This window comes from Cynocephalus volans, chromosome 4, assembly GCF_027409185.1.
Source record: "Cynocephalus volans isolate mCynVol1 chromosome 4, mCynVol1.pri, whole genome shotgun sequence".
In the NCBI taxonomy this organism is placed as follows: domain Eukaryota; kingdom Metazoa; phylum Chordata; class Mammalia; order Dermoptera; family Cynocephalidae; genus Cynocephalus; species Cynocephalus volans.
The window spans coordinates 148,364,087-148,434,297 of record NC_084463.1 but is presented as its reverse complement, the minus strand read 5'-3'; the positions used below and the strand labels follow the sequence as shown (position 1 = coordinate 148,434,297).

General features: G+C 35.5%; 2 protein-coding genes and 1 pseudogene across 2 annotated transcripts; 1 reads left to right on the top strand and 2 right to left on the bottom strand.

Moving 5' to 3' along the window:
* Positions 1–841: 841 nt before the first annotated feature.
* Positions 842–1,837, bottom strand: LOC134376494 (olfactory receptor 5T1-like). Its single transcript, XM_063095022.1, has one exon. The coding sequence runs from the start codon at positions 1,832–1,834 to the stop codon at positions 842–844; it is 993 nt and encodes a 330-aa protein (XP_062951092.1). The 5' UTR covers positions 1,835–1,837.
* Positions 1,838–9,768: 7,931 nt separating this feature from the next.
* Positions 9,769–10,791, bottom strand: LOC134376493 (olfactory receptor 5T1-like; annotated as a pseudogene).
* Positions 10,792–35,328: 24,537 nt separating this feature from the next.
* LOC134376492 (olfactory receptor 5T2-like) lies at positions 35,329–36,327 on the top strand. Its single transcript, XM_063095020.1, has one exon. The coding sequence runs from the start codon at positions 35,377–35,379 to the stop codon at positions 36,325–36,327; it is 951 nt and encodes a 316-aa protein (XP_062951090.1). The 5' UTR covers positions 35,329–35,376.
* Positions 36,328–70,211: the final 33,884 nt, after the last annotated feature.

The window sequence follows — 70,211 nt, the reverse complement described above, 5'->3', positions numbered from 1 at the left end:
TGATTACATATCTTGGCTCTTATAATCAAAGCTGCATTAAACATGTGAGTGCAGTTATCCCTATGACATGAGGATTTCCATTCCTTTGGGTATATAACCACTATTGGGATTGCTGGATCACATTGTAGAGATCTGTAGTTGTTTGAGAAACCTCCATACTGACTTCCATAATGACTGTACTAATTTAGTTGTATTTTATTTTAAAACCCATACTTTTATTTGTTTTCCAGGCCCTGAAGTACACTCTCAGCAAATATTACCACCTAGAATCAATATATTTTTGGTTGGTTCAGAATAGATGTAATTAATTTATGTAACTGAGTAGTGGCTAAGACTTCAATAATGGAATAAAACTGTATGATGTTTAGCCAAATATAGCAAAAACACATCCAGAAGCTTGGATGGTTTTCTCTGTGTGAGGGCAAATGGAGGGAAAAGACCTCCTATTTGGGAATTTTTTTGCAGGGATTCCAGAATGAGGAAGTAACTTCATGATGAGTGATGAAGTCATAGTATAAACAAAGTGAGGGTATGTCAATCAATATGAGACTGAAGATGTAACCTTCAGTTATAGTAAGTGAAAATCAAATTATACAATGACTAACAACAGCAATCTACTTACATCCAAGAATATTTAATACGTATCCTTTTGAACAGAGTAATTGACATATAGGTGTCAATCTATCTCAGTTTTAAAGATACTACACTAAAGGGCTGAATAATGATTTCGTTGGAAATATTCTAAAATATGCAAGCACTATCAGCTATAACCAAGACATTATCATCACTGGTTTCTGATCAAAGAAATATAAACTGATATCTAACATTTTTTCATGTTTACTCAGTGATGAAAATTCACTTTATTAATAGGCCAATTTCTATCAAACCATCTTTTCATTGCCTCTTTTACATCTTTGTTCCTCAAACTGTAAATGAGAGGATTCAGCATGGGAACCACAATGGTGTAAAATACTGACACTATCATGTCATGCTCCAAAGTGTAGTTGGAACTTGGTCTCACATACATGAAGAGGATAGTCCCATGATAAATTGACACTCCAGTTAGGTGAGAGCCACATGTAGAGAAGATTTTTTGCTTCCCTTCAGCCGAGTGCATCTTTAGGATGGCCACCAGAATGAAAGCATAGGAGATCAGAACAATAAGTATAGTGACTATCTCAATAGAGCCAGCAAAGGAGAAGAGTAGAAGCTGGTTTGTGTGGGTGTCAGAACAAGAAATATCAAGGAGAGGAGGGATATCACAAAAGAAATGTCTAATTTCATTGGATCCACAGAAGGACAGGCTGAACGTGGCCACTGTGTGTGTAGTAGCAGTTAAAGTGCCACCAACATACGAAGCAATAATGAGTGGCATGTAGACTCTGGGAGACATGCTTACTGAATACAGAAGGGGGTTGTAGATGGCTACATAGCGATCATAAGCCATTGCAGCCAAGAGAATGCATTCTGTGGTTCCAAAAGTAACAAAGAGAAACATCTGTGCTGCACATCCAGATATTGAAATGGACTTATTCTCTGTCAGGAAATTGACCAACATTTTGGGGATGACAACTGTAGAACAGCAGGCATCCAAGACTGACAGAACACTCAGAAAATAGTACATGGGGTTGTGGAGCCTGGAATTGCCAATGACCAGTACAACCAGTCCTAAATTTCCTACAAGAGTAAAAAGATAAATGGCAAGAAACAGTAAAAATAGGATGACCGGCTGCTTAAATTGATCTGTGAACCCCATCAGTATAAACATGGTGACTTTGGTTACGTTCTTCAACTTCATACTGTACATATTCTCTTCTGATGACAATCCTTCCATTTCAGTTTCATGGATAGTTTATAAAAGCAATATGCTTTGAAAATAGAGGCCATACAAAAATATTCTCCTGTTTGTTTCTTCGAAGTGCAGCATCATTTCCTGGGTAGTAATGGGATAGACAGTGATGAAGATGTTGGACACAAGTGGATAAATTTTGCTGTATAAGTAAAAGGAACAAATGATTTCATTCACTTTTGGCTAAATTTGTCATGTTTAAACAGTATTCTGCTAACATGGTTTATGTTCCCATTCATCTTTGGTTACATTTTCTACCACTTGTTCTCACGTTACATTATCTAAAATTCACAATGATAAATAAATATAGAAAGTTTTGTATAGGGTTAAGACCACCCAATGGATGCCTGAAACTGTGGATAATACTGAACCCTATCTTATCTGTGGGTGTTCATGTTTTCCAGAAACAAACTTAACATCTTTTGCATCTTAACTAAATACTTATCATCCTATGTGGCTGTACCTTTTGGAGTTGGAGGTGCAACAGCAAATCTAGCATGGATTTCTTTTTCCTTTTTCACAATTTCATGAATAGAAGATTCCTTCATATAATAAGCCTTAGCAATCTCAACATAACTTTTCTTCTCTCCTTATTAAGTCAACAACTTTCATCTTTTCACTTCAAGGAAGCACTATAGAACTTCTCTGATTCACCAGAATTGCCAGCCTAACTGCTCTTCCACTTTGTGTCTATTATTAAGTAAAATAATGGTTATATGAATACAAGTTGACTGTGATACCTCGACAGTCAATCTGAAAACCTAGGAGGCTACTAAGTGACTAAGGGCGGGTAGCATACACTGCGTGGATAGCCTGGACAAAAGATGATTCAAGTCGCAGACATGAAGGCATGGGAAGGCACAAAATTTCATCACACTACTTGAGTGATATACAATTTGAAGCTTATGAGTTGTTTATGTGAGGAATTTTCTATTTGATATTTAGGACCACAGTTGGCAACCTGTAACTGAAACTGCAGATAGAGAAGACATGAATAAGGGAACCACTGTATAGAAGCTATTGGTAAAGGAGTAAAATCAATATGTTTGCCACAAAGTAGTTTTATTTCTGGGCTTTTCCCCTTGATATCCTCACGATGTTTCTCAGTTAATGGAATATGAATAAGAAAAGTACATGAGCAAAAAAGTAAAAATGTTAAAGTTATTTAACTTTTGCTTGGTTTTTGAAACAATTAAATACTGGATCCCCTATTGTTTGGGGCAGGTTTCACCATAGTGAACTTTGTTTTTCCTTCAGCATATCATAAACCAATCATGTTTTAAATTAATGGAAACTCTGATGTACATAGGTCTAGGGTAAATTCAGTGACTTACAAATGATTAATAGATTAATATTCATCATATGAAACTTGCTACTGTTTAGTCATATTGAGTCACCCATCTACCATGAAGAAAATAAATATTTACTATAGAGAGTCAAGGACAAACAAGAATTAGACAGATGGGGGAAAAGCAGAATTAAAAGAAAAAATATACAAACAAATTTTGAAGAATGTACTGACTGCTAGTCTATGAAAGGAATTCATTACAGAATACATTTTGAGTGATATACACAGGACAAGTTTCAGATACATTACAATTATAACCTTTACTTTCCTGATGTGTCTGAGACAAGACAATTGTGAAATTAAAAAAGAATTATATTTGGAATCCAAAACCCTATATTGAAGATTTAGAATCTAGTGACAGAGTGATCCTCCCACATCGGAAAATTCTATCAGATTAAGAACAGACAGAAATCAGTAGTGTGTCTACTAAAATTTCTCTTCTGCCCAGGCCATTGGAGAATTTTAAAACAGTCAGAAATAGTGAAGAAAAATGATCTAAATATTTTTGAGGCTCTGAAAATATTTCAAAACATCTCCAGTGTATCATTTTTAAATGCAGACAAAGTAGAAGAAAATTAATGTGTCTTGAACACTAATTACGCATTTGGTCTTGTCATTGGTGCTTCTCTAAATTTTTGTCTTATTTTAATCTTTAAACTACTCTCAAAGAAATATGTTATTGTTTCCAATTTACTGTTAAGAAAAAGTAATCTACTATAACCGGTAATAAATTTTATCTGGCATTTAAAAAAAAAAAAGAAGATAACTAAAACTTGCTGAAAAGTAAATACATACCTTGTTTTACTATATGAAGTTTTAATCAGGTGTGAAGGATGCATACATAAGAAATGTGACTTCCAAATTTTTTATGCAAGTATAAAACTTGAGATTTATAAAATAAATATTTTAATATAATTATTCAAGGATTAATGGACCCTTAACCCCTAACCCAGAAGTGTTATTTTTTCTTTTATATTGTACTCCTAATTGTTATAGACACTAAATATATATTAAAATAATGTTGTATTGAGATTAAACAAAGGGAAATTGATATTCTGCAATATATGAAATTTAAAAGTGAATCGGTCACTGTATTCTGCCTATGGACATGTCAATAAAATACTGTCATGCATTGCTTAACGATGGTGATATGTTCTGAGAAATGCATTGTTAGATGATTTCATCATTGTAAGAACATTATAGATTATACTTACACAAACCTAGATGGTATAACCTACTACACACCTAGGCTATATGTCACAGCCATTATAACCTTTTGTGACTACTGTTGCTGACCAGAATGTCATTATGTGGCCCATGACTGTAATAAATAGCATGTTAAATGAAATCACCTGATACTCTTGTCAATATAATTTTCTGGTAAAACCTGATATCGCTGATCTTCCCTGTCAGACAAGAAGGTAGTTTATTAATGAAGCTATGTTTTATTCCAAATCATGTTTCATTAGAGCATATATTTACTTCACTGTAGAAACTGGAGGCATGAAAGAGAAATAGTATGAGATTTAGGTACTTCACTCAAGCTGCTCTTCAAACAGGAATTTTATTAACTAATATTAAAGATATTAGAAATGTTTATGCATATCTCTAGCTGATTTATTTTTAAGAGATATTGGCTAGAAAGGCAAATGAATGGATCATTTCTTTTATAGCAACGTGATCAATCTAGGAAATTAAAATAAATTCAGTTTCTCAAGACATGTTAAAAAATCATAATGTATCAGTCATCCATGAGAACAGTATTAGAAACAATAAGGTAGAGAACAAAAGTATGATAGCAGCTACCACATATTTTTTAGTTACAAATTTTGTGTTAATTATTATTTGTAATCTACAAAGCAACTTGCAAACTAAATAAGTCAACATCTTTATCTAGATTAAAACAAACTAAGGCCCAGCTAGACCTAAAATGTGATTGAGGTCACAAACTTGCTTAATAGTAGAGTCAGGATTTGTGCCCAGGTTTCTCTAAGCTCACCCTTTACATTATTTCCACATGACCATATTGCAGACTCATTGGGACATGCCATAACATTTAAATAACATAACATTCCTAGAAACAATATAACATCCTTGCATACTTCAATTCTTTTTATAAATAAATTATGTATAAACAGACAATGAAATTTTAAAGAAATTGAAGTTGTTGCTAAATCAATTAGCTGAATAGAAAAATAAAATTTAAATTATTTGTTACTTTACATCAGCCAACTAAAAAAGATCCAAAAGTTAAATAGATCTGATGGTTTGTTGAAATTTAATTTTCTCTCCAATTATTTTCCAAATTGTAAATATAGCCCTTTAGTCTACTCCCCATCTTCTCTCTATTAGTCTTCCATTTTTTTAAAAAAAATTACAATTTTACAGCTTTATTGGTCAAAATATCTACTTTTTTCCTTCTCATTTACCCTTCTACATATCCTGAAAGGCATGTGATTTACTTTGTAATATAATTTTAACTAAAATGTGCTCTTTCAGATTTATATAAGATATATACTTTAATTTGAAATTTAAGTTTATAACTTCTAAAATATTTTATAAGTGATAAAAAGCCTTTCCTCTTACCTAGGAAAACAGACCACTCACTTTGCTAAGGAATATTATGAATATTATGCATTTGGATTCTTACACCAGTTTCTCACATGCTTTTTAAAGTCCACAGGGATGTCCTGAGAAGAAAAACACTAGTTCCTCTGGGACAGAAAAGTATCAAGGTGATTTTTTTAAGAGTAAACAAGTTAATGGTATCTGAAACTGTATAATGAAAATGATTACACAAACGAACTCTGACTTTTGGTTAAAAAAGAAAAAGAAAGAAAAAATACCTTGCAGTAGAAAAGAAATCTAATGATGGAAAATATACTTCCAGCTCTGATGCTAAATAGTTATGTGCCACTCCAATGAAAACTCAACCTCTAAAACCTAGTTTCGTTTTCCTAGGAATATAACCTGTGAATTCTCTGGAAATTTTTATTGCTCATAATAAAATAAATTAGAAGCATAATTTATGATTAAATTTACAAACTTTAGTAAAGTTTACTTATTTAACTTTAAAGTGCTACAATTTTAAGCAGCATGAGGAATCGATTTAATAGAGGAGAGAAGATATGAGTATATGAATTGGAAATAGTGACAGGAGAGATGGGTCGGTATACAGATAAGAGTAATATTCTGTGCAAAAGAACAGTAGAATACTAGATCTCTGGCAGAGATGAAGATCAAACTTTTTGGGCTGGATAAGGTATTGTCTTAAGGAATCCATATACTAATGTATAAGCTAGTGTCTGGCTATGTACATAAGAAACTCTTGGAAAAATTGTGGACAATATACATGATTGTCTATTCTTCACACCCAGAGATTGAGTTAGTACATAGAAAATGTTGGTTATAAAATTTGACTATAAGAAAAAAGGAAAGCTGATATTGGCAGACAGCCCAATTGTGACTCATCCATTTATTAATTAATTGAAATCCTAAATTCATGTACATAATTCAACGCAATTCCAATTTGAATTAAATACATATATTATTTTCAAAAATTGAAAAGTTGCTTCTACAATTTATATGAAAAAGCAAAGAAACTAAGCAAGTCTAACCAATGTTGAAAAAAAGAATAAATGTGGAATACTCAAAGAATGTAATTTCAATACTTACAGTAAAGCTAAAATAATCAAAAGTATTGATAAAAAAGAAAGACACATCAATCAATGTAACAGATAAAATATTTAAAAATAGATTCACACATATATGGTTAGTTTATTTTTGTTAAAGATATCATGTAAAATGCATGGAGGAAGGATAGTCTTTTCAAAAAAGGGTGAAAATTTAAACAGTCTGTGCCAAAAAGAGATACATTGACTCATTCATTATGCCATACATAAAATGAGTCTCGAAATGAATCTTAGATATTAATATAAAACCAACTGCTATAACATTTCTATATAAAATATAGAAAAGACATCTGAGTGATCATGTGTTAGTTGCACATTTTTATTTAAAACAAAATGCATGAACCATAAGAGAAAAATATTATTTTATGCTTCATCACAATTATAATCTGCTTTGTGAAAGACAACTGTTGAGGAAATGCACAGACAATTCATAGACTTGTAGATAACATTTCTTAAACAGATATTCAATGAGGATCATGTATCCAGAATATATAAGAAATTCTCCAAACTTGATATTTTGAAAAAATATATATAAATGAAAAACTATAAAAAAAAAGGGCATAAAGTTAACAGACACGTCACCACAGAAGATACACATGCTGTAACTAAGTTCATGAAAATATGTTAAATATCATTTGCAAGTAGGGAAAGAAATGCAATTTTAAATTACATGTAATTCCATACACTTGTTAAAATAAGCAAAATTTTAAAGTATAATAACTGGAAATACAGAGTACTTTCAAGCATGCAGAGCATCTAAAACTGTCATCCAAGGCTGGTAAGAATTCAAAAGATGCAGACATTTTGAAAAGCAATCTGACAATTCACTATGAAGTGAAACATACACGTACCATATGACTCAGAGATCTCTGTTATTTAGTCAAGAGTTCACAGTGCTGGACTTAAAGGATCCATTCTTTTGTATCCCATTGCATCCTAATTCCCAGTACCCTTTTATCTTCAAATGGACAAGCCCTGAGACCCAGGAAACTAAACTTTTGTGGACAGTGCTGCCAAAGGGATTCAGGGATAACCCACATTTGTTCAGGAATGCATCAGCTAAGGAACTTACAATTAGAAAAAGGAACACTCTTACAATATGTGATTAACAGGTCAAAATATGTAGTCCCACCAGGAAGGACTCTGATAAAAACAAAATAAAAGTCCTAGACATTTTGAGCAATTGTGATTGTCAAGTCATTCCACAAAAAGCACAGATCTCTATCCAGAAGCTTAAGTATCTTGGGTATTTGTTAATACACATGCCCCAGATGTTAATCTCAGAGAGGAAAGAGGCCACCCTGGTTTTGCAGCTTCCTTTTACTAAGAGGCAACTTAGGGCCTTCTTGGTAGTCATGGGTATTTACAGGATCTGGATTCTGAGATGTGGTCTAATGGCAAAGCCACTATATGAAGCCCTTAAAGGTCCAGAACCTAAAGTCCTGTATTGGAAGGGAGAGCATCAGATTGCCTTCCAAACCCTGAAGGAAAAATTGAGTTCAGCCGCAGCTGGGGGGCTCCCAAATTTTTAAAAGCCCTTTACCCTATATGCGGCAAAGAAGCAAGAAGTCACCCTGGGCGTCCTCATGGTAAAACTAAGAAACATTTCTAGACCAGTGGCTTGTTTTTCTAAGCAATTGGACATAGTGGCATCCAGGTGGCCTTTTTAAGAGCAGTAGCAGCCACCACCATCCCAGTAGAAGAGGTGACCAAACTACATTTGGGACAGCCATAGATGTGTTAACAACCCACTGGGTAACAGGAGTCTTAGAAACCAAAGGTTATCAGTGGCAAATGGGTTGCAGGTTTCTAAAATATCAGGCTTTTCTTTTGGAAACTTCAGAATTGACTAAAAGTTTGCCAGAATTTAAACCCACCCATGTTAATGCTAGAAGTAGACCTTGAAGGCTATCTTATCCATCTGTGCACAGAAACTATAGAGCAAACTTACTCTAGCAGGCCTGATTTTAAAAAAGAACCGTTGCTGAATCTAGAAACTGAGTGGGAAACTGATGGAAGCAGCTTCATGGAGAATGGGAACTGAAAGCGGACTTAAATCTTTGTGGAGTAAGGACATTATTCCTTAATCAGGAGGGCTGCTTTCCCAAACTGTAACAATTCTAGTTTCTCTAGTTGGGTATCACAAATACTCAAAGAATTCAATTCAAGTTTTATCTAAACAGCCACTGCTCCATCAGGATATGTCTTCTTGTGTGCAGACTCCTCAAATTGGCCACTAAGAAATTGGCCCCGAAATTTTGTATACCCGAAAGGAAAGTTTTCCTTCTCCTTCAAAGCAGGGCTTATTCATGCACAGATAGTGCGATATTTGCAGGACAGTGCACATTAGGAAACTTGTCTCCCAATGATATACATGTTTATAATGGGACACACAGGAAAAAATGAGATATTGGCCTAATGTTAGCAGGTACTGCAGCAGCTATTGGATTAGCTGTTCCTTGGGAAGGATTCTCATATCATGAATTCACCTTAGGGAATTTGAGTAACACTGTACCTGAGTTAACACAAACAGGAGATGCTATGCAAAAACTTCAAGCATCTGTTAACTACCTAGCTGGCATTGATCTAGACAGTTGTCTGGCCCTAGACAAACTTCTATCTAAGCAGTGGGGAGTCTGTACCATCACTAATAAAACATGCTGTACCTACCTTATTGTCATTGGGCAAGTAAATAGGACATGCAAAAGATATACACCCAAGCCACATGGTTGCATACATTTGCACAGAGCAATATCGCCAATAACATATGGCAGTCAAGAACTTGGTAAAGGATAGGGTCACATCTGGCACTTGGCCTCCCCAGACCCTCTACTCTGATAATATCTTCATCTTTACTCAATGTTGAAAACACACTTTCTTTAAAACCGACTTCTCCCAAACCATCTTTTCATTGCCTCTTTTACATCTTTGTTTCTCAAACTGTAGATGATGGGATTCAGCATTGGAATCACAATGGTGTAAAAAATCGAAACTCTCATGTCATGCCTCAAAGCATAGCTGGAACTTGGTCTCACATACATGAAGAGGATTGTCCCATGATAAATTGACACTCCAGTTAGGTGAGCGCCACATGTAGAGAAGATTTTTTGCCTCCCATCAGCAGAGTGCATCTTCAGAATGGCCACCAGAATGAAACCATAGGAGACCAGGACAATCAGGATAGTGACTATCTCAATGGAGCCAACTAAGTAAAAGAGTAGAAGCTGATTTGTGTGCGTGGAAGAGCAAGAAATATCAAGGAGAGGAGGGATATCACAAAAGAAATGTCTCACTTCATTGGATCCACAGAAGGACAGGCTGAATGTGGCCACTGTGTGTATAGTGGCATTTAAAATGCCACCAACATAGCAAGCAATGATGAGTGGCACGTAGACACTGGGTGACATGCTCACTGAATACCGAAGTGGGTTGTAGATGGCCACATAGCGATCATAAGCCATTGCAGCCAAGAGAAAGCATTCTGTGGTTCCTAAAGCAACAAAGAGAAACATCTGTGTTGCACATTGAAGAAATGAAATGGATTTATTCTCTGCCATGAAATTGATTAACATCTTTGGGGTGACAACAGTAGAATGACAAGCATCCAAGACTGACAAAACACTCAGAAAATAGTACATGGGTTTGTGGAGCCTGGAATCACCAATGACCAATACAATGAGTCCTAAATTTCCTATTAGAGTGAAAAGATAGATTGCAAGGAATAGTAAAAAGAGGAAGACTTGCAACTTAAAATCATCTGTGAATCCCATCAATATAAACAAGGTGACTTCAGTTACATTCTTCAACTGAATACTGTGTACATTCAAGTCGGGTGACAACCCATCCATTTAAATTTTTATTTGTATGTTATAAAGGCAATATCCTGTGAAAATAAAGGCCATACAACTACATTCTCATATTTATTTCATAGAAGGGCAAAATTATTTCCTTGGTAGTAATAGGATAGGCAGTGATGAAGAAGCTGGGCAAATTGGACACATATTGCTGTGGAAGTAAAAAGAACAAAAGATTTCATTCATTTTTGGTTAAATTTGTCATGTTATAACAATATTCTGCCAGTTTAAATGGTTGGTGTTCCAATTCATTTTCTGTTACATTTTCTACCATGTGCTCATATTACATCATCTAAAAATTCACAAAGATTAAGGAATACAGATACTTAAATCCAGAAATGTTATAGTGGAAAGTAGACATCAGAGTAGCAGTCCTAGATTTGTTGTATTATACATGAAATGACTTTCTTTAATGTTCACAGTTGTTGAAATAAGAACAACCACAATTACATCAATAGATTGGGTTGAATATAAATGAGAACAAACTTGGTCAAAACTATTTACTTTTAAAATGCTTTCAGATGACTACAAAATCTAATAAATTGGACTTACATTTTAAGTTTTCGAATGGGGTTTTAAGATCCTCACTGGATGCCTGACCTACAGATAGTACTGAACCCTGCACTGTCTACAGATGTTCATAGCTTTTTACCAGCAAACTGAATTTCCCTTTCCCTCTTAAGTAAGCACTTATCATGTACTGTGGTCACACCTTTTACAGTTTGAGGTGCAACAGCAAAACTAGCATGGATTTCTTTTTTCTTCACAATTTCATGGACAGAAGATTCCTTCTTACAGTTGATTTTAGCAAACTCAGCATATGATCTATTTTCCTCTCCTTATTACATCAAGAATTTTCACCTTTTCACTTAAAGGAAGCATTTTAGGGCTTCTCTGACATATCAGAATTGCCAGCATCACTACTATTGCACTTTGAGGAAATTATTGATTAAAATAAGGGTTTCTTCAACACAAGCATTCTGATACTGTGACAGTCTATCAGAAAACCTAGAAGGCTATTAGGTGACTAAGGGTGGGCAGTGTATACTACATGGATAAACTGGACAAAAAGATGATTCAAGTCCCAGCAAAATGGATTTGTGGAGGCATGTTTTTTCACCATACTACTTGAACAGCATGCAATTAAAAATTTATGAATCGTTTATGTCTGGAATTTTCCATTTGATACTGTTGGACAGTCATTGACCACATGCAAGTGAAAGTGGGAAAAGTGAATCCAAGAATAAGGGGGTGGGAGAGTACCCTACAGAAGATATTGCTAATAGAATAAAATCATATTTGCCACAAAGTAGCATTTTATTTCTGGTCATCTCCCCCCACCCCCAATACACTTATATCCCCATAATGTTTCTCAATTAGTGGAATATGAATAAGAAAATTGCATGGGCAAAAAAGGAAAAAAATAAATAAATTTAAAGACACTGAAATCCATAGTTATTGAAACATAATTAAATGTTGGATCAGGTATAGTTTGGAACTGGGGGAGATTTCATCATAACAGACTTTATTTTTTCTTCATCACTTTATTGACCAGTAGTGTTTAAAATGAGTGAAAACTCTGATGTACATAGGTCCACCGTGAATTCAGTGACTGACAGATGATTTATATTCATGTGAAACATTCTACAGTTCAGTCATATTTAGATACCCGTATACCAAAAAGAGAATAAACAAATAAGATCAAAACTGCTGTTAAAGTAAGAAGAAAGCCAAGTATCAATATTAACTCAGAAATACCCTCAAAAGATTCATTTGACAGATTTTTCTAATATATAAATAGCTAAACAACAACAACAACAAAATGCTCAGTTGATTATTAGAATATTTTTAAGTAAAAATATAGTCAAGTTAAATTAGGATTTATTTTTCAACACAACCTACACATCACTCATGAGAACACACACATGCAAAAATATCTAATAATAATGTGTAATTTGTATTGAATTGTTACTGATAAAATAAATTATAAAGAATACATTTCTATTTTTAAAAAATTCCTATTCTTTCTTTCTCCCCCAACCTTCTTTTCCTTTCTCTCTTGCTTTCTCTTTCTCTCTCTCTCTCTCTCTTTCACTGTCTCTCTCTCTCTCTCTCTTCCATAAATCAGTAGAATAAACACAATAAAATTTACTATAAAGGGTCAGGGACAAACAGGAATTAGAAAAATAGGGGGAAAGCACTGTTAAAAGATAAAATATGCAAACAAATTTTTAAGAATATTTGAAAAGGTAGTGTACAAAAGGAATCCATTACAGAATACATTTTCACTGGATACACAGGGCAAATTTCAGATACTTTACTTTCTTTATTGTATCTGAGCCAAAGCAAATGCAGAAGAAAAAAAGAATTATATTTGGAATCTAAAACCCTGTATCAAAGATTTAGTACCTATTGACAGAGTGAGCTTAGAAAAGTTATCCATCCTTCCAAACCAGAGAATAACTAAAATTGGCCAAAATATTCATACATAGCTTGTTCTACCACATGAAGTTTTAATTATGTGTGAAGGATGCATATATAAGAACTGTGATTTCTGAATTTTTTATGCAAGTAAATAAATTGGGATTTATAGAATCAAAATTTTATGAGACTGACGCGCTGCCTACTGCGCTAAGGAGGCAACTGTCTAGAATCAAAATTTTAATATAAGCATTGAAAAATTAACAGAACCTAAACAGGAAGTAAGGTATTTCTTCTTTTATGTTGTTCATATGTTTGTTATAGACACTAAATATATGCTAAAACCATGTGTTACTGAGATTAAACCAAGAGACTTTCAATATTCTTTCAAATAAGAAATTTAAAAATGAATCTCTGTTGCTGTACTGTGCCTGTGGACATGGCAGTAAAATGCTGTCATGCATTGGTTAACAGTAGGGATATGCTCTAAGAAATGCATTGCTGGATGATTTTGTCATTGTGAGAACATTATAGAGTGTACTTAAACAAACCTACATGGTATAGCCTACTACTCATCTAGGCTATTTGGCACAGACATTATAATCTTTTGCGACCACTGTTGCTGACTGAGATGTCATCATGAACCCCATGATTGTAATAGCATGTTAACTGAAATACCCCTGATACTCTTGTCAATAAAATTTTCTGGTAACACTTCATATTTCTGATCTTGGTCTGTCAGTAGTTTATTAATGAAAGTATATTTTATTCCAAATCATTTTTCATTAGAGCACTTATCTATTTCACTGCGAAAACTGGAGGCATGATAGAGCAAGAGAGTGAGGTTTAGGTACTTCTCCAAGGTTGCTCTTCAAAGACGTATTTTTGTTAACGAATATTTAAGGAAATTAGAAATGTTTCTGCATATCTCTAGCTGATTTCTTTTTAAGAGATATAGGTTAGAAAGGCAAATGAGTAGATCATTTCTTTTAAAACAACATGATCAATCTGGAAAATTAAAATAAATTCAGTGTTTCAAGTCTTATGATCAAAAAGCATAAAGTATCATCATCCATGAGAACAGTATTACAAACACTTAAGTTGGAGAGAAAAGTATGATAGCAGCTACCACATATTATTTTGTTAGAAATTGTGTGTTTATTATCATTTAAGCAACCTGAAAACTAAATAATTCAACATCCTTAAATAGATTTAATAAACTGAGGTGCAGCTAGACGTAGAATTTGATTGAGGTCACACAGTTACTTACTAGTAGATCCGGATTTGTGCTTATTGGCTTCTCTAAGCTCACCCTCTGCACTATTTCCAAATGACCATGTTACAGATTCACGTGACATGCCATAAAATGGAAATGTTATGCCATAAAATTAATATAACATCCTTGTATAATATAATTATTTTAATAAACTGTTTAAGCAGATAATAATTTTTTTAAAGTTGCTTTTAAGTAAATTAGCTAACTAGCAAAGTAAATTTCAAATTGTTCATTGTTTTCCATAAGAAAAAAAAAATGATCCCAAAGTGAAATAGTGAAATATCCAAAGTTTGGTTGAAAGTCAATTTTCTCTACAACTAATAATTTTCTTAAGTTTAAAATATAGCCACCCTTCAGCCTACTCCCCATCTACTGACTGTTATCTTTCATCAAAATAAATAAATAAATAAATAGATAGATAGATAGATAGATAGATAGATAGATAGATAGATAAATAATAAATAAATAAATCATGTTATTTATTTTGCAGTTCTATTGATCAAAATATGTAAAAAAATCTTCCTCATTTGCCCTGCTATGTTCCCTGAAAGACAAGTGATTTAATTTGTAATTCAATTTTGAGTTAAGTAAAATTTGCTTAAAATTAGTTTCTAAAATATTTTGAGTCATAAAAAGCCTTTCCTCTTACCTATGGCAACAATCTGCCCAATCAGTTAAGGAATGCTATGAATAGCATGCAATTGGATTCTTATACCAACTTCTCAAGCTGTATTTAAAGTCCGCAGGGATGATCTGAGAAGAAATAATTAATTCTCCAGGGACAAAAAAAAAAGTATTAAGATGATTTTTAAAATAGTAAACACGTGAATAGGATAGCAACTATATGGTAAAAATAATACATGAATGAAATTTTGCCTTTTCTTTTGAAAAAACAAAAAACAAAACACTATCCTGCAATAGAAAAGAAATCTAATGAGAGAGCAAACTGTAGCTTTGATGCTAAAAAGTTATGTGCCATTGGGATGAAAACTGAAATTCTTTGATATCCAGTTTTATTTTCCTAGGAATACAACCTGTGAATTCTCTGGAAATCTTACAAACGTGATCATAATGAAGTACTTTAGAAGCATAATCTATGATGATATTTACGATCTTTAATTGTTTACTTTTTTAACTGTAAAATGCTACACTTTTAAGTGATATGATTAAAAAAATTAAGCTCATGGAGAGTTTAACAGAGGAGATAAGATATAAATATGTGAACAGGAAGTATTGAAAGGAGATATGGAGCAGTATACAGATAACGGTAATAATCTATGTAATAAACAGAACATTGGAATACCAGAGCTCTGGCAGAGGCAAAGATCAAATTTCTGAGTTGTATGGGATCTTATCTCGTCTTAAGAATCCCATATAGTAGGCTATAGATTATCACCTGGCTATGTACAAAAGAAACTTTTGAGAAAATTGTAGAAAATAGATGGACATTTAGCTTTATGCCCAGAGTTTGTAAGTTTGATTATAAAGAATGTAAACAACAGCTACAACAACAACAACAACAAATTGGATAAAAGATGATACTGGCAGGCAGCCCAATTTGAGCAATCAATCTATTAGTTAAATGCAATCCTATATTCACCTGTAGATTCAATGCTTCCCCTTTCAAAATTAAAATATTTTCTAAGGAAATTGACAAATCACTTGTAAAATTTATATGAAAAGCAAAGAAACTAAAAAAGTTAATCAGCTTTGAAAACGAACAATAAATTTGGAATATTCACGTTATTTACATTACCTGATTTTAGGATTTACCATAGAGTTAAAAAATCAAGAGAGTAGGGCATTGATAAAAGATAGACACCTCGATCAAAGGAGGGGAATAGAGTTCAGAAATTGGTTCACCCATAAGGGGTCAATTGATTTTTGACATAACAGAGTTAAGTATTGTTGTCTGCATCTTTAAAAGTGGGAGGCTGAAAAGAATTCTCAGTGTTATTTTATTTATTTATTTTATTTTATTTTATTTATTTTTGTTTTCTATATCTATGTTGTTTTTTTAAATTTTTTTATTTATTTATTTTTTATCTTGTTTATCGTTTTTTTTTTTTTTAAATTTTATTATGTCGATATACATTGTAGCTGATTATTGCTCCCCATCACCAAAACCTCCCTCCCTTCTCCCTCCCCCCTCCCCCCCAACAATGTCCTTTCTGTTTGCTTGTTGTATCTACTTCAAATAATTGTGGTTGTTATATCTTCTTCCCCCCCCCCCCGGTTTGTGTGTGTGTGTGTGTGTATGTGTGTGTGTGAATTTATATATTAATTTTTAGCTCCCTCCAATAAGTGAGAACATGTGGTATTTCTCTTTCTGTGCCTGACTTGTTTCACTGAATATAATTCTCTCAAGGTCCATCCATGTTGTTGCAAATGGCAGTATTTCATTCGTTTTTATAGCTGAGTAGTATTCCATTGTGTAGATGTACCACATTTTCCGTATCCACTCATCTGATGATGGGCATTTGGGCTGGTTCCAACTCTTGGCTATTGTAAAGAGTGCTGCGATGAACATTGGGGAACAGGTATACCTTCGACTTGATGATTTCCATTCCTCTGGGTATATTCCCAACAGTGGGATGGCTGGGTCGTATGGTAGATCTATTTGCAATTGTTTAAGGAACCTCCATACCATTTTCCATAGAGGCTGCACCATTTTGCAGTCCCACCAACAAGGTATGAGAGTTCCTTTTTCTCCGCAGCCTCGCCAGCATTTATCGTTCATAGTCTTTTGGATTTTAGCCATCCTAACTGGGGTTAGATGGTATCTCAATGTGGTTTTGATTTGCATTTCCCGGATGCTGAGTGATGTTGAGCATTTTTTCATATGTCTGTTGGCCATTTGGATATCTTCCTTAGAGAAATGCCTACTTAGCTCTTTTGCCCATTTTTTAATTGGGTTGCTTGTTTTCTTCTTGTAAAGTTGTTTGAGTTCCTTATATATTCTGGATATTAATCCTTTGTCAGATGTATATTTTGCAAATATTTTCTCCCACTCTGTTGGTTGTCTTTTAACTCTTTTAATTGTTTCTTTTGCTGTGCAGAAGCTTTTTAGTTTGATATAATCCCATTTGTTTATTTTTCCTTTGGTTGCCCGTGCTTTTGGGGTCGTATTCATGAAGTCTGTGCCCAGTCCTATTTCCTGAAGTGTTTCCCCTATGTTTTCTTTAAGAAGTTTTATTGTCTCAGGGTGTATATTTAAATCCTTAATCCATTTTGAGTTCTTTTTAGTATACGGTGAGAGGTATGGATCTAGTTTCATTCTCCTGCATATCGATATCCAGTTATCCCAGCACCACTTGCTGAAGAGGCAGTCCCTTCCCCAGTGAATAGGCTTGGTGCCTTTGTCAAAGATCAGATGGCAGTAAGTGTGTGGGTTGATTTCTGGATTCTCTATTCTATTCCATTGGTCAGTGTGTCTGTTTTTATGCCAGTACCATACTGTTTTGGTTATTATAGCTTTGTAGTATAGCTTAAAGTCAGGTAGTGTTATGCCTCCAGCTTTATTTTTTTTGCTCAGCATTGCTTTGGCTATTCGTGGTCTTTTATTGTTCCATATAAATGTCTGAATAGTTTTTTCCATTTCTGAGAAAAATGTCTTTGGAATTTTGATGGGGATTGCATTGAATTTGTGTATCACTTTGGGTAGTATGGACATTTTCACTATGTTGATTCTTCCAATCCAAGAGCATGGAATATCTTTCCATCTTCTTGTATCCTCTCTAATTTCTCTCAGCAGTGGTTTGTAGTTCTCATTATAGAGATTTTTCACCTCCTTGGTTAAATCTATTCCTAAGTATTTTATTTTTTTGGTGGCTATTGTAAATGGGCAGGCTTTCTTGATTTCTCCTTCTGCATGTTCACTATGGGAGAAAAGAAATGCTACTGATTTTTGTGTGTTGATTTTGTATCCTGCTACTGTGCTGAAATCATTTATCAATTCCAAGAGTTTTTTTGTATAGGTTTTAGGCTGTTCGATATATAGGATCATGTCATCTGCAAACAGGGACAGTTTGACTTCATCTTTTCCAATCTGGATGCCCTTTATTTCCTTCTCTTCTCTGATTGCTCTGGCTAGTACTTCCAACACTATGTTGAATAGGAGTGGTGAGAGTGGGCATCCTTGTCTAGTTCCTGTTCTTAAAGGAAAAGCTTTCAGCTTTTCCCCATTCAGGATGATATTGGCAGTGGGTTTGGCATATATGGCTTTAATTATGTTGAGATACTTTCCCTCTATACCTAACTTATAGAGGGTCTTTGTCATGAATGAGTGCTGAACTTTATCAAATGCTTTTTCAGCATCTATAGAGATGATCATATGGTCCTTGTGTTTGAGTTTATTAATATGGTGTATCACATTTATTGATTTGCGTATGTTGAACCAACCTTGCATCCCTGGGATGAATCCCACTTGATCGTGATGAATAATTTTTCGTATGTGTTGCTGTATTCTGTTTGCTAGTATTTTAGTGAGGATTTGAACACAATAACAATAAAGGAGATTGAAGCTGTTATCAGAAGGCTCCCAACAAAGAAAAGCCCAGGACCAGATGGATTCACAGCAGAATTTTACCAAACATTCAAACAGGAATTGACACCGATTTTTTACAAACTATTCCAAAAGATTGAAACGGACGCAAATCTCCCAAACTCATTCTATGAAGCATACATCATCCTGATACCAAAACCAGGTAAAGATATAACCAAAAAAGAAAACTACAGGCCAATATCCTTGATGAATATAGATGCAAAAATCCTCAGTGTTATTTTAAACCAATTAGATATTGGTTCTGGTGTCCCCTCATCATACAGCCTCTCTGAAACTAGTTTAAACCCACAACATCTTATTTTATCCCTTTTAGGGCTCTGGTTCTCTTCATGGTGTTTATAGTCCCTGCATTTTGTTTTCTGTTTCTCCTCAGCATAGTTTGCCTTCAAAATTAATTTTAAGTATATGAATCCATAAATGGAAATTATTTACCACTCCAAACTCAAAAATTCTTGTGTACAAATGAAAAATTTTTCACTAGATCTGTTTATTCCAATGAGCTGCTTTTCAGGAGCATCTGGAGCATTGAAGCAAAGTAAAAACTCTGTTGAGTCTTCTTTGGCTACCATGCAAATGTCTCTATTTAGATTACAGGCCTATGCAAGAGAGCTACATCCTGAAGTGTGCAATGCAGTACTGATAAGTGTAAGCACAAGGTTGTACCCTAGATGTCTAAAACTCATTTGTCTTGTATAATTGCAATTTTATTCCTATTGAACATTGACTTCTGTTTTCTGCTCCCAACAACCCCGGGAAAACACACTTCTATTTTCTTTTTAAGAATTTGATTATTTTAGATAACTCATATGAATGGACTCATACAGTTTTTGTCCTACTGTGACTGGCTAATTCCACATAGTACAGTGACCTCCAGGTTCTACCATGTCGTCACATGTAGCAGGGTATTGTCCTTTTTTAAAGGCTGAATAAAATGCCATTGTATGGATATACCACACTTGCTTTTGCCGTTCATACATCAATAGACATCTACAACCTTTTCACATCTTGTCTATTTTTAATAGTGCTTCAATGCACACGGTAGTGCTAATATCTCCTCAAGATGTTTATTTCAATTGTTTTGGATAAATATCCAAACATGGGATTGCTGGATTGGATGGTAGTTCTATCTTTCATTATTTAAGAAGCTTCAATACTGTTTACCATGTTGACTTCACTGTTTTGTATTTCTGCCAGCAGTGTACAAGGTTTCCAGTTTCTCCACATCCTTGAGAACTATTATTTTTATTTTGTTTTAATAATGGCCATTCTAGCAAGTACAAAATACTATCTTACTGTGATTTGTCTTTGCATTTATTAAAATCTCCATACTATCCAAAGTGATCTGACTCAATGTGAACCCTCCAAAATTTCAGTGGGTTTTTGTACAGAAATACAAAATCAATCCTAAAACTCATATACAACCACAACAGACCTCAAATAGCCAAGGCAATCTTGAGAAAAAAGAACAAAGCTGGGGACATCACACTACCTTACTTCAAAATATAGTACAAAACTATAGTAACCAATAAAGCAAGGTACTGAAATAAACACATTGCCCAAAGGAACAGAATAGAGAACCCAGAAATAAATCCACATATTTACAGCCAAATTATTTCTGACAGACACCAAAAACTTAACTTGGAGAAAGAACAGCCTATTCAAAAATCAGTGCTGGGAAAATTGAATATTTATATGTGAAAATGGAAATAGACCTTCTCTCTCACCATATACAAAAACAAACTCAAAATGGATTAAAGACTTAAATGTCAGACCTAAAACTATAAAACTACTAGAGAAAAATATAGGGGGAATGCTTCAAGACATTAGTCTGAGCAAAGTTTTTTAAACAAGAAGAATTCAAAATAGCAGGCAACAAAAGCAGAAATAGACAAATGGGACTACATCAAATTAAAAAGCTTCTGCAGAGCAAAGAAAATAATCAACCTTGTGAAGAGGCAACCTGCAGAATTCAGCAAAATATTTTCAAACTTTTTATCTGATAAGCAATTAATATCTAGAATATAAAAACTAAAAGAATTTAACAGCAATAACCAAAAAAAAAAAAATTAAAAAAATGACAAATCACATAAATGAAAGAAGACATACAAATGGCCAACAGGTACATGAAAAAATGTTCAACATCACTAATCATAAGGAAGATACAAATTGAAACCACAGTGAGATATCATCTCACTCCAGTTAGTATGGCCATTATCAGAAAATAAATAAATAACATATGCTGGTAAAGATGCAGAGAGAGGGAATTCTTAACACTGTTGGTAAAAATGTAAATTAATACTACTGTTATGAAAAAAAGTATGGAGTTACCTCCAAAAACTGAAAAATAGAACTACCATATGATCCAGCAATCCAACAAGTGGTTATTTATCCAAAGGAAAGGAAATTGGTACATGGGAGAGGTAAGTTTATTGCACTACTATTTACAATAGCCAAGATATGGAATCAACCTAAGTGTCTATAACAGATAAATGGATGAAGAAAATGTGGTATAGATACACAGTGGAATACCAATCAACCATAAAAAAGAATGAAATCCTGTCATTTACAGCAACATGAATGAGCCTGTAATTCATTATGTTAAGCGAAGTAAGTCAGGCACGGAAAAAAAATACTGCACAGTCTCACTCATATGTGGAAGCTAATAAATTTGAACTAATAGAATTACAGAGTAGAATTGCAGTTACTAGAGCCTGGGAAAAGCGGGGGGAAGGAGAGGAATAGAGAGAGGTTTCTTAATGGTTACAAACTTATAGCTGGATAGAAGGATAAGTTCTAGTGTTCTCTAGTAGTGTTATGTGTTTATAAATAACAATAAAATAATATATTTTCAAATATCTAGAAGACAGAAGTTTAGATATTCTCCACACAAAGACATAATAAATGTTTGTGATGACGGATATACTAATTATCCTGATTTGAACACTGCACATTTTATACATGCATCAACATATTACTCTGTACCCCATAAACATGTACAATAAAAATAATGATAACAAAGAAAGAAAGAAACATAAATAAGAAAATACAGGTATAGGAAAATAAAAGAAATATATATATATATATATGTGTATGTATCTATGTATGTATATTACAAAGCTACCATAATTCAACAATATGGTAGTGAAATAAAGACAGACATATAGACTGATGAAACTGAAGAGAGAGCCCTGAAACCACCCCTCAAATATATGTCCAACTCATCAACAACAAGGGTGCCAAGAATACACAATGGGGAAAGGATAGTCTCTTAAAAAAAAATGGTGCTGGGAAAACTGAATACACATATAAGCAAAAGAATGAAATTGGACCTTTGTTTTATACCATATAGAAAAACAACTCAAAATGAGTTAAAGATTTAAACAAAAGTCACAACACTAACTTTTTTATAAGAAAATAAAAGGGAACAGCTGCAGAACTTTGGGCTTGGCAATGATTTTGTGGCTATGACACCAAAAGCCAAGCAACAACAACAAAAAAACAACCTAAGTCGTAATACTTCATACTGAAAAGCTTCTGCACAGCAAAGAAAACAATAAGTAGAGTGAAAAAGAAACCTACAGAATAGGATAAAATCTTTGTAAAGCATGTGTCTAACAAGGGATTAGTTTTAAAATATGTAAGAAACCCTTCAACTCCATAGCAACAAAACAACAACAACAAGAATCTGAATTAAAACTGGGCAAGGATGTGCATACATTTTCTCCAAAGAAGACATGCAAAGGGACAACAGGTTGTGAAAGTATTTTTGTTATCTCTAATTATAAAGGAAATGCAAATCTACAGTATTTTAAATAAGGCCAAAGACCTCTATTCATTCAATAAGCAGCAACATGTACTGCCTTATCCAAGAACCATTTACTTTTTTATTATCAAGTAAACCACTTTATTGCTACTTCAAACAAGAAGATAATTGGGGCATTTCCCCCTTGGGGCATCTTCCATGGATTTTAGTAACATGTGAATAAATACATATAAGCGATCTAATTTAGATTTATCTGTAGTGTACATGAACAAGTATTTGCTGTTCTATAGGTGAGATAATTTTCAGATTTTGAAAAAAATTTTGGAAGATAGAAGGGAATGTGTCAAGGACAGCTATGTTGTTTTGTACCAAATATTTAAGCTACTAAACACCAAGTACTAACCCATGTAATTCTTTCCTGATGCTTGTATGAGTCAAATATATTTATAAAATCTGATTTATTCAACTGCCCTGCCTTAGAGTTAAAAACCAACATATCCTTGGACATAAGGGAAAAAATTATACACAAATTAAATTTATGTCAGTACCGGTAAATACAAGTAGTCCTAACAGAGTGAAAGCTTTCATTTTCCTTATAGATAAGACAGTTCAAAGTAAGACTGGTCATTAATTTATCAATAGAGGGTAAGAAAACACCTGACATTAAAATAACTGGGTTCTTATATTTGGATATAATAAGGATAACAATCAATAATTATTTAAATTTTATTACCTGTCTATGTAATTTAGTAATCAGTTCAGACTGAGTGATTTGCAATGTATCTCTATTTTAATGGCTTAAAAATACACAAATATATCAATAATCATGTTTTGCTTTATTCCCTGGAGCAGGGGGTGGAGAGTTCAGTTGCAGAATAAAGCCATGGTAAAAAACATGTAAAATGGTGAAAAGTGCATGGACTATAAGAGACAGCTGTGATTAGATATTGACTCTGGCACTTATTAGCTATGAAATTTGCAATAATGTTGAAATAAATTAATGCACACAAAAGTCCATTCTGGAGCCAGTGCTTAATAAATGACTTTTACCAGTGCCTTCTTCTTTTGCTATTTGGAGTTTATGCCTTCTATTAAAACTAGTTTATAGAACTAGTTTACATAAATTTTAAGAGCCGATCCTACATCATTAAATCTTCAAGAAATATAGATATTTTTAATTTATGCCTCTGAATCACTTGAAAATGTGGTGATATTGACTTAGTCTGTTTCAAGAGAAATTTAGCTGAAGTATCTTTTTTGTTCAAAGCAAAACTAAGCCTACTGTAATGTAGAAAATTGAATTGTGCTGATGTGCATATGTATTTTGGATATCAAAAGATCACACAATTCACAAAATGCAATTCTCTGGAGAATAATTCTGGGACATAAAGAATGGGCAGAGAAAAAATTCATAATCAAAATATGTTACATTGGACTTAATCCTGATAGAATGCTCTGTAAAACCAATCTAATTCAGCCCATTCTAAAATTAAATTTAAAGATTCAATTTTATATGTACACCGATCTTGTAAAATAAATATTATGATTCTCACTGTACAAGTAATTAGATTATAGCAAATTATTTTACATAATTGCTGAAAGACCTAGAATTCTGGTATGCTATTCCAGTACTCAGTCCACTGATATACTACCTCAGGTGTTTGGATGTCAGCAAGGAACTTTTTAGCCATTCATTTGATGTTTTAATGTTATTAAATATGAAAATAGCTAATGGGATTCAGTGGTAAATTAACCAGTTGACCTGGTGGTTTTTGAAAAAGAGTTTAGCCTGTGAGTGAACACTCCTGTCTTCAATTTGATTCTGCAGTGAATGACATGAACACTTGTCACTGTCTACTGACATGCTGCTGGAAAGTCATGAGTGCAAGAATGTATATATATGAAGTCATAGTTCATGTTCCCTTGATTCACAAAATTGTTCATTCTATTAAAGTGATATGAACTGTAATTTTATGAATTTCTTCAAGTTTGTTCTATAAGATTTCCACATGGAAAATGTCACTTAAGTTACCATATTTGTACTGAAGAGCTTCATAGACAATGTTGAACTGCAGATCATCTTTTTATTCTTGTTGTTAGCAATTTACCTCTTTACTCTTGTGGGAAATTTAGGACTGATTGTATCAGTCACTGGGGATTCCTGGCTTCACAACCCCATGTACTATTTTCTGAGTATGTTGTCCTCTGTGGATGCCCACTTTCCCTCAGCTATTACACCAAATATGTTAGTAGACTTTATGTCAAAATATAAAGCCATTTCTTTTCTTAGATGTGCAGCACAGATGCTTCTCTTTGTTATTTTAAGGACCATGGAATGCTTTCTCTTGGATGCAATGGTGTATGATCACTATGTAGCCATCTACAACTCACTTCTGCATTCAGTGAGCATGTCTCTCAGAGTCTATGTGCCACTCATTGTTGCTTTGTATGTTGTTGGTGTTTTACATGCTATTACACACACAGTGGCCATATTCAGCCTGTCCTTCTGTGGACCCAATGAAATTAGACATATCTTTTGTGATATCCCTGCTCTTCTCACTATTTCTTGTTCTGACACTCACACAAACCAGCTTCTACTTTTTTACTTTGTGGGCTGTATTGAGATATCCACTATCCTGATTGTCCCAATGTCCTATTGTTTTATTCTGGTGGCCATTCTGAGGACACAGTATGCTGAAAATAGATGAAAAGTGTTCTCCTCATTTGGCTCTCACCTAACCAGAGTGACCATTTTTCATTGAACCATTCTCTTCCTGTATGTGAGACCAAGGTCCAACTATGCTTTGAGGCATCACATTATAGTGTCGATATTCTACACCATGGTGATAACCATGCTGAATCCCATCATCTGTAGTTTAAGGAACAAAGGTGTAAAAATGGCAATGCAAAAAGTGTTTGGGAAAATTTGGCTTATCAATAAAGTACATTTTTTAGTGTGAAAATTAAATCAAAAACACTAGAGAGTGACATTTTGTACTGCAATATCAAGAGAGTATGATGAATGTTAGCTTTATTAGTTTAATTGTGCTCTTCTTGGACATTTTATTTTTTATTATTATTTTTTATTTTACTTCTCAAAATACATTGTACTTGATTTTCATAACCCTTTACCCATTCCTCTTCCCCTTCTCCTTGCCCACCCCATTGTATCTGTTCTCTTGACTTTAATAGTTCAAGGAATTTTTGTAGTTATTCTGTCTTCTCCCCCCCCCTTTGTTTGTGTGTTTATTGATTTATTAATTTTTAGCTCTCACAAACAAGTGAGAACAAGTGGTATTTCTCTTTCTGTGTCGGACTTGTTTCACTTAATATAATTTCTCTAAGTCCATCCATGTTGTTGCAAATGGTAGTATTTCATTCTTTTTTATACCAGAGTAGTATTCCGTTGTGTAGATGTACCACAGTTTCCTTATCCACTCATCATATTATGGACATGACATCTGGGCTTGTTCGAGCTCCTGGCTATTGTACATGGACCTGAAATAAACATTGCAGTACACGTATCCCTTTGACACTATGATTTCCATTCCTCTGGGTATATTCTCAGCAGTGGAATCGCTGGGTCATAAGGTAGATCTATCTGTAATTGTTTGAGGAAACTCCATACCTTTTTCCATAAAGGCTGCACCATTTTGCAGTACCACCAAGAGTCGATGAGAGTTCCTTTCTCTCTGCAACCTCTCCAGCACTTATCATTCTCAGTCTTTTGATTGTTAGTTATCCTAACTGGAGAGAGATGGTATCTCACTGTGGTTTCAATTTCCATTTCCCAGATATTAAGTGATATTAAACATTTTTTCATGTGTCTGTTGGCCATTAATGTATCTTCCTTTGAGAAATGCCTGTTCAGCTCCTTTGCCCATCTTTTAATTGGGTTAAGATTTTTGCCTGTAAAGTTGTTTGAGTTCCTCTAATATTCCAGATATTAATCCTTCATCAGATGTAAATTTTGCAAATGTTTTCTCCCACTCTGTTAGTTGTTTTTTTTTTTTTTTACTCTGTTTCTTTTGCTGTGCAGAAGCTTTATAGTTTGATATAATCCCATTTGTTTATTTTACCGTTAGTTGCCTGTGCTTTTGGGGTCCTATTCATGAATCCTGTACTCACTCCTAGTTCCTGGAGTGTTTCCCCTATGTTTTCTTTAAAATAAAGATTGTTGGCAATCCTCTGTACTATTTTTACAAGCAAAAAAAATAACTGTATTATCTATTTCTTTTTACTATGTTCAAGCCAATAGATGTATATACCAATTATATATGTGTATATACATATATTTACATATTCATGTACATAGATGCTAATACCAACTGATATACACAAAATGCCATCATAGAAGAATTTATGTATGCAATCTTTACTTTAAAATTCTATATGTCATTTTCTTTCATCACCATATAACTTTAATTGTATAGACTCACAGAGTTATAATTATAAATCATTTTCTAGTTATATCTGACTAGCTTAAACACCAATTAATCTACAGGAAAACCACTTACATGAGCTCATATTATTTTCTATGGAGTCATTTTTGTCTGACCCCAATTCATAGCAATCTGTTCCATCCTTAGGTCTCATTTGCAGCAATCTAATCACAGTCTTTGGTTCAGACACCACAGAAAATGTGTGCAAATTCCTAGGTGTCACTAGTGCACTAATTTGTCAGAATGTATTTCTTTATATTTTACTGTATTATCCAGAGCACAGAGAAAACAAGTTCCATAATTTTTCACAAGAAATAGACACTAGATATCAATATTTATCAAAATTATACTTAAACTCAAGAATAATAAAAGAAAAGCAAAATTCAAAGTAAGGTACAACTGGCTGGCAGATACAGTTCTTTCCAGAACTAAGCCCCCTCCTACTCTTGTGGGATTCCTTATATGCCCAGCAGCTACTCAGCTTTTGACTCTGTTTTCCTTTGACCCATACCACTCTGTGATGCTCTTACACATGCCACTGTTCCTCACTGCCCAGGCCCAAGAAAGAAGGTACAGAAAAGGGTCTGAACTACACTCACATTTAGCCCCTGCTTCCACTAGAACTTATTTTCATCCCCGATGATCTGTGTCCTTCAAAGACAGGCTTTAGTGGTAGCGTCTCTTTTTCCCCCTTCCTTAATCTTTATTAATTTAGATTATTATTTTGTGAATCATTCTCTTCAAAGAGTTCCCTGGATTCATTAATCACAGCAATACAAGAGCCAGCCATTAGCTCAGTTGGTTAGAGTGCAGTGTTATAACACCAAGGTCAAGGTTTCAGATGCCCATAGTGCCCAGTCACAAAGTAATGAACAGTAATACAATATCCTTAGAATGTAGAGTGCAACCAAAGGATATTTTACTAAAATAGAATTAATAAATTTAAATAACACCTCAGCTGTACAATAACAGACACCACCCACAGTAATATGTTGTATATTTCTACACAACACCTTTTAATTTTTTTTTTTTTTTCTGTCTGGACTTCCCTGTGTTTGGATATCACATGGTTCTTTCAAGTGTCAAAACCAAATCTTGGTTGTTGATATCCATTACCTGTGCATATTCAAATCATGCAAATATGGGCCACCCCTGTGTATGTGTATATGTAAATGAGTGTATGTAATTAAGCATGGAAGAGGTCCTTAAACACAACTCAAAATCACAGAGAATGATAAATTTTATGCCAAAGAATTTTAAAATTGTACATCATCAAAATAATAACAAACATACTAAAAGAATTAGCTGCAGATTTGAGAAATGGATATAATTATACATCTGTTGAATTAATAAATAATGAACAAAAAATCCATAGGACAATGATTAAAGTACTCTACCTATGGGCAATTCACCAAAGAAGAAACCTCTTATGGATAATGCATATATTTTAATAATGATTTGGAAAATGTATATGTAAATATAAAATGTTATAAAACCATCCTACACTCATAAAATTGACACAAATTTAAAAGTTGGTGATTGTCTTAGGTTAGATGGTGCAGTTTTGTACCTGTTAGTCCACAACTTTTCCTCTTCTCCCTTTCCATCTCCTCTCCCACCCCTTCCACAGCCTCTAGTAACCATTATTCTACTCTCTACTCCTACTTTTTTTTTCTTTTTTTAGATTTTTACTTATGCACTATATCAGGCAGTATTTGTCATTTTGTGCCTGACTTACTTCACTTAATGTGATGGCATCATGTTCCATCCATGTTGCTGCAAATGATAGGATATCATTTTATTACATAGCTGAGTAGTATTCCATTGCATATATGTAAAACTTATTTTATCCATTCATTGATGGACATTTAAGTTGATTCCAACTCTTGGTTATTGTGAACAGTGCTGAGATGAACATGGGAGTGTAAGTGTCTTTTTGACATATTGATTTCATTACTTTGACTATATATACGGGTATGATACAGCTGGGTTGTAGGGTGGATTTATTATTAGTTCTCTGAAGAAACTCCTTACTATTTTCCACAGTAGCTGTACCAATTTAAAAACCCACCAGCAACGTAGGAGAGTTCCTTTCTCTCCACATTCACACCAGCATTTGTTATTTTTTGTCTTATGGATAACATCCAATCTAACTACAATAAAATGATATCTCATTCTGAGTTTAATTTGCATTTCTCTGATGATTAGTAATTTTGAGCATTTTTTCATGTGCTTCTTGGCCAGTTGTATGTCTTCATTTGAGAAGTGTATGTTCGGGTCCTTGCACATTTGTTCATTAGATTATTTTTTCCTTTGCTGTTCAGTTATTTAGGTTCCTTATATGTTCTGGATATTAGTCCCTTGTTGATGTCTGCTTGGCAAACATTTTCTCACATTCTATAGGTTGTATGTTCAATTTATTGATAGTGTCACTTGCTATGCAGAAGCTTTTTAGTTTGATGTAGTCCTATTTACATATGTTTGCTTTAGTTGACTGTACCTTTAAAGTCTAACTCAAAAAAGCACTGTCCTCTCACATTTTGTGTACTGCTTCCCCTATGTTTCCTTCAAGAAGTTTTGGGTCTTAAGTTTAGATCTTTAGTCCATTTAGAGTTGATTATCATATGGTGAGAGAAAGGGGTCTAGTTTCCACCTTCTGATTGTGTATATCCTGTTTTCCTAACACTGATTATTGAAGAGGCTGCCCTTTCCCCACTGTGTGTTGGCACCGTTGTGGAAAATAGTTGGCTATAAGTGCATAAGATTGTTTCAGGGCTCTCTAATGTATGCCATTGGTCAATTTTTCTGTTTATGCCAGTACCAACCTGTTTTGACTGCTATAGGTTTATAGGATATTTGGAAGTAAGGACATGTAATGCCTCCAACTTTGTCATTTTCTTCAAGGTTGCTTAAGCTATGCAGAGTTTTTGGTGTTTCCATGCAAATTTTAAGATTGTTTTTTCTATATCTGTGAAGAATGTCATTGGTATTTTGATAGGAATTGTATTGGATGTATAGATTGCTTTGGGCAATGTGGACATTTTTGTGATATTAATTCTTCAGAGAGAGGAGCACATGGTATCTTTCCATTTATTTGTGTCATCTTCAATTTTTTTCAACAATGTTTCACACTCGTCACTGTAGGACTCGTTCACCTCCTTTATTAAATTTGCTCCTAGGCATTTCATTTTTTTTTATAGCTATTATGAATGGAATTACTTTCTTGATTTCTTCTTTGGCTAGTTCATTGCTAGCATAAAGGAAGGCTGCTGAATTGTTTGTGTTGATTTTGTTTCCTGACACTTTACTGAATTTATTTACTAGTTTTAGCAATTTTAGGGGCAGTCTTTAAGATTTTCATACTGTGAGGTAGAGTTAGTTATGAAAACATAGCATTAAACACCACATATTTTTAACATTTTTTACTTAGTCTGATTTTGAAATTTTATTAGATCCCCATGCCCAAAAAAGAAAAAAAAAAAAAAAAGGCATTGTACTAAAAATGTTAGCAATTCTCAAGAGCTCTCCTGGCCAATTTTTTTAAAGATGCTAATCATTATTATGTAGCATATCTCTATACATGTGAAATAGTAACAATGCACAATGGAATGAGAAAATATGGTGCTGATATGATTAAAAGTCAGTGTCTGAAAAAAAAAAGGAAAAGAAAAACTGCACTTAGGGTTTTTACAGGGAGCTCAGAAATAACCAATATTTAAAAACTGTGGTTCTCAGATAAGTGAGTTGAGTTTTAATTCAGTCTTAAAGAAGCAGAATACCCCCAAACAACAAAAAAGTCAGTATATATGATGAACATGTCCAGTCTCAAGGGACAACATTGGCAATAGTTTAATAGCATTAGCGCATAAGTTTTTAAATTTATTTATTTGTGTGTGTGTCTCTTTAATTTTACTTTATTGTGGGTATATTTGGCTTCATCAGCTGATATACTTGTAATTGGAGAAATATACTTCCCAATAGAAATCAACTCCTTTTGGGTCCAGCTAGGAGAAGAGAATTGGAGAAAGAGGGATAAACTCACACTTCCTGTACAGCAATCCTGTACATAATGTTAAATGAACAAAGTCCAATAATGAGAACAGTATTATTTACCTTCTTATTAGGTTTACACGTGTAAATTTTCTAAAAATAATTTTGTTGTCTCTTACTTTTATTTTCCTATTACTGCTGTAAGTAATCACTAGAAACACTGTAGCTAGAAACAACACAAATGCATCATACCACAAGTCTGGAGGTCAGAAGTTCAAAATTAGTCTCTCTGAGCTAAAATCAAAGTGTAGTTAGTCTGTGTTCCTTCTGGAACCTCTACAGAAATATCTGATTTCTTGCTTTTTCCAGGTTCTAGAGGTTTCCGACAGCCCTTGGTGAAGTTTCACATCAGCCAGCAATCCCATCACTCTGACCTCCCCTCCCACTGTCACATCTCCACTGACTCTATCCTTCTTCCTCCCTTGCTACCTTGTGACTATGTTGGGCATGCAGTAGTCCATGAGAACCTAGACACTTCCAGACCCTTAATCACATCAGCACATTTCTTTTTACATGAAAGGTAGCATGTTCACAGGTTCTTAGATTAGAACATGGGCATTTTTAAGGGAAGTATTATTCTGCCTAGAACATCTCTTTGGGCATATTTTATGGACGTGGTCGATCTTGCACCTGTCTTATTCACCAGTGCTCAAACTATAATTTTACAAAAATTTACTCACTATGTACCTCTTCTACACTATTTAGCTGAAAATTTGAAACTTTACACAGAGCTGTCTTTGAGTGAAGGACAAACAAAAGCACTTGGTTCAAAAGTTCCAAAAGTGTGTACACTCTTACACACACACTCACACAACACATGCCACACTTTTATTCAGATGTCATGAATCAACACAACCAACCAACTACACAACAAGAGACATCAGCCAAGAAAGATGTTTTTTTATGAAGATAGGAAAAATGTTTATTTACAATTGATCAGATTTCAATCTATTAATTCCCCAGCTGGATGCCAAGGAGTATCAATGATATCTGGTATTTAAACACTAACAGCAACACTTGTTGGGGGTTAGGGTACAGAGAAGATGCAGGACACAGTTGTGGAGCAAGGCACTGTGTGAGCATACCTGTGAAATTAGGAAAGACATGAAAAAGAAACCACAAGGGGCCTTCATTCTGAGACTGCAGCAAGGGAAATAGCTCTGACCTAATTCCATGATCTGGGGCTGCACTGGACTGAAAACACAACAAGTGTGTTAATCTTGGGTTGGGCACACACTGAATCCCTTTGAGAACCTGAGTATTAGAAAGTCATCAAAATTCCCCATCTGCAGAAGAATGGTAAATGCCATCTTATAAATTTCAACTCCAAAAGTAACTTAAGATCCATGCATTTTTCCTTGAAATTCACTTTGTCTTAAAGGACTGTGAGTATACATCTCAATATTTTGGGTAGATCTCACAACTTGTGATTTTAAAGAGTTTTCCATTACATCAAGAACAAAAAGAATATATGCTTTCAAGATCCTTCACAATTATTTTTAAATTCAAAAGCAAAATTGAGAGGTTTTAAGTTCCCCAGGGGAGTTATATTGCCCTCTACAGTCTACCTATTTTTGGTTTGAGCAGCTCATACTCTCTACCTGAAGTCCACATGCCTTCACTCTAGTTGTTTGTACTGTCATAGGCCACACCTCATCTCTGCTTTCCAAAGGGCTATTTCCATGAGCCACCTTCTAGGGAATTAAAATGTCCTTTGAAAGAAATTATTTAGAATAGAAGTACATCTTACTAAAAATTGGACATATGGGTGTTTAATGATATAAACTTATAGCTAGATAGGAAAAATAAGTTCTAGTGCTCTATAGTTGTACTAGGTGTCTATAATTAACAACTTGTATATTTTCAAATGTCTGGAAGAGAGGAGTTCAAATATCCTCAAAACAATGACATGATAAATGTTTGTGGTGATGAATTTGCTAATAATCCTGATTTAAATATCACATATTGTATACATGCATCAAAATATCACTCTACACCCACAATTATGTGCAATAAAGTAATAAAGTAAATAAAAATACTAAAACATGAAAATCAAAAAATCCATATATTATAAAACTGCAATAATTCGAGTGTGATACTGAAATAAAGACAACTCTAGACCAATGAAACTGAAGAGAGAGCCCAGAGACAATCCCACAAATACTTGGCTAACTGATTTTCAACAAGAGTACCAAGAACACGATGAGGAATGGATGGTCTCTTCAACAAATGTTGCTTGGAAAACCGAATATGCATATGCAAAAGAGTGAAATTAGACCTTTGTTTTATACCATATAAAAAAACCCTCAAAATGAATTAAGGATTTAAAGATAAGTAATAAAAATAAAAATTTTATAAGAAGATGTAAGGATAGAGGTTCAGAACTTTGGGCTTCCTAACAATTTTGTGAAAATAATACCAAAAGCCAAGCAACAAAAACAAAATTACATGAGTGGAAGTACATCATACTATAAAGCTTCTGCACAGCAAAGAAAACAATCAGCAGAGTGAAAAGGAAACCTACAGGACAGAAGAAAATATTTGCACTCCATATATCTAATAAGCAGTTAATATAAAAAAATACATACGGAACTCAAACAACTCAAGAACAGATATAATTAAAAATATATTTATAATCAGATTGAAAAAATGGGCAAGGACGTGAACAAACTTTTCTCCAAGAAGACATGCAAATGACCAACAGATGTGTGAAAAGATCTGCAACATCATTAATCGTAAAGGAAATGCAAATCTAAAACATTTTAAATGAAGTCAAATAACTCTATTTATTCAATAAGTAGCAGCATGTAGTGCCTTATTAAAGAACCATTTACATTTTTATCATCTAGTAAATAATCATTTTGCTATTTTGAGCCAGGACATAATTAGGGCATATTCCCCTCAGGATGTCTCCTGTGAGTTTCATAAAGAGTTGAGTAAGTGCATATAAGCAATCTAAATTAGCCTTATTAATAGTGAGCCTAAACCAGTGTTTGCTGTTCCATGGGTAAGAGAATATTTCAGATCATTTCAAAAATATTTTGGAAGATAGAAGGGAATATGTCAAAAACAACCATGTTGGTATTCAGCACATATTTTAGCTACTAAATACCAAATACTAAACCGGATGGTTTTAGATGCATGTAGTTGTTGCCTGGTGCATGTGTGAATCAACTACCTGCATCAACACCTGATTTATTCAGTGTCCTGCCTAAAAATTAAAAACCGACACTTCCTTGAACAAAGGAATAAAATGAAACATATATGTGTGTGAGTGTGTGTGTATGTATGCATATTAAATTTAATTATTTGTAGAGATAAATATGAGTTATGAGTACTCCTAATACAGTGAATGCATTCATTTTTCTGATGGATGAAAATAGTTCAAAGTAAGAACACTCATGAATTTATCTATAGTGGGTAAGAAAATATCTGACATATTCAAATATGTGTGCTCTTATATTTTGATATAATAGGGATAACAATATGTAATTATTTTAAATTCATTATATAGCTCTGGGAAAAAATGATAATAAAAATATTTTTCATTAGATTTAATCCTGATACAATACTCTGTAGTACAAGCCAAATTTAGTACATTCTATACTTAAAGGTAAATGTTCAATTTTATATTTGCTCCAATCTTGTAAAGTATATGTTATGATTCTCATGTGCAGGTGAGTAGATTACAGCAAATTACTTTAGACAATTGCTTAAAGATCTCAAATTCTAGTACTCAGCCCACTGATATAGTATCTCATGTGTTTGGACATCAGCAAGAACTTTTTCAGTCACTCACTTGGTGTTTTAATGTTATCTAATAAAAAAACAGCTAATAGAAATCAGTGGTAAATTAACCAGTTGACCTGTGATTGTTCTGAAATGGCAAGAGTACAGCCGGTGAGTGAACACTCCTGTCTTCAATTTGATTCTGCAGTGAATGGCATGAACACTCGTCACTGTCTTCTGATGTGCTGCTAGAAAATCATAAGTGCAAGAATGGATATGTGTGAAGATATAGTTCAAGTTCCCTTGATTCACAATATTGTTCATTGTTTATAGTGATATGAACTGTAACTTTACAAATGCCTTCAAATTTGTTCTATGAGATTTCAATATGGAGAATGTCACTGAAGTTTCTATATTTGTACTGAAGGGCTTCACAGACAATGTTGAACTGCAGATCATCTTTTTCTTCTTCTTTCTAGCAATTTACCTCTTTACACTCATGGGAAATTTAGGATTGATTATACTGTTCATTGGGGATTCCCGGCTTCACAACCCCATGTACTATTTTCTGAGTGTGCTGTCTTCTGTGGATGCCTTGTTTTCCTCAGTTATTACACCAAATATGCTATTAGACTTCATGTCAAAAGATAAAGTCATTTCAATCCCTGGATGTGCAGCACAGATGTTTCTTGCTGTTACTTTTGGAACCACAGAATGCTTTCTCTTGGCTGCAATGGCCTATGATCGCTTTGTAGCCATCTGCAACCCACTTCTGTATTCAGTGAGTATGACACCCAGGGTGTACGTGTCACTCATCATTGCTTCCTATATTGGTGGCATTTTACATGCTGCAACACACATAGTGGCCACGTTCAGCCTGTCCTTCTGTGGATCCAATGAAATTAGACATTTCTTTTGTGATATCCCTCCTCTCCTCGCTATTTCTTGTTCTGACACTCACAAAAACCAGCTGCTACTCTTCTACTTTACTGGCTCTATTGAGATATCCACTATCCTAATAGTCCTATTCTCCTATGGTTTCATTCTGGTGGCCATTCTGAAGATGCACTCTGCTGAAGGGAAACAAAAAGTGTTCTCTACATGTGGCTCTCACCTGACCGGAGTGTCCATTTGTCATGGAACCCTACTCTTCATGTATGTGAGACCAAGTTCCAACTACACTTTGGAACATGACATGATAGTGTCAATATTCTACACCATTGTGATTCCCATGCTGAATCCCATCATTTACAGTTTAAGGAACAATGATGTAAAATTGGCAATTCAGAAAGTTTTGGGGAAAAATTGTTTTATCAATAAAGTACATTTTTTACATTGAGAATTAAATTGAAAAAAATTGGGAAGAATACCCTTTACCTCAATATCAAAAGTGTATAATGAGATGCCAGTTTTAATTTATTAGTTTAGTTCTGTTCTTCTTGGACATTTAAGAATAACGAGCATGCCAATCCCCTACATATATTGTTTTTACATGCAGTAAAAACAGTATCATATATTTTCATATTACTATGCTCATAGTATTTTATGTATATGCACATTATATATGTATATATGCACATATTTACACATGTGTGTCCTAGAAGCTAAGACTAACTCATGTACACAAAACACAAACACATAAGCATATGTGTACATAGTCATTATGTCAAATACTATATATTATGTTTTTTTCTCCATACAACTTGAATTGTATAGGGTCCCATAGTTATAATTCTAAATAATATTATAGTTATATCTGACGAACTTGATCAAACACAATGTAATCCACATGAAAAAATATTGTTTACATAAGCTCAGGTTATTTTCTGTGGAGTCATTTTTGTCTGACTCTTGTTCAAAGCAGTCTGTTCTATACATAGATCTATGCTCATTTCCAGCAATTTAATCACAGCCTGTGGTTCACTCACCACAGGTAATGTGTTCAAATTCCCAGATATCATCACTAGGATGATTTGTGTGTTAAATTAATTCATATTTATTGCTTATAGCCAAGTACCTGGAACTGGGTAATTTGTAAGAAAACAAAATTTATTGCTTATAGTTTTGGAGCCTAAAGTCCAAAGTCCAGGAAACACATCCGGTGAGGGTTTTCTTTGGTGGTGTCTTTATAACAATGCAGGGGTCTCAAATAGCTGAAAATGGTGGAAGAAAGAGAGAGAGAAAGAGAGAGAGAGAAAGAGATTCTCACATGCTCTCCTTTTAAAGCCCTGATAACCATGCCCATGAGCACCATTATTAATCCATTCACAAGTCATGGTTCTCAAAATCTAACATCTTCAAGGCCCCACCTTTCAATTATAATAATAGGATTTCCCACCCTCTTAACAGTCACAGTGGGGTTCAAGCTACTAATGCATAATTCTTGGGGGACACAGTTCAAATCATCTGCCCCTGGCCCTTAATATTTATGTCCTCACAGGTAAATACATTCATTCCATCACCAAAGTCTTAACTGGTTTCATCTAAAAAATCCAAAGTTAAAAGTCCCATTTGTGAAATCAAAACAAGCTATCTATTTTCAAGACACAATAGTTGGCAAGCATAAGGTACATATCCACATTCAAAACAGGGAGAAATTGGCCAAAAGAAAGGGGTAACAGGTCCTAAGCAAGTCTGAAACCCAGCAGGGCAGGCATTAAATCTCAAAGCTGGTGGATCATGCATCTTGACTCCATGTTTGACCTCCTGCTCAGGCTGCTATGGGAATTCAGTCCCTAGGTCCTCAGACATTTCCACTTCTGTGGTGTTTCTGTTTTAACTCTCCTGGACTGGCGGTGCATGTGGGTAACTCTACAGAGAGGGGTCTCCATGGAGGTCCTGCTCTCAGAACTCCCACTAGATATGGCCCTGGTGGGGTTTTTCTGCTGCAACTCCAATTCCACATTTTTGCTGAACATAACTCTGGCAGTTCTACACAGTGCCTCTGCCTCTGCAGCAGATTTCTTCCTGGGTCCCCAGGCTTTTCCATACATCCATTGAAATTGAGGTGGAGACTCCCAAGACTTCACAGTCCTAGCACTCTTTGAGCATGCAAACTTAACACCACATGGATGTAGCCAAGGCTTCCATCCAGTATCTTATGAAGCTGCAGGTCCAGCTGCACCTGGGGCCAATTTAGCCACAACTAGAGCAGCGAAAACAGCGAGGGTGGGGGTGCTGGAAGCAGCTTCCCAAAATGGCTCTGGGCATCACTATCTCTGAAGGCACCTCATGCCTGTTCCCCAAGACCATTCTGTCTCCCTAGGCCTCTGGGCCTATATTGAAAGACATGGCCTCCAAGATCTCTGAAGGGCTTTCATGGTATATTTTCCCTTTGCATGATAATCCCTTGCTTCTATACTAATCTCCTTAGCAAACATTTGCTCACCTACACCATTGCATTGTTTTTCTAAAAACTCTCCCTCCTTCTCTACCACATGAGCAGGCTGAAAGCTTTCCAAATCTTTACACTCTGCTTTACTTTTAATTACAAATTCTGGCTTTATACCATGCTTCTGCTGCCATGAATCAGTGTCATAGCAAGTGCATTGCAAGTAGCTATGCAACTTCCTGAATGCTTTGCTGATTAGAAATGTTTTTTTGTTAAATACCCTCATTAAACAACTTTAAGTTCCACATTCCATAGATATTGTGGCAAGAAGAGAATGCATCCAAGTTCCTTGCCAGATCATAGCAAGGGTGGTCTTTGCCCCAGTTTCCAGTAAACTTCTTCTATGTCTGAGATCTTCTCAGAATGGACTTTACTGTCCATATTTCTAATAGCACTCTTGTCAACAGCATTTAACTAGTTGCTAAAACATTCCAAACCTTCCCTCATTTTCTTGTCTTCTAAACTCCCACCAGCAGCTAGGCTTTATCTAGCCTGCTCTTTCCAGTCTTTACGCATTACCCAGTTCCAAAGACAATTCCACATTTTCAAGCACCTGTTATAAGCATCACCCCACTGCTGTGGTATCAATTTTCTATATTAGTCAATTTCAGTTCCTATAACAAAACACCTGGAACTGAGTCATTTGTAAAAAAAACATAATTTACTGCTTCCTGTTTCAGAGGTTAGGAACTCCAAAGTCCAGGGAACACATCTGGTGAGGGTCTTCTTTGGTGGTAGCTTTACAGCAATGAGTTTCTTGGCATTATTAAAACTGTTAGAGTAGAAAAATGCTCCTCAATTCTTCTGGGATATATAACTATTACAAATTTATTAATATAAATATTCAATTATAAAGAGAAACATCAAAATATTTTTGTTGCATATACTGGGTTTAGGTATATTAATAACACATAACAATAATTTCCAGGTATATACATGCTATATTATTGTATATGATAAAAAGGCTGTAAAAGAGAAGACTCAAACAGAAACAAAATTCTCATCTCATTTACATGAATTAACCAAATCCATAGCAGTCAAAATATTTAATCTCAAAACCTTATGGTTGGGAGAAAAATAGTATGACAATCACAAAATTATGTAAACATAATAAATCCACTTATGTAAATTAAAAGTACTTAAATAGCAATGATATATATCCTGCATATGTCAAACAATACAATAGTTAATAGATTTTTATTTTAAAATAGACAGAATGTACTAACCTTGAAGATATTAAGTTATGTGAAATAACTTAATCACAGAAGAACTAATACTATAAGATACCACCCACCTATGTGAGGTATATAAAATAGTCAAGCACATAGAAGCAGAGAGGCCAACAGTGATTGCCAGAGGTTGGGGAAGGGATAAATGGGGAGTTGTTTTTCTTTTCTTTTTTTTTTTTTTTCTTTTTTTAAAATTTATTTATTTATTTATTTATTTTTAATTTATTTATTTATTTTATTTATTTATTAATTTTTTTAATTTTATTTTGTCGATATACATTGTGGCTGATTATTGCTCCCCATCACCAAAACCTCCCTCCCTTCTCCCTCCCCCCACCCCCCCCAACAATGTCCTTTCTGTTTGCTTGTCATATCAACTTCAAATAATTGTGGTTGTTATATCTTCTTCCCCCCCCCCGCGGTTTGTGTGTGTGTGTGTGTGTGTGTGTGTGTGTGTGTGAATTTATATATTAATTTTTAGCTCCCACCAATAAGTGAGAACATGTGGTATTTCTCTTTCTGTGCCTGACTTGTTTCACTTAATATAATTCTCTCAAGGTCCATCCATGTTGTTGCAAATGGCAGTATTTCATTCGTTTTTATAGCTGAGTAGTATTCCATTGTGTAGATGTACCACATTTTCCGTATCCACTCATCCGATGATGGGCATTTGGGCTGGTTCCAACTCTTGGCTATTGTAAAGAGGGCTGCGATGAACATTGGGAAACAGGTATACCTTCGACTTGATGATTTCCATTCTTCTGGGTATATTCCCAATAGTGGGATAGCTGGGTCGTATGGTAGATCTATCTGCAATTGTTTGAGGAACCTCCATACCATTTTTCATAGAGGCTGCACCATTTTGCAGTCCCACCAACAATGTATGAGAGTTCCTTTTTCTCCGCAGCCTCGCCAGCATTTATCGTTCATAGTCTTTTGGATTTTAGCCATCCTAACTGGGGTTACATGGTATCTCAATGTGGTTTTGATTTGCATTTCCCGGATGCTGAGTGATGTTGAGCATTTTTTCATATGTCTGTTGGCCATTTGTATATCTTCCTTAGAGAAATGCCTACTTAGCTCTTTTGCCCATTTTTTAATTGGGTTGCTTGTTTTCTTCTTGTACAGTTATTTGAGTTCCTTATATATTCTGGATATTAATCCTTTGTCAGATGTATATTTAGCAAATATTTTCTCCCACTCTGTTGGTTGTCTTTTAAATCTTTTAATTGTTTCTTTTGCTGTGCAGAAGCTTTTTAGTTTGATATAATCCCATTTGTTTATTTTTCCTTTGGTTGCCCGTGCTTTTGGGGTCGTATTCATGAAGTCTGTGCCCAGTCCTATTTCCTGCAGTGTTTCTCCTATGTTTTCTTTAAGAAGTTTTATTGTTTCAGGGTGTATATTTAAATCCTTAATCCATTTTGAGTTGATTTTAGTATACGGCGAGAGGTATGGATCAAGTTTCATTCTCCTGCATATGGATATCCAGTTGTCCCAGCACCATTTGCTGAAGAGGCAGTCCCTTCGCCACTGAATAGGCTTGATGCCTTTGTCAAAGATCAGCTGACAGTAAGTGTGTGGGTTGATTTCTGGATTCTCTATTCTATTCCATTGGTCAGTGTGTCTGTTTTTATGCCAGTACCATACTGTTTTGTTTATTATAGCTTTGTAGTATAGCTTAAAGTCAGGTAGTGTTATGCCTCCAGCTTTATTTTTTTTGCTCAGCATTGCTTTGGCTATGCATGGTCTTTTATTGTTCCATATAAATGTCTGGATAGTTTTTTCCATTTCTGAGAAAAATGTCTTTGGGATTTTGATGGGGATTGCATTGAATTTGTATATCACTTTGGGTAGTATGGACATTTTCACTATGTTGATTCTTCCAATCCAAGAGCATGGGATATCTTTCCATCTTCTTGTATCCTCTCTAATTTCTCTCAGCAGTGGTTTGTAGTTCTCATTATAGAGATTTTTCACCTCCTTGGTTAACTCAATCCCTAAGTATTTTATTTTTTGGGTGGCTATTGTAAATGGGCAGGCTTTCTTGATTTGTCTTTCTGCATGTTCACTATTGGAGAAAAGAAATGCTACTGATTTTTGAGTGTTGATTTTGTATCCTGCTACTGTGCTGAAATCATTTATCAATTCTAGCAGTTTTTTTGTAGAGGTTTTAGGCTGTTCGATATATAGGATCATGTCATCTGCAAACAGGGACAGTTTGACTTCATCTTTTCCAATCTGGATGCCCTTTATTTCCTTCTCTTCTCTGATTGCTCTGGCTAGTACTTCCAACACTATGTTGAATAGGAGTGGTGAGAGTGGGCATCCTTGTCTAGTTCCTGTTCTTAAAGGAAAAGCTTTCAGCTTTTCCCCATTCAGGATGATATTGGCTGTGGGTTTGGCATATATGGCTTTAATTATGTTGAGATACTTTCCCTCTATACCTAACTTATAGAGGGTCTTTGCCATGGGAGTTGTTTTTCAAAGGATATTACACTTCAATAATGCAGCATAATTAAGTTCTGGACATGTGCTATGCATTGCTGCTCTACAGTTAACATAATTCCATTGTACACCTAAAATTATTTGAAGATGATAGATCTCATGTTAAGTGTTCTTAACACACACACACACACACACACACACACACACACACACACACACACACACACATTTGGAAAGACAGAAAAAAGTTGTGATAATTAATTATGATTGAGTCTAGAGCAGGTGGAAGAAATGGGATGGGATAGATGGGTTAGACAAACATTAATTTATTTTTAATGATGTTTATTTTATTATTTTATTTATTTATTTATTTATTTTTAAATTTTATTTTGTCGATATACATTGTGGCTGATTATTGCTCCCCATCACCAAAACCTCCCTCCCTTCTCCCTCCCCCCCTCCCCCCCAACAATGTCCTTTCTGTTTGCTTGTCGTATCAACTTCAAATAATTGTGGTTGTTATATCTTCTTCCCCACCCCCCTGGTTTGTGTGTGTGTGTGTGTGTGTGTGTGTCTGTGTGTGTGTGTGTGTTTGTGTGTGAATTTATACATTAATTTTTAGCTCCCACCAATAAGTGAGAACATGTGGTATTTCTCTTTCTGTGCCTGACTTGTTTCACTTAATATAATTCTCTCAAGGTCCATCCATGTTGTTGCAAATGGCAGTATTTCATTCGTTTTTATAGCTGAGTAGTATTCCATTGTGTAGATGTACCACATTTTCCATATCCACTCATCTGATGATGGGCATTTGGGCTGGTCCCAACTCTTGGCTATTGTAAAGAGTGCTGCGATGATTTCCATTCCTCTGGGTATATTCCCAACAGTGGGATAGCTGGGTCGTATGGTAGATCTATCTGCAATTGTTTGAGGAACCTCCATACCATTTTCCATAGAGGCTGCACCATTTTGCAGTCCCACCAACAATGTATGAGAGCTCCTTTTTCTCCGCAGCCTTGCCAGCATTTATCGTTCATAGTCTTTTGGATTTTAGCCATCCTAACTGGGGTTACATGGTATCTCAATGTGGTTTTGATTTGCATTTCCCGGATGCTGAGTGATGTTGAGCATTTTTTCATATGTCTGTTGCCCATTTGTATATCTTCCTTAGAGAAATGCCTACTTAGCTCTTTTGCCCATTTTTTAATTGGGTTGCTTGTTTTCTTCTTGTACAGTTATTTGAGTTCCTTATATATTCTGGATATTAATCCTTTGTCAGATATATATTTTGCAAATAATTTCTCCCACTCTGTTGGTTGTCTTTTAACTCTTTTAATTGTTTCTTTTGCTGTGCAGAAGCTTTTTAGTTTGATATAATCCGATTTGTTTATTTTTCCTTTGGTTGCCCGTGCTTTTGGGGTCGTACTCATGAAGTCTGTGCCCAGTCCTATTTCCTGCAGTGTTTCTCCTATGTTTTCTTTAAGAAGTTTTATTGTTTCAGGGTGTATATTTAAATCCTTAATCCATTTTGAGTTGATTTTAGTATACGGCGAGAGGTATGGATCAAGTTTCATTCTCCTGCATATGGATATCCAGTTGTCCCAGCACCATTTGCTGAAGAGGCAGTCCCTTCGCCACTGAATAGGCTTGATGCCTTTGTCAAAGATCAGCTGACAGTAAGTGTGTGGGTTGATTTCTGGATTCTCTATTCTATTCCATTGGTCAGTGTGTCTGTTTTTATGCCAGTACCATACTGTTTTGTTTATTATAGCTTTGTAGTATAGCTTAAAGTCAGGTAGTGTTATGCCTCCAGCTTTATTTTTTTTGCTCAGCATTGCTTTGGCTATGCATGGTCTTTTATTGTTCCATATAAATGTCTGGATAGTTTTTTCCATTTCTGAGAAAAATGTCTTTGGGATTTTGATGGGGATTGCATTGAATTTGTATATCACTTTGGGTAGTATGGACATTTTCACTATGTTGATTCTTCCAATCCAAGAGCATGGGATATCTTTCCATCTTCTTGTATCCTCTCTAATTTCTCTCAGCAGTGGTTTGTAGTTCTCATTATAGAGATTTTTCACCTCCTTGGTTAACTCAATCCCTAAGTATTTTATTTTTTGGGTGGCTATTGTAAATGGGCAGGCTTTCTTGATTTGTCTTTCTGCATGTTCACTATTGGAGAAAAGAAATGCTACTGATTTTTGAGTGTTGATTTTGTATCCTGCTACTGTGCTGAAATCATTTATCAATTCTAGCAGTTTTTTTGTAGAGGTTTTAGGCTGTTCGATATATAGGATCATGTCATCTGCAAACAGGGACAGTTTGACTTCATCTTTTCCAATCTGGATGCCCTTTATTTCCTTCTCTTCTCTGATTGCTCTGGCTAGTACTTCCAACACTATGTTGAATAGGAGTGGTGAGAGTGGGCATCCTTGTCTAGTTCCTGTTCTTAAAGGAAAAGCTTTCAGCTTTTCCCCATTCAGGATGATATTGGCTGTGGGTTTGGCATATATGGCTTTAATTATGTTGAGATACTTTCCCTCTATACCTAACTTATAGAGGGTCTTTGCCATGGGAGTTGTTTTTCAAAGGATATTACACTTCAATAATGCAGCATAATTAAGTTCTGGACATGTGCTATGCATTGCTGCTCTACAGTTAACATAATTCCATTGTACACCTAAAATTATTTGAAGATGATAGATCTCATGTTAAGTGTTCTTAACACACACACACACACACACACACACACACACACACACACACACACACACATTTGGAAAGACAGAAAAAAGTTGTGATAATTAATTATGATTGAGTCTAGAGCAGGTGGAAGAAATGGGATGGGATAGATGGGTTAGACAAACATTAATTTATTTTTAATGATGTTTATTTTATTATTTTATTTATTTATTTATTTATTTTTAAATTTTATTTTGTCGATATACATTGTGGCTGATTATTGCTCCCCATCACCAAAACCTCCCTCCCTTCTCCCTCCCCCCCTCCCCCCCAACAATGTCCTTTCTGTTTGCTTGTCGTATCAACTTCAAATAATTGTGGTTGTTATATCTTCTTCCCCACCCCCCTGGTTTGTGTGTGTGTGTGTGTGTGTGTGTGTGTCTGTGTGTGTGTGTGTGTTTGTGTGTGAATTTATACATTAATTTTTAGCTCCCACCAATAAGTGAGAACATGTGGTATTTCTCTTTCTGTGCCTGACTTGTTTCACTTAATATAATTCTCTCAAGGTCCATCCATGTTGTTGCAAATGGCAGTATTTCATTCGTTTTTATAGCTGAGTAGTATTCCATTGTGTAGATGTACCACATTTTCCATATCCACTCATCTGATGATGGGCATTTGGGCTGGTCCCAACTCTTGGCTATTGTAAAGAGTGCTGCGATGATTTCCATTCCTCTGGGTATATTCCCAACAGTGGGATAGCTGGGTCGTATGGTAGATCTATCTGCAATTGTTTGAGGAACCTCCATACCATTTTCCATAGAGGCTGCACCATTTTGCAGTCCCACCAACAATGTATGAGAGCTCCTTTTTCTCCGCAGCCTTGCCAGCATTTATCGTTCATAGTCTTTTGGATTTTAGCCATCCTAACTGGGGTTACATGGTATCTCAATGTGGTTTTGATTTGCATTTCCCGGATGCTGAGTGATGTTGAGCATTTTTTCATATGTCTGTTGCCCATTTGTATATCTTCCTTAGAGAAATGCCTACTTAGCTCTTTTGCCCATTTTTTAATTGGGTTGCTTGTTTTCTTCTTGTACAGTTATTTGAGTTCCTTATATATTCTGGATATTAATCCTTTGTCAGATATATATTTTGCAAATAATTTCTCCCACTCTGTTGGTTGTCTTTTAACTCTTTTAATTGTTTCTTTTGCTGTGCAGAAGCTTTTTAGTTTGATATAATCCGATTTGTTTATTTTTCCTTTGGTTGCCCGTGCTTTTGGGGTCGTACTCATGAAGTCTGTGCCCAGTCCTATTTCCTGCAGTGTTTCTCCTATGTTTTCTTTAAGAAGTTTTATTGTTTCAGGGTGTATATTTAAATCCTTAATCCATTTTGAGTTGATTTTAGTATACGGCGAGAGGTATGGATCAAGTTTCATTCTCCTGCATATGGATATCCAGTTGTCCCAGCACCATTTGCTGAAGAGGCAGTCCCTTCGCCACTGAATAGGCTTGATGCCTTTGTCAAAGATCAGCTGACAGTAAGTGTGTGGGTTGATTTCTGGATTCTCTATTCTATTCCATTGGTCAGTGTGTCTGTTTTTATGCCAGTACCATACTGTTTTGTTTATTATAGCTTTGTAGTATAGCTTAAAGTCAGGTAGTGTTATGCCTCCAGCTTTATTTTTTTTGCTCAGCATTGCTTTGGCTATGCATGGTCTTTTATTGTTCCATATAAATGTCTGGATAGTTTTTTCCATTTCTGAGAAAAATGTCTTTGGGATTTTGATGGGGATTGCATTGAATTTGTATATCACTTTGGGTAGTATGGACATTTTCACTATGTTGATTCTTCCAATCCAAGAGCATGGGATATCTTTCCATCTTCTTGTATCCTCTCTAATTTCTCTCAGCAGTGGTTTGTAGTTCTCATTATAGAGATTTTTCACCTCCTTGGTTAACTCAATCCCTAAGTATTTTATTTTTTGGGTGGCTATTGTAAATGGGCAGGCTTTCTTGATTTGTCTTTCTGCATGTTCACTATTGGAGAAAAGAAATGCTACTGATTTTTGAGTGTTGATTTTGTATCCTGCTACTGTGCTGAAATCATTTATCAATTCTAGCAGTTTTTTTGTAGAGGTTTTAGGCTGTTCGATATATAGGATCATGTCATCTGCAAACAGGGACAGTTTGACTTCATCTTTTCCAATCTGGATGCCCTTTATTTCCTTCTCTTCTCTGATTGCTCTGGCTAGTACTTCCAACACTATGTTGAATAGGAGTGGTGAGAGTGGGCATCCTTGTCTAGTTCCTGTTCTTAAAGGAAAAGCTTTCAGCTTTTCCCCATTCAGGATGATATTGGCTGTGGGTTTGGCATATATGGCTTTAATTATGTTGAGATACTTTCCCTCTATACCTAACTTATAGAGGGTCTTTGCCATGGGAGTTGTTTTTCAAAGGATATTACACTTCAATAATGCAGCATAATTAAGTTCTGGACATGTGCTATGCATTGCTGCTCTACAGTTAACATAATTCCATTGTACACCTAAAATTATTTGAAGATGATAGATCTCATGTTAAGTGTTCTTAACACACACACACACACACACACACACACACACACACACACACACACACACATTTGGAAAGACAGAAAAAAGTTGTGATAATTAATTATGATTGAGTCTAGAGCAGGTGGAAGAAATGGGATGGGATAGATGGGTTAGACAAACATTAATTTATTTTTAATGATGTTTATTTTATTATTTTATTTATTTATTTATTTATTTTTAAATTTTATTTTGTCGATATACATTGTGGCTGATTATTGCTCCCCATCACCAAAACCTCCCTCCCTTCTCCCTCCCCCCCTCCCCCCCAACAATGTCCTTTCTGTTTGCTTGTCGTATCAACTTCAAATAATTGTGGTTGTTATATCTTCTTCCCCACCCCCCTGGTTTGTGTGTGTGTGTGTGTGTGTGTGTGTGTCTGTGTGTGTGTGTGTGTTTGTGTGTGAATTTATACATTAATTTTTAGCTCCCACCAATAAGTGAGAACATGTGGTATTTCTCTTTCTGTGCCTGACTTGTTTCACTTAATATAATTCTCTCAAGGTCCATCCATGTTGTTGCAAATGGCAGTATTTCATTCGTTTTTATAGCTGAGTAGTATTCCATTGTGTAGATGTACCACATTTTCCATATCCACTCATCTGATGATGGGCATTTGGGCTGGTCCCAACTCTTGGCTATTGTAAAGAGTGCTGCGATGATTTCCATTCCTCTGGGTATATTCCCAACAGTGGGATAGCTGGGTCGTATGGTAGATCTATCTGCAATTGTTTGAGGAACCTCCATACCATTTTCCATAGAGGCTGCACCATTTTGCAGTCCCACCAACAATGTATGAGAGCTCCTTTTTCTCCGCAGCCTTGCCAGCATTTATCGTTCATAGTCTTTTGGATTTTAGCCATCCTAACTGGGGTTACATGGTATCTCAATGTGGTTTTGATTTGCATTTCCCGGATGCTGAGTGATGTTGAGCATTTTTTCATATGTCTGTTGCCCATTTGTATATCTTCCTTAGAGAAATGCCTACTTAGCTCTTTTGCCCATTTTTTAATTGGGTTGCTTGTTTTCTTCTTGTACAGTTATTTGAGTTCCTTATATATTCTGGATATTAATCCTTTGTCAGATATATATTTTGCAAATAATTTCTCCCACTCTGTTGGTTGTCTTTTAACTCTTTTAATTGTTTCTTTTGCTGTGCAGAAGCTTTTTAGTTTGATATAATCCGATTTGTTTATTTTTCCTTTGGTTGCCCGTGCTTTTGGGGTCGTACTCATGAAGTCTGTGCCCAGTCCTATTTCCTGCAGTGTTTCTCCTATGTTTTCTTTAAGAAGTTTTATTGTTTCAGGGTGTATATTTAAATCCTTAATCCATTTTGAGTTGATTTTAGTATACGGCGAGAGGTATGGATCAAGTTTCATTCTCCTGCATATGGATATCCAGTTGTCCCAGCACCATTTGCTGAAGAGGCAGTCCCTTCGCCACTGAATAGGCTTGATGCCTTTGTCAAAGATCAGCTGACAGTAAGTGTGTGGGTTGATTTCTGGATTCTCTATTCTATTCCATTGGTCAGTGTGTCTGTTTTTATGCCAGTACCATACTGTTTTGTTTATTATAGCTTTGTAGTATAGCTTAAAGTCAGGTAGTGTTATGCCTCCAGCTTTATTTTTTTTGCTCAGCATTGCTTTGGCTATGCATGGTCTTTTATTGTTCCATATAAATGTCTGGATAGTTTTTTCCATTTCTGAGAAAAATGTCTTTGGGATTTTGATGGGGATTGCATTGAATTTGTATATCACTTTGGGTAGTATGGACATTTTCACTATGTTGATTCTTCCAATCCAAGAGCATGGGATATCTTTCCATCTTCTTGTATCCTCTCTAATTTCTCTCAGCAGTGGTTTGTAGTTCTCATTATAGAGATTTTTCACCTCCTTGGTTAACTCAATCCCTAAGTATTTTATTTTTTGGGTGGCTATTGTAAATGGGCAGGCTTTCTTGATTTGTCTTTCTGCATGTTCACTATTGGAGAAAAGAAATGCTACTGATTTTTGAGTGTTGATTTTGTATCCTGCTACTGTGCTGAAATCATTTATCAATTCTAGCAGTTTTTTTGTAGAGGTTTTAGGCTGTTCGATATATAGGATCATGTCATCTGCAAACAGGGACAGTTTGACTTCATCTTTTCCAATCTGGATGCCCTTTATTTCCTTCTCTTCTCTGATTGCTCTGGCTAGTACTTCCAACACTATGTTGAATAGGAGTGGTGAGAGTGGGCATCCTTGTCTAGTTCCTGTTCTTAAAGGAAAAGCTTTCAGCTTTTCCCCATTCAGGATGATATTGGCTGTGGGTTTGGCATATATGGCTTTAATTATGTTGAGATACTTTCCCTCTATACCTAACTTATAGAGGGTCTTTGCCATGGGAGTTGTTTTTCAAAGGATATTACACTTCAATAATGCAGCATAATTAAGTTCTGGACATGTGCTATGCATTGCTGCTCTACAGTTAACATAATTCCATTGTACACCTAAAATTATTTGAAGATGATAGATCTCATGTTAAGTGTTCTTAACACACACACACACACACACACACACACACACACACACACACACACACACACACATTTGGAAAGACAGAAAAAAGTTGTGATAATTAATTATGATTGAGTCTAGAGCAGGTGGAAGAAATGGGATGGGATAGATGGGTTAGACAAACATTAATTTATTTTTAATGATGTTTATTTTATTATTTTATTTATTTATTTATTTATTTTTAAATTTTATTTTGTCGATATACATTGTGGCTGATTATTGCTCCCCATCACCAAAACCTCCCTCCCTTCTCCCTCCCCCCCTCCCCCCCAACAATGTCCTTTCTGTTTGCTTGTCGTATCAACTTCAAATAATTGTGGTTGTTATATCTTCTTCCCCACCCCCCTGGTTTGTGTGTGTGTGTGTGTGTGTGTGTGTGTCTGTGTGTGTGTGTGTGTTTGTGTGTGAATTTATACATTAATTTTTAGCTCCCACCAATAAGTGAGAACATGTGGTATTTCTCTTTCTGTGCCTGACTTGTTTCACTTAATATAATTCTCTCAAGGTCCATCCATGTTGTTGCAAATGGCAGTATTTCATTCGTTTTTATAGCTGAGTAGTATTCCATTGTGTAGATGTACCACATTTTCCATATCCACTCATCTGATGATGGGCATTTGGGCTGGTCCCAACTCTTGGCTATTGTAAAGAGTGCTGCGATGATTTCCATTCCTCTGGGTATATTCCCAACAGTGGGATAGCTGGGTCGTATGGTAGATCTATCTGCAATTGTTTGAGGAACCTCCATACCATTTTCCATAGAGGCTGCACCATTTTGCAGTCCCACCAACAATGTATGAGAGCTCCTTTTTCTCCGCAGCCTTGCCAGCATTTATCGTTCATAGTCTTTTGGATTTTAGCCATCCTAACTGGGGTTACATGGTATCTCAATGTGGTTTTGATTTGCATTTCCCGGATGCTGAGTGATGTTGAGCATTTTTTCATATGTCTGTTGCCCATTTGTATATCTTCCTTAGAGAAATGCCTACTTAGCTCTTTTGCCCATTTTTTAATTGGGTTGCTTGTTTTCTTCTTGTACAGTTATTTGAGTTCCTTATATATTCTGGATATTAATCCTTTGTCAGATATATATTTTGCAAATAATTTCTCCCACTCTGTTGGTTGTCTTTTAACTCTTTTAATTGTTTCTTTTGCTGTGCAGAAGCTTTTTAGTTTGATATAATCCGATTTGTTTATTTTTCCTTTGGTTGCCCGTGCTTTTGGGGTCGTACTCATGAAGTCTGTGCCCAGTCCTATTTCCTGCAGTGTTTCTCCTATGTTTTCTTTAAGAAGTTTTATTGTTTCAGGGTGTATATTTAAATCCTTAATCCATTTTGAGTTGATTTTAGTATACGGCGAGAGGTATGGATCTAGTTTCATTCTCCTGTATATGGATATCCAGTTGTCCCAGCACCATTTGCTGAAGAGGCAGTCCCTTTGCCACTGAATAGGCTTGGTGCCTTTGTCAAAGATCAGCTGACAGTAAGTGTGTGGGTTGATTTCTGGATTCTCTATTCTATTCCATTGGTCAGTGTGTCTGTTTTTATGCCAGTACCATACTGTTTTGTTTATTATAGCTTTGTAGTATAGCTTAAAGTCAGGTAGTGTTATGCCTCCAGCTTTATTTTTTTTGCTCAGCATTGCTTTGGCTATGCATGGTCTTTTATTGTTCCATATAAATGTCTGGATAGTATTTTCCATTTCTGAGAAAAATGTCTTTGGAATTTTGATGGGGATTACATTGAATTTGTATATCACTTTGGGTAGTATGGACATTTTCACTATGTTGATTCTTCCAATCCAAGAGCATGGGATATCTTTCCATCTTCTTGTATCCTCTCTAATTTCTCTCAGCAGTGGTTTGTAGTTCTCATTATAGAGATTTTTCACCTCCTTTGTTAACTCAATTCCTAAGTATTTTATTTTTTGGGTGGCTATTGTAAATGGGCAGGCTTTCTTGATTTCTCTTTCTGCATGTTCACTATTGGAGAAAAGAAATGCTACTGATTTTTGAGTGTTGATTTTGTATCCTGCTACTGTGCTGAAATCATTTATCAATTCCAGCAGTTTTTTTGTAGAGGTTTTAGGCTGTTCGAAATATAGGATCATGTCATCTGCAAACAGGGACAGTTTGACTTCATCTTTTCCAATCTGGATGCCCTTTATTTCCTTCTCTTCTCTGATTACTCTGACTAGTACTTCCAACACTATGTTGAATAGGAGTGGTGAGCGTGGGCATCCTTGTCTAGTTCCTGTTCTTAAAGGAAAAGCTTTCAGCTTTTCCCCATTCAGGATGATATTGGCAGTGGGTTTGGCATATATGGCTTTAATTATGTTGAGATACTTTCCCTCAATACCTAACTTATAGAGGGTCTTTGTCATGAATGAGTGCTGAACTTTATCAAATGCTTTTTCAGCATCTATAGAGATGATCATATGGTCCTTGTGTTTGAGTTTATTAATATGGTGTATCACACTTATTGATTTGTGTATGTTGAACCAACCTTGCATCCCTGGGATGAATCCCACTTGATCGTGATGAATAATTTTACGTATCTGTTGCTGTATTCTGTTTGCTAGTATTTTAGTGAGGATTTTTGCATCTATATTCATCAAGGATTTCGGCCTGTAGTTTTCTTTTTTGGTTATATCTTTACCTGGTTTTGGTATCAGGATGATGTTTGCTTCATAGAATGAGTTTGGGAGATTTGTGTCCGTTTCAATCTTTTGGAATAGTTTGTAAAGAATCGGTGTCAATTCCTCTCTGAATGTTTGGTAAAATTCTGCTGTGAATCCATCTGGTCCTGGGCTTTTCTTTGTTGGGAGCCTTCTGATAACAGCTTCAATCTCCTTTATTGTTATTGGTCTGTTCAAATTTTCTACGTCTTCACGGTTCAGTTTTGGGAGCTTGTGTGTGTCCAGAAATTTATCCATTTCCTCCAGATTTTCAAATTTGTTGGCGTATAGTTGTTTATAGTAGTCTCGAATGATTCCTTGTATTTCAGATGAATCAGTTGTAATATCGCCTTTTTCATTTCTAATTTTTGTTATTTGAGTCTTCTCTCTTCTTTTTTTTGTTAGCCATGCTAATGGTTTGTCAATTTTATTTATCTTTTCAAAAAACCAAATTTTTGATTCGTTGATCTTTTGAATTGTTTTTTGGTTTTCAATTTCATTCAGGTCTGCTCTGATCTTAATGATTTCTTTCCGTCTGCTAACTTTAGGTTTGGATTGTTCTTGTTTTTCTAGTTCTTTAAGGTGAAGTGTTAGTTTGTTCACTTGCCATCTTTCTATTCTTCTGAAGTGAGCGTTTACTGCAATAAATTTTCCCCTCAATACTGCTTTTGCAGTATCCCACAGGTTTTGGTATGATGTATCATTGTTTTCATTAGTTTCAATAAATTTTTTGATTTCCTGCTTGATTTCTTCTTGGACCCATATGTCATTAAGTAGAATGCTGTTTAATTTCCATGTGTTTGTATAGTTTCCAGAGGTTCGTTTGTTATTAATTTCTAGTTTTAATCCATTGTGGTCTGAGAAGATACATGGGATAATTCCAATTTTTTTGAATTTATTGAGACTTGATTTGTGACCTAATATGTGATCTATCCTGGAGAATGATCCATGTGCTGATGAGAAGAATGAATATTCTGAGGTTGTTGGGTGGAATGTTCTGTAGATATCTGCCAATTCCAATTGGTCTAGAGTCTTGTTTAGATCTTGTGTTTCTCTACTGATTCTTTGCCTAGATGATCTGTCTAATATTGACAGTGGAGTGTTCAGGTCCCCTGCTATTATGGTATTAGTGTCTATTTCCTTCTTTAGGTCTAATAGAGTTTGTTTTATAAATCTGGCTGCTCCAACATTGGGTGCGTACATATTTATGATTGTTACGTCTTCTTGATGGATCAGTCCTTTTATCATTAAGTAGTGTCCCTCATTGTCTCTTTTTATGGTTTTTAGTTTAAAGTCTATTTTGTCAGATATAAGAATAGCTACTCCAGTTCGTTTTTCTTTTCTGTTTGCATGGTAAATCTTTTTCCATCCTTTCACTCTTAGTCTGTGTGAATCTTTATGGGTGAGGTGGGTCTCTTGTAGGCAGCATATAGTTGGGTCCTGCTTTTTGGTCCAGTCAGCCAGTCTGTGTCTTTTAATTGGGGAATTTAAGCCTTTTACATTAAGAGTTGTTATTGAAAGGTGTTGATTTATTCCTAGCATTTTATTGGTTGTTTGGTTGTCTTAGGTGTCTTTTGTTCCTTGCTTTCTGATTTACTGTTTGGTTTCTGTGTTTGTTGGTTCCTTAGGTTGTAGATAGTGTTTTTGTTAGCTTGTTTTCTCTTCATGAATGCCATTTTTATTATACTAGAGGGTTTAGATTTTTCTTGGATTTTTATGGCAGTGGTAGTTATTTTTCAGGAACCAAACTCAGTACTCCCATGAGGATTTCTTGTAAGGGTGGTCTTGTGGTAGTGAACTCCCGCAGTTTTTGTTTGTCTGAGAAATATACTATTTGCCCCTCATTTAGGAAGGATAGCCTTGCAGGGTAGAGTATTCTTGGCTGGCAATCTTTGTCTTTTAGTATTTTGAAAATATCATCCCATTCCTTTCTAGCTTTTAGGGTTTGTGATGAAAAGTCTGATGTTAACCTGATTGGGGCTCCCTTATAGGTGATTTGACGCTTCTCTCTTGCAGCTTTTAAGATTCTCTCTTTATCTCTGAGTTTTGCCAATTTGACTATGACATGTCTTGGAGAAGGTCTTTTTGGGTTGAATACATTTGGAGATCGTTGAGCTTCCTGGATCTGAAGATCTGTGATTTTTCCTATACCTGGGAAGTTTTCTGCCACTATTTTGTTGAATATGTTTTCAATGCAATCTCCATTTTCCTCCCCTTCTGGAATACCCATGACTTGGATATTTGATCGCTTATGGTTGTCTGATATCTCTCTCAGATTTTCTTCAATGTCCTTGATTCTTTTTTCTTTCTTTTTGTCTGCTTGTGTTATTTCAAACAGCCCATCTTCAAGTTCAGAGGTTCTCTCTTCAACTTCGACAAGCCTGCTGGTTAAACTCTCCGTTGTGTTTTTTATTTCGTTGAATAACTTCTTCAGTTCAGCAAGTTCTGCTACATTTTTTTTCAGGACATTGATTTCCTTGTACATTTCCTCTTTCAGATCCTGTATACTTTTCCTCATTTCGTCATGATGTCTAGCTGAGTTTTCTTGTATCTCATTCAGTTTCCTTAGAATTATCACTCGAAATTCCTTGTCAGTCATTTCAAGGGCTTCTTGTTCTATAGGATCTAGAGTTTGAGATTTATTAACTTTTGGTGGTGTACTTTCTTGATTTTTTGTATTTCTGGTATCTTTTTTTTGGTGTTTATTCATTGTGGCCGGGGGGTTCACAGTCCACCAGTTTGAGACTAATGACTAACTAGGATGTTGATGTGGTTGCCAATTTCTTATGGATCCCTCCGTGACTGCTCAGTTGGCCTCTAGTGCCTTGTGTGTGTGGTTGCCTCGGGTCTTGGGCTTCTCGGGGAGCCACCTTTCTGGTCAGCTTGGACTCTGCTGGGCTGGTGGATCACGTACCACAGGGTGTGTGATCTCTGTTGAGCTTTCACTTCCTGTGCAGGACTTCTCCCTGTTCTGTGTGCTCTGGCCCAGGCTGTTAGATCGTGCAGTGGCGACCCCACCAGGTGTGTGGTTTTTGTCGAGTCTCCGCCTCCCTGGCCGCACGTCTCCCCACTCTGTGCGCACTGTGCTGGTCTGGGACGTGTCTTCTGCACCCCTGTCTATCAGCTGGGCCTTCAAGACCCTGCTCGGCACTGCCTCTCCCAGGAAGTCTACCAGGTTTCTGCTAGGCACAGACGACACGTCTCTCTGGGTGCCTTTGTAGCCCTGTGTAGATCTTTCTCGGGTCTTGTTCACCTTTGTATCCCCCCGGTATAAACCGATTCTAGCGCCCACCTGCAGCCTGGTCTCTGGTAGGTTCAAGCAGACCTGGGAACTCTCCTACCACACTATTCCCAACCAGAAATTCGTTAGGCTTTTTTCCAAACTGGTGGCCGCAGAGATGGTATCTGCCTCCCAGTAACAGGAAGCTTACCGGGGCGGAGTCCAGGGTATGGTGGAGTGACATTGGGCCCGCCCATACTTCCTTGCCCTCCCGACATGGGACAGGACGCCCCCGCCACCAGCCTCGCCAGAGAACCGCGGAGGGAGTGGGAGCGGAGGTCGGTCCGCAGGCTCCGGAAAGCCCGGCGCAAGGCCAGCAAGTGGGAGGGCTCAGTGATGGCCGAGCATGGCAGAGCTGCCCGCACCTCGGAAAATGGATTCAGCACCGGGGGGTGAGTGGCCTGGTGGTGCAGGTGGGAGCCGCATGGGCATCCACCCCCCCGAACAGAGCTGTGCCAGGGGTCACTCACAGTGCTGTGCCAGGTCGGGTGCTCGCTCTCTGTCTCTGGTTTGCCGCCTTTCCCAGTTCTCAGCCGCTGCCACCTCGGGCTGTTCAGTCGCGGCGCGAGCCGCTCCCAGGAATCTTCTTTAATGCCGGCCTGAAACCTCGAATCCTGAATAGGGCAGCTGGCCGCCTTCAGCGCGGCCCTGGCCTCCGGGATCCTGGCTGCATCCACAGCAGCCCTGGCGCCGTGTTCCCTGTTTCGAGACTCGATTTTGCAGCTAAGAAACAGTTCTTTTCCTGCTCCACACTTCAAAGCTGTTGCCTGTAAATGAGGCAGCCTCTCCTGCCGGGGGCAAAGTGGCGGTCACCCCCCACGACCGGCCAGCAGCAGCAGTCCTCCCTTAAGAGATGGGAGAGGAAGGTCCACAAGTTTCCCGGCTGCCTGAGGCCCAGTGGCCACCTTTTCCACCTCAGCTACTCCGCGCCAGCCGCCGCAGCCGCCGCCATCTTGAAAAGCCTCTCTTTCTTTAATGATGTTTACTTTAAAGTAATAAAGGATGTAATATAAAACTACTCATGTTGCTTAATGTGTGTGATGGAAGTATGGTGTCTAGAATATCATTTTTGCATTTGTGTGTTTCTTATAAATAATTTAAAAAGAGAAATTTTGTTATCTAATGATGCTTCTAGTCTTAGAGTTTTCTCTGCTTGGCCAAGATCAGTTTACTACAAAGCATATTTAAGATTGAGGATGTGGAAAATACCTCCTGTAAAATGAATTTATTTCAAATACAGATCAAGCTGTAATAGAAAACATCAACAACAATGTAAATTTAAAAGAAATAATTTTTAAAACATCTTTGCAATATTAAAGAAATGTCAAATAGGGAGTTGGCAGAACTGGTGAGGGAATGAGGATATTATAAAATGAGCCAGTACCTTATATGGTACAGGCTTTTTCACCACATGAAAGAGAAGCTACAAGCTACATTATAGAGGAAATAAAAACATGACCATCACATGGGCATTTTTGACTCTGGAAAAAACTTCAAGGATTTAAATTAATTGCAAAGTGTAATTTGAAGTTGGTAAAAATCTTTGTAAATTCCTCTTTATTTTCCACAAATTTTTATTAGTCCATCATTCTACTTTGTATTATTTCAGAGCCTACAATGTGCCAGCCGCATATTAAATATTAGGGTCACCAAGATGAAGAAGAAACAGTTCTGTTCTGCTCTAAAGGAGTAAGTACCCTAGAAATGATTTGCAGGTTGTCAATATGTTTTTATCAAAGTTAAAAATAAAATTAAAGATTGATTATAGCACTTGGAATGAAAAAAGTTATATTTGATTTTATAATTTTAAGAGAAATAGTTATTCATTTATTTACACTTTCATTCCTTTATTCCATCAGTTAGTCAACAAATTATATATGTGTGTGTGTGTGTATATAAATATATATATATATATAATTTTTTAAAGATAAATACCTTAAAATTTTATTTATTAATTTTTGTTTGTCAAGGATATTTATTTATTTTTTCATTATTGAAACATAGTACCTATCTGTGGGGTACAGAGTTGAATATAAATACCTGGGTGCAATATGTGGTGCTCAAATGAGGATAATTAGTATATTCAACATTGTACATTGTAATCATTTTCCATGGCCCCATCAGTGATGTTGAACATTTTTTCATGTGTCTGTTGGCTATTTGTATATCTTCTTTTAAGAAATATCTGTATAGGTCATTGGCCTATTTTTGAATTGACTTATTTGCTTTTTTTGCTCTTGTGTTGTTTAAGTTCCTTATATATTTAGATATTAGCCCCTTGTCTGATGTACGGATGGCAAACACTTTCTCCCATTCTGCAGGTTGTCTCTTCAGTTTGTTGACAATGTCCATTGGTGTGCAGAAGCTTTTTAGTTTCATGTATACCCATTTATGTATGCTTGCTTCAGTTGCCTGTGCATTTGTAATCTCTCTCAAAAAAAGTGTGGCCCATTCCCATTTCAGGTAGAGTTTCCCCTATGTTTTCTTCTATTATACTTTTATACTTTAGAGTCTTAAATTTAGGTCTTTATACTATTTTGAATAAATTTTTATATAAGTGATAGTGTCTAGTTTCAGTGAATATCCAGTTTTCCAGCACCAATCATTGAAAAGACTGTCCTTTCCCCACTGTATATTTTTGGCACCTTTCTCAAAAATCAGTTGGCTGTAAGCACATGGGTTTATTTTGGAGCTCTCTGTTCTATTCCATCAGTCTATTTGTCTGGTTTATGACAGTACCACACTATTTTGTTTAGTGTAGCTTTATAGTAAATTTTGGAGTTGGGAACTATGATTCCTCCAACTTGGTTCATTTTGTTCATGACTCCTTAAGCTATACAGGGTTTTAGTGATTCCATACAACTTTTAAGATCATTTTCTCTATTTCTGTGAAGAACTTCATTGTTATTTTGATTGGGATTGCATTGAATGTGTAGATTGCTTTGTGTAATATGAACTTTTTGATGATTGAGTCTTCCAACCCATGAACATGGGATATCTTTCCATTAATTTGTGTTCTCTTCATTTTTTTCAACAATATTTTATAGTTTTTATTGAAGATGTTTTTCACCTCCTCAGTTAAATTTACTCCTAGGTATTTCATTTTTTTGGTAGCTGTGAAAGAGATTACATTCTTGTTTTCATCTTTGTCTCTTTCACTGTCAATATATATGAAGGCTGTTGAATTTTGTGTGTTGATTTTGTATCCTGAACTTTATTGAATTCATTTACTAGCTCTAGCAAATTTTTTGTAGAATATTTAGGGTTTTCATACTGTTGTGCGGACTTAGTTCTCTTTGTTATGAGTCCATAATATCAAACACCACATTTTTTGGCATTTTTACTTTGCATGATTTAGAGTCAAATTTTATTGACTCCTGCCCTCCAAAAGAGACATCTTAAAAGTTTCACCAATTTTCAAGAGCCCTCCAAACCAAGTTTAAAGGGGAATAGCTAACAATTATTATGTGACATATTTTTGTACTTGCAAATGTTATAAATATACAATGGAATGAGAAAATGTGAGACTAAAGTGACAGCAAGGCAATGTCTGAAATGAAACTACATTTATGATATTTTGAGGGAGGTCAGAAATAACCCAAATTTAGTGACTGTGGAACTCAGGTCAGTGAGTCAACTTCTAACTTAGTCTTAAAGAAGCAGAATACCACAAAACAGCAAAAAAGTCACACTATGTGATAAACAGTTCCAGTCTCAAGGAACAATATTGGCAATAGTTTCGTAACATTAGCCTTTAAAAAGCTTTCTATTTTAATTATTTATGTGTATGTTTCTTTGACTTTACTTTATTATGAGTTTATTTTCCTTCCTCAGCTGCTATATTTGCAATTGCAGAAGTATATTTCCCAGTAGAACATGATTCTTTTTGTGTCTGGGTGAACAGAATTGGAGTAACAGGGTAAACTCATGCTTGTGTTTACACAAATCCTGTACATATTATTAAATGAATTAAATCCAATAATGAGAACATCATTATTATTTATCTTCTAATTTAGATCACACATGTGAATTTTTGAAAAAGAACTAGAAAATTTTTACATAATAATTATGATATAATTGTCTCTTGTATTAGTTTTTATTGCTGCTGTAAGAAATCACTGCAAACACAGTAGATTGAAACAAAACAAATTTATCATTACACAGTTATGGAGGTTAGAAGTTCAAAATGGGTCTTACTGGGCCAAAATGAAGATATAGTCAGTCTGTGTTCCTACAGGAACCTCAAGAGAACCTCTGTTTCTTTGCTTTTACCAGCCTCTAGACGTTGCCCATTAGCCTTGGCTCATGTTTCATGTCCAGCCAGCAATCCCATCACTCTGACCTCAGCTCCCACTGCCACATCTTCACTGACTCTATCCTTCCTCCTCCCTTGCCACCTTGTGATTATGTTGGACCCACGTAGATAATCCATGAGAACCTTGACACTTCGAGATCCTTAATCATAACAGCACATATCTTTTTGCATGGAAGGCAACATGTTCAGAGATTCTGAGAATTAGGACATGAGCATTTTTGAGGGGAGGCATTATTCTGCCTACAACATCTCTTTGGACATATTTTGTGGAACTAGGCAATCTTGCACATGTCTTTTTCACCAGAACTCAATACTGTAGTTTCACAACTGTTTACACACTGTGTACCTTTTGCACATTATTTAAGGGCAAAATTTGTGCTCAACAAACTCAACACAGAGCTGTGTTTGAATGAAGGACAAATAAAAGCATTTAGTTCAAAAGCTCCAAAAGTGGGAACACTCATACACACACACTTAGACCACACTCATCACAATTTTATTCAGATGTGATGGATCAACTCAATCAACCAAACAGACACCACTTCCAAAAAATAGTTTTTTACTTAGATAGGAAAAAGTAATTTGTCACCTTTCATCTCCTATTGGTCAAAGTTCAACAAAATTGGGCATTAAGTCCCATCCTCTAAGAGATTATGTCCACCTGAGTGTCCAGGAGGTTCCATGGCATCTTGTGTTCAAGTAGTAACAGCAAAGCCTTGTTGAGTGTTAGGGGTCAGTGGAGACGTAGGACACAGTGGTGGATCAAGGCACTTCTGAGCATACCTGTGAAAGTAGGATAGAACTGAAAAAGTAATCATGAAGGCCTTTACCGGCAGTGAGGACAATAGCTATGACCCGATTCCATGATCTAGGGCTCCCCAGGAAAAACATTGCAAGTGTGCATAGAGTGTTAAAAATATTGATTCACCTTTGATTTTTAGACAGGGCTCTTTAGCTAAAAAAACTTATGGGACAAAAGTCTTTAGGTAAGGGGCAAGAGCCCATAGCTAGCAGGCCTAAAACCATATCTAACCAATTCTAATGAAGTATATGTTGACTCTCAGTTGATTTTTAGTATTGGGTTTTTATTTAGCGTATGTATGGGCCAAAGTCCTTGGCAAGGGTGCTAAAGTCCATAGCTAGAGGGCAAAGGCCCATCTAATCAATTCTAATCCCTGTTTAAGGATGAGATTATGTACTTTGCTTATTTAACATACTGATTGTTGTTAAAAGATGTTGAAAGTATTGCTGTACAATAATATGTGAAAAAAGGTTTGCTAAGGGCAAACTGTTTGTTGGTGGACACTTTGGAGACAATTATATTTGGATTTAATCATAAGAACGTAACTTTTTCTTAAATCATTTAAAGAGAGGTTTTGGATTGGATAGTGATCACAGTTTGATCAATTTAGCTTTTCAGAAATTGTACTTTGGAATGTCACATTGTTAATTTAAATGATGTTACTAGTTTCTATTCTTTAAGCTATACTTAGCCATAGATAACTTTTGTCAAGTTGCCCATGTCTTTGTGTACTTTTGAAATGATTGAATCAACTTATTTTTCTTGTGAAACTTTCTTGTCTTTACAATAAAAGCAGAAGCTAACTTTGAATTGGGGCTGTGCCCTGTTTCTCATTCTAACAGAGGAATTGCTGAGATACAGTCCCTTTGGGCTTCTCATTGCATTCATGTTTCTTTCAGTAGTATTCTTTGCATCTCCGTTACACAGTGAGAAGTGTAACAAGTGTGTAAATCTTGAGTGTGCCACACACTGAATCGCTTCAAGAACTTGAATATCAGAAAAGTCGTCAAACTTCCCCAAATTCAAAGAATAGGAAATTCCATTTTACAGATTTACATCACAAAACTGAGTGAAGGATCATGATATTTTCCTAAAAATCCATTTAGTTTTAAAGAACTGTGATTATATATCTCAATATTTTGCGTAAATCCAAAGACTCTCTGATTTTTAATGACTTTTCCACTACATCAAGAACCAAAAAAAAAAACAAAAAAAAAAAATGCACCCAAGATCATTCAGAATTTTTTTTTTAATTCAAAAGCAAAATTGAGGAATTTTAAGGTCTCCCAATTGAGTTTTATTGCCCTCCTTCTACAGTCCACATATGTCTGATTTGAGTAGCTAATTCCCTCTCCCTGGAAGTCCACAGGCCTTCACTCCAGTTGACTGTACTGTCATAGGCCACACCTATCATCTCTGCTTTCCGAAGGGCTATTTCCACAAGCCACCTTCATGAGAATTAAAATGCCCTTTCAAAGAAATTATTTAGAATAGAAGTAGAATCCACTAAAAATTGTAGGTAGGGATTTAATGATATAAACTTATAGCTTGATAGGAAAATGTGTTCTAGTATTCTATAGCTGTCCTAGGTATCTATAATTAACAATAACTTGTTGTGTCTTTTCAAATGGGGAGAAGAGAGGAGCTCAAATGTGCCCAATAGTCAGACACATTAAATGTTTGTCATGATGGATGTGCTAATTATCTGCATTTAAATATCATACCTTGCAGATACGGGGACCAAAGGAAAACTTCACCCCTGAATGTTCATTAATAAAAACTACTGACAAATTTAGGTGAATATGAAGAAAAGGCAAAACAACTTATATCATTTAATGTGCTTGGAGAAAGCAAAGCACAGGGGAATCACAAGAAAGTAATGTCCTAATTTTCCAGTGGGTGCAGAGCATGTATACCCACCTTCATAGGGAAAGAGGAGGTGGAGGTATAGGAGTAAATGACTCTTCAGAGGGTGCAATGAACCTGAAGAACATACAATGGCATAGGGCAAAGCTACTGGCCTGCAGAGCAGAAAATGACTGGTAAATGATTTTCTTTAAAATACTGAATGGGAGCAAAATATAAGATATAATTTAGTCCCAGTGTGATGGCAAACTCCAGTCTTTCTTCCTGTGATAGGAGTTAAGATAATGAAAACTCAGGGAAAGGACCAGAGGTAATGTCTTCTTCTTTGGCAGGTCCAGGCTACGTAGTGTGCTTTGGAGAGTGACAGAGAATTGAGAGACAGAAGGTGGGGTAATGATAGAGAGACCTTGAGGCTGCTTCTTTAATTCAGACTGTCATAACACAATATTTTACGTAAAACAGCTATTTGTAAAACAACATTCCCCTGTCTGAAGCTTTGCTAGAAGCTTCAAGCATTAAAAACTGAGTTGGTGGCTGTGGAGAGGGAAAAATTGAGCTAGTAGCTTAATGGTAAAGGATCTCACTTCATCAGTCTCCCATACTGTGGAATAGATAAGTCTAATTAAATAGCTGTGTCTCATTCTAGAAGATGGTGTTGCAGATGGTTTCTCAAAGCTAGGCCTCTATACATGATGTTCTTAAATAAAAGGCATTTCTGTGGAACCAGAAGAAAATGACAAAGCCATTGTCTGGATCTGTCTGTAGACTAGTCTTTGGGTCTGGGAACTCTGAAGCATCTTCTGTTGGAGTAGACTGGTATTGCCAATCTGACAGATTTTTCTCTATTGCAGTTTGTGTATACAAAGCTTGTCCAAATATAAGTTGTTAATCGTGATTTTTCTTCAAAGCCAAGATCAGTTCAGCCTGCAGTGCCTTAGGAAAAAAATGGAAGCTTCACTTTCTAGTGATTTCAAGTCAGAAGTTTAGAAGAAAAAAAAATCTGCAACATTAGTCTGTAGAGTTGCAGACAAATACTGGAAGAAATTCAAAATTTAGACCAGATAATAAAAACTCAAAAACCATGAACAGGGCTAGAATCTGATAACATATGTAGTATAGATTTCTTATTCTGACATATAATTTCTCTCTTTACAAGTCCCTTGTTTCTACCAAAGACATCTGTGACAAGACTAATTCATTTGCAAACTAAGTGTAGTGTCTAGCCTGATTATTTGCATAAAGTGCAGCAAGAATAATGATTTATCATATTCTTTTTAAATTGGCATTGGTGACACTTTTGTAAGGAATTTTAGATTAGACCTTTAAAAGCATTTCAAGTATTAAGAAGCCAAGCTATAAATCTGACTCCGATTACCTGTAAGAGTTGGGTGAATTCCTCTCTTCTGGAGTTCCCCAAACTATCGAGTCTCCTAGGCCTGTCAGGTGGTATTATTCTTTACTCACTACAAGGTTAGGAATGCTGTAATCATGTAGACATGGTATCCGGACTGTCTTTCCAAGGAGCTTTTTACTGACTTCAAAAAAGGTCAATCTCAATTCCTTAAAGCAGTTTGATCATATCTGAAAATATGACATTCTAATGAAAGCCTTGGTAAAATAACCAGTGTCTCCAATTCTGTTGTGTTAGGGTTTTTTGTTTGTTTGTTTTTATTTTAAAGCAGATTCTTATTGATCTTATGCAAATAGCTATATCACCATAAAATAAGAATACTAACAAATATTTTCAAAATCCAGTAGGGATCATGTAGAGGGAAAGATAAATGTTTCAGTTTTGCTCAGAAATGTATACTTTACCAAATAGCCCAAAAGAGAAAAAAAAAAAAAAATTAAAAGTCTGAAAAACAAAACATTAAAAAGTAATCAGCAATGTTTCAAACAAAAGTTAAGAAAAAATCCTTTTAATCTTTTGTTAGTTCAATGCCATGTAATTCTTTCTTCTTCTGACTGATGTTAGATTAGCAATTTATGATTCCAATTTTTCCATTGGAATTATTACCCAGACCAACTGAATAGTTTCAAAATTGTCAGCACAGTCTGTGTTGCACAATACTTATTAGATTCTTTTTATCTTTTATAAACTTCTTTGAAGAATTAACACTTTAGGATTTGTAAAGACCTTTTAAAAACAACATTGAAATAAAACAATTTACGATAACATGGTTAAAGACACAATTGACAAAATATTTAGTTGTGTCCATGCCCTACAACAAGTTTCCATAAAAGCTATAACTATGACTGGTAACATACCAAGACATGTCAGAATTTTAGGAATTTCATACGTTTTGGAGCACACATTAAAAACATATTGAAAGGGCCGAGCCCGTGGTGCACTCGGGAGAGTTGCAGCGCTGGGAGCGCAGCGACACTCCCGCCGCAGGTTCGGATCCTATATAGGACTGGCCAGTGCACTCACTGGCTAAGTGCTGGTCACGAAAAAGACAAAAAAATATATATATTGAAAAAAAATTTAAAGTTACTTACTGAGAGAAAAAGAAAACTTAAAAATTTAACACAATTTCTTAAAGTAATTAAAAGACCCAATAAAGACACGAAGTGTTTCTCACTCCCCCCCCCTTTTTTTCTTCAGTTACTCAAAAGTGGACATACATTTTTTACTATCTCTTATCAAGACTAAATGAAAATCTTATTTACAAGAGAAAACAAAATGTCATTTTTGTACCAGTGGACTGCTATACTTAAGCTAATTTCAATAAAAGCTTATAATAAACAAATATATATAATTTCAGTTGGGTTTGACCACACAAAACAAGATTTCTATAAACTTTTCATTACTTTTTCCTATTATATCTACTTAGTTTTGCTTCTAATGTTTCTTTTTTTATATTCTTTAAATTTCAAGTACACTTTAAATATCCGTTAAACTAGAAAATTTTTTCCTTTAACAAAAGCCACAGCACATCTTCACACCCTTTTCATAACCTTCCTTACCAAAAACATATTTTATTTTCCTCACATCCTACTTTCCTTAAACACTCTGTACATATGTGTGTGTGTGTGTGTGTGTGTGTGTGTATGTATATCAGTTTTAATTATATATTAACTATAATTAACTCATAGTAATCCAAATTTCCAGCAAAAAACCTAGGAAGCAAGAAATTTTGAACTGTTTTATATTAATATTTATAGATAAAACCATTCTAATTTCTAATTTCCATTTCAAATTAAAATTTGTATAATCATTTAATAGATCCAAATATATTTAGATTTTTTTAAATATCACATAAAAAATTTTCAAAGTCTATAAATTTAAACTTATGTATAACAAATAATATTTCAGTATTGTAACTAAGAAATGACTCAGACATTTATGGTCACCTATTACTTAATTTAAAATAGCATGACTTTAAGATTTTAAGCTAATGAAAATAATTTTTGAAACTATGACAATTTTATTTGTAAGCATTTAACCCACTCACATTTGTCTAATATACTCATTGCAAGCTCTACTTTAATCAACCAGCATTAACTAAGGCCTTTGAAATACTGGACATGGATCTCCTTTCCCTAGCTGTTCTGTGTCCCAAGTAATCACATGGCACCTAGGTCCACATGGCACCCAGTGCAGCCATGAGGAGCCCAACACAGAGGCTACAAAGATAAGGTCTAAAGGATATTTTCCCTCCCAGCATGGAAAGAGGGCTGTGCTGAGACATACCGAATTTTGTCTCACAGCTGATGGCCCGTGTGCTATGGACACATTTCCCCAGGCCTTACCATGGTCACAAACCTAGACCCAGAATTCAGAGGCTTAAAACCAAAGGCATGCTAAGAAGCAGCCATTCCTCACAGCACGTAGCTTATAAACAAATTATGTACCAAACATATAATAAAAGCAAAAATTTTATAACCTTAAAACTTCAGAGACAGTATACGTTTGTTTAGACCAATAGACAAACCTAGGCAAAAATGTCTGAATTAAATTCTGAAAACATTTCTACTTTATTTTACCAACAATCCTAAAAACTAAAGTCATATGAACTTGAAAAGCATCTACACTTAAATGCTCATTGAGAACACATTATTTGTAAGCCAATTCGGTGCAATGCAGTCAACACACAGCACAGGTACAGACATAAACATGTAGATCCACGTACAGCTTACAATATGTACGTGCATACATAATAAAGCAAAGAAACAAAAGAAGATCTTATAGGTTTTGTTTAAAATGTTAGCAATGAAACAGATAAAATATAAAGCTCACTAGTAAAAAAAGGACAGTTGGATTTAAATTATCTGTCTGTAAGTGAAGCAACTCAAAGCTTCTCTGCTCCATGAGGCCAAGCCTTCACCATGTTTTAGAGAAAACAAAGTAGCAAATTTACATTGCAAAGCACAGAGAAAGAACATAAGCCTTTTCAAGGAATTTGGTGTATCAGAGGAAACAGGGAAAGATTAAAAAATAAATGACAAGACAAGGTAGAAATTCACTCTAAGATTTCTGGAGATGATACCAATATGAGCCTAGAAGAAAATTCAGAAGTCTGTTCAAAATAACCAGTTGAATGCCAGAAAATCATAGTTTTGAGACCAACTATTTAGACAGGTTTGTTTTAATCTAGTTTTTGGTCTTTAACAGGGCTAGTGAGCTAAGGGCTGAGCCAATGAATGAACAAAGCCAAAGCCATTCAACTCTTGGGGCTCTGAGAGGAAGACAGCAGACCCAAAAGCAGGTAGGTTGGCATGTCATGGCAGCATTTCTCAGGAGGCCTCAGAGTCTTTGGTGAAAACACTAACAAGAGAAGCACATAGAGGGACTGCATAGTTAATAGAGGTCCATGAGAAATGGGTTCAGTCAAATAAACAGTTCCTTTGGAGAGAAGCAAAAATCCATAGAGAGATATGGAGGCCTTAAAGAAAATATACTCAAGAGCCAACCCCGTGGCTCACTTGGGAGAGTGCAGCACTGGGAGTGCTGAGGCCACAGGTTCAGATCCTATATAGGGATGGCCGGTGTGCTCACTGACTGAGCGTGGTGTGGGTGACACCAAGCCAAGGGGTACGATCCCCTTGCCGGTAACAAAAAAAAAAAAAAAAAGAAAGAAAGAAAAGAAAAGAAGATATACTCAAAATGAAAAAGTTACAAAGAAACCTCAGAATCCAGAGCCAGTACACTAGTTGAAAGTGGGCCCATTCAACGAGCTTGGAGAGAAGTTCAAAAAAAAAAAAAAAAAGAACAGAACACTATAAACTAACTTTTATAAATAATTTTCCCCTGAGTTAAATGAATTTTTCAATGGGTCTATAAATTTTTTCAATCCTAATTTCTGCCCAAGTGCTGTTAGCTAGTTTTCTAGATATTAACATTTCAGAATAATTTATATCTTCAAGAGATTAGTTCTCTGTGTGGGAATAGAACTTGGGTAGTGAATGTGAAAGCACTAAATTTTAGTCATTAGTCTTCAGTGCCAAGAAAGTTTTTAAGGCGAGTTGTTATATTGATTTTCTCATAGGTTTTTAAGAACAAACCTCTCTCAAAGTTTTCTTTTGAACACAGCCAATTCAAAGGATCCCTCATATTGCCAGAGACAATTCAAAGGATCCCCAACGTGCACCCTATTTCAATAGCAGCTCACCTAACAAAGACCAGGAGGTCTCACAAGAGGGCATAGAAGATTAAGGAGTAAGCCCCTCACTCCCTTAATCCCCAAAATGTTACTCCCATAGATAGGCTAAGATAGCAAAACACTCTTGTGGCCACAGGTGTTAAGAATGGGGTTGGACATATGGTGTCTCCAGTATCCCATGAATTTGTGAGAGGCCACCAGTCACAGACCTACTGATCAGGACACAGGGCAGGACCTCCTGAAATTGGACTTTTCCAGAGCTAACTAGGCAATAATAGTTGAGATGGCAAAAGCCACTTATAAATGGGATATTTTAATAGAAGAAAAACACTCCTGACAGCTTGTTATATTCAGAATAAAGAGCGTGTATTCTGGTTTCCCATTTAAATCAAACTAGCCACCAGATAGGAGCTGACACACATATCTCCAGATGGTGGAGGCCAAGAGAGAAAGCTCTCACTTGGTCATAGTCAAGCTCCAAGACATGAAAACAAGTGGTGAGAAGAACTTGTACAGCCAGCTTGAACAACAGGCTTACAGGCGTTCTAGGCCTGTGTTGTAAGCACAAGAGGAAGTTGTTCCCTTATCTGCCTAAAGTTCCAGACCTGCCAAAGAAGAAGACAACTAACTTTGGTCTGTTCCTTGAGTTTTCTTTAATTTAATTTCTATCACAAGAAGGGAGACTGGAGCCTGTCAACACACCTGGACTCATTTTATCACAAACTATTATCTTACATTTTGGTCCCATTCAATATTTTGAAGAAAATCATTTACTAGTCATTGTCTGCTTAGAGGGTCATGTGGACTTTGGCCCACACTGTTGTATGTTATCCAGGCCCATTGCATCCCCTAAGAATCATTTACCTCTACACCTCCATCTCCCCTTTCCCTATGGAGATGAATACCCTAATGGGAAATTGGGGCATTACTCTCTAGTGAATCTCTCATGCTTTGCTTTCTCCCTGGAGATTAAATAATAAAATTTGTTATGATTTTTCTTCTTGATCTAAATTAGTCAGTGATTTTTATTAATAAACCCTTGGGGTGAATTTTTCATTTGGTCTCTCCACATATACCTGCATGAAAATTTCACTCTACAACGTTTAAAAATATATAATAAAAAATAATAATAAAAGAAAATACTGGAATGTGAAAATTTTAAAAATATGTATATTACAAAGCTTCAATTATTTAACAGAGTGAGATTGCAACAAGGAGAGACATATAGATCAATAAACAGAATTGAGAGCCCAGAAACCATCCCAAAAATCCCACAAGCATGGCCAACTGATCTTCAATAGTGGTGCCAAGAATACACATGGGGAAAGGATAGTCTCTTCAACAAATGTTGCCAGGAAAACTGATTAGACATACACAAAAGAAATAAATTGGACTTCAGTTTTGTAAAATATAGAAAAACCAATACAAAATGGATTAAAGAATTAGACATGTCATGAAACTAAAATTTTTAGGAGAACATATAAGGGAAATGCTTCAGAACTCTTGGCTTGGCAATGATTTGGGGGATATAACATCAAAAGATAAGCAACAAGAACAAAATTGGTAAATGTGACTTCATCATACTGAAAAACTCTTGTACTGTAAAAAAAACAATCAGCAGAGTTAAAGGAAAACTACAGAATAAAACAAAATATTTGCAAAACATGTAACTAATAAGGGATTAATATAAAAGATATATAAGGAACTCCTACAACTCAATAGCAGTAATAATAAAAACAACAATAATAATCTGATTTAA

Coding starts and splice junctions, on each gene's coding strand:
- LOC134376492 (XM_063095020.1), top strand. CDS start 35,377: ATGGAGAATGTCACTGAAGTTTCTATATTTGTACTGAAGGGCTTCACA.
- LOC134376494 (XM_063095022.1), bottom strand. CDS start 1,834: ATGGAAGGATTGTCATCAGAAGAGAATATGTACAGTATGAAGTTGAAG.